The 72089-nt window shown below is 31.8% G+C and overlaps 3 protein-coding genes and 1 pseudogene across 4 annotated transcripts; 2 read left to right on the forward strand and 2 right to left on the reverse strand.

The window, feature by feature from the left end:
- The first annotated feature begins 15585 nt into the window (after window positions 1-15585).
- LOC120089881 (xyloglucan endotransglucosylase protein 34-like) lies at window positions 15586-16982 on the forward strand. Its single transcript, XM_039047306.2, has 3 exons — window positions 15586-15951; window positions 16038-16231; window positions 16322-16982. Exons 1-3 carry the CDS (start codon window positions 15664-15666, stop codon window positions 16719-16721), a joined length of 882 nt encoding a protein of 293 aa, XP_038903234.1. The 5' UTR covers window positions 15586-15663; the 3' UTR covers window positions 16722-16982.
- Window positions 16983-31375: 14393 nt separating this feature from the next.
- Window positions 31376-34869, forward strand: LOC120091813 (sugar transport protein 13 pseudogene; annotated as a pseudogene). Its single transcript, XR_016524512.1, has 3 exons — window positions 31376-31514; window positions 33204-33654; window positions 33753-34869. The product of XR_016524512.1 is annotated as a sugar transport protein 13 pseudogene (transcript).
- A 3533-nt stretch (window positions 34870-38402) lies between these two features.
- On the reverse strand, window positions 38403-45469 carry LOC120090703 (cytochrome P450 87A3-like). The gene is made up of 4 exons (XM_090306994.1): window positions 45266-45469; window positions 44893-45172; window positions 38890-39012; window positions 38403-38493 (listed from the first exon to the last, which is right to left on the reverse strand). The coding sequence occupies exons 1-4, from the start codon at window positions 45450-45452 to the stop codon at window positions 38403-38405; spliced, it is 681 nt and encodes a 226-aa protein (XP_090163120.1). The 5' UTR covers window positions 45453-45469.
- A 19833-nt stretch (window positions 45470-65302) lies between these two features.
- Window positions 65303-71622, reverse strand: LOC120091598 (heparan-alpha-glucosaminide N-acetyltransferase-like protein (DUF1624)). Its single transcript, XM_039049698.2, has 13 exons — window positions 70735-71622; window positions 68808-68945; window positions 68408-68489; window positions 68129-68205; window positions 67903-68009; window positions 67048-67171; window positions 66821-66937; window positions 66643-66734; window positions 66456-66522; window positions 66277-66355; window positions 66101-66192; window positions 65853-65996; window positions 65303-65763 (listed from the first exon to the last, which is right to left on the reverse strand). The coding sequence occupies exons 1-13, from the start codon at window positions 71071-71073 to the stop codon at window positions 65737-65739; spliced, it is 1485 nt and encodes a 494-aa protein (XP_038905626.1). The 5' UTR covers window positions 71074-71622; the 3' UTR covers window positions 65303-65736.
- Window positions 71623-72089: the final 467 nt, after the last annotated feature.

Consider the following 72089-nt stretch of genomic DNA (forward strand, 5'->3'; position numbering starts at 1 on the left):
CATTGTCCTAATTTACTTTCAAAATTTTAAAAGGGGAGAAAGATATATCATTTAGATGACTAAAAAGAAAGTCTAAACATACCAAATTCAAGCTTTGCTTATTGAAACTTTAAAATATTAAGAGAAAAATGATTTTAAATGACAAAATCGCTGAAAATATTTATAAATAATAGCAAAATGTCACGGTTTATATGCGATAGATCGTAATAGACTATTATTTGTGTCTATCAAGACACAGATAGTAGTTTATCGCGATCTATCTCAAACTATCACAGATAGATAGACAGTGAAATTTTGTTATATTTGTAAATATTTTGGTTCATTTTCTTATATTTGAAACCAACGAAAAAATGGTATATTTAGCCTAAAATTTATCTTATAAATTAAAAAAAAAATGTAAGAACTTATGATTTCTCTAGAAAATGGTTAAAGTAAAGCAATATATAAATATATTAATGGAAGAGTTATATCGTATTAGGAAAAATGAAATAAAATGGTAGAGTTAACATAAATAGAAGAGCTAAATTGGTAAATAAATACAATAATTATAAAAGAATTATGTATAAGGAACCTAGAGTGATTGACATTTGAGAGGGAAAGTGCAAAGAACTTAAAGAAGAAGTGAAAGTAGAATTGAAGAAGCAATAATGAAGAAGAAGAGGGAGGATTGATGTTGAAATATTGAGGAGCTGTCAAGAACATTAATGGGCACATGTTTTTAGGCTCTTTATCCAGCTTCATTTTAGGCACTCTTCTATTCATTACAACACACAAACCCAAATAAATCCAGCTTCATACTTGCATTAATTAGCAACTAAAATTATGCATGGTTGTTATTATTATAATTAAGGATCCATAATACATACCCACCTAATAATTCACTTATATATATACTATACTATCGAAAGCAACTTCACATGCTTTGCCTAATTAATTGTAACCTCCGACACTCTCAGGTCCACTTAATAATGTGAAAAAATCCAATAACTCTATCCCTTTTCTGCCTATCTCTCTAACTTTACTTTATTAGCTTCTTAACACATTGCCAACAAAATTTCACTTCCATTAAACAAAAGAATTGGTATAAGCTAAAACTAACTTCATCTTGTCTAAAATACATCCCACCATTTTGGGTACCAAATTGTTTGATGGAGCGGGTTATCATAGCTCACTCCATATTTAGAGGCAACTATTTATAATCTATAATCAAACACAATAAATATTATTTCAAAACTTTCCTTCTATAGTATATACTATTTGTTAAAATATTCATTATTTTTCACTCATCCTCTATTTTCTTCTTTGTTATAGGATTTACTATTTCTTATCTAAACAAAAATAGTTTACACCCCAAACATAAATTATTATAACTCAAACTAAAATAGTCTCTACCCCAAACACTAACTATTATAACTCATTTACTATTATAACCCGCCAACTATAATAATAATTTATTATAATAATCAGCCAATGCCCCAAATACCCCCATAGAAACAGTTGTTGATTTAATTTTGCAAAATTGATTCCTATAGTTTGGAAAATGTTAGAATTTAGGTCACGTTTACCAATTCTTAATGAAAATTTGTATTATTGTAATGAAATTTATGTGACAGAATCGCAAATGTAATTAGATTGTTTTTTTATCATTTTTACTTAGAATTATGAATTTTGTCACATTTATTGTTACCGTTAATATTACCTTTACCTCAAACAATAATAGTAACAGTAAATGTGTCAAAATTTATAATTTTTCCATTGGAAAAGTTATCATAATGGTAAGGATAGCAGTAATGATACAACACGTAATTTTCAAACATAATTGGATTGAGCATTTTTCGCTCGTCAATTAGTTTTCCTTCTATACTACAAATTTGAAAATGGGCCTCAAATGCCAGGTGCAAAGACCAAAAATAATCAAATAGGGTATGCTTTTCACATTACCATTGATCTATTACATTTTCACATGAGTAGATATGACCTTAGTCCATACCGTTTTAAAAATTAGAATTTCATCTTTACGATTGATAAGACATTCACAAATAATTTCACAAAGGTCAAATTTGTAATTTAACTTTAATATGATGAAATGAATAAGCCTTGGCCTAACCAATCAAATAGCCAAATAGGAGGAAGTAGAGTGTTGGATGGCCAACATACCTAATAAAACCAAATTTCTTACCTAGTCAAACTAGGGTTATGGAGCTACATTAATTAATACTATTTTTCATAACTCAAAACTTCCTATCCAATTTTTTGTCACCCCTCCATGTGAATTAAACGTAAGAACATATGTATCTTTATCTTTCTTCATCTGAATCTAAACATAACATCTTATAATTTTGTGTTTGGTGTAAATATAAAGAAAAAACTTAATTAATAATCACCCAAAAACTAGGTAAAGAGGTCTCCTCGGGTATAATTAGTTTTCTCTATTATTATTATTTTATTGCTATTATCATTATGATAATCATAAATTATTATTGTTATCATTATTGACTGTCTCATAACTTTCTTAATATAACTTTAAAATATTTTTTAATAAAATATTGGAATAAAAATAGTTTTACTTCCATATGGTCTTTTAAGATTTGAATTTTCATTAAATACTCAGTTTTAATTATTAGTGTTAATGTCTACTATTTTAATTTAAAAGAATTTAATTTAATTTAATTATATTAGTTTTCACTAATTTTTTTTCATCAGTATTAAAATTAATTAAAATATTTCACATTATAACTATTTTAAATTTGTTATTTTAAAGTTAATCTCAGTAAAAATTCAAGGTAAAAATATAAAATATTGAAATCTAGAGACCAAATGAAAACTAAACTCAAAACTCAAAGATAAAAATGTAAGATTTTGAAACTTAGCTAGGGGCAAATGAAAATTAAACCCAAAATTTAAGAGTAAAAATATAAAGATTTGAAACTTAGTTCAAGACCAAATGAAAATTATACTCCATATTTATGAAAAAAAAGTGTAACATTTTAAAATTGAGAAAATTGAGAATAAAGAGTAGTTTTCCCTAAAACATTTTGTATACATTCATTTGGGTGAATGGTAGTTGCTGGGTGTTTTAGAATTAACAACAAATCAAATTTTCTCCTTAAAAAGCTAAGCCTTTTCACTCAATTGTTTTCAAAATCATAATGGGTTATTATTTATTTATTTTTCAAAAATTATATATTTATGGTAAAAGTAATTAGAGTTCAAGGATTTTTTTTAAGCAATAATGTATAATCCGAAACCAACAATTAAAGTTCTAACCCCTCTCGAGAGTGAATGAAGCAATGATCGGAGAAAATGCCTCTTTTCAAGATCCGAAAATATTGAAATGGAAGTCAAAGTTATCAAATTAAATAGAATTAAAATAAATAAATAGAACTCACAACCAAAAGACTCCGGAACAAAGTAAAATCAGTAAATATTAGGAAAAGAAGCCGAATATATAACAAAGTTATTAGAATATGATTTTTTTAAAAAAAAAAATAAAAAAACTACTTAGAATTTAAATTGAGAAAGCCTATCATTCAATATCAAAAATTATATGGAGATTATTTTAAAAAAGAAAAAAAAAAAGTGATGGAGATGTAATCCTTTTCTTCAAAAGGTTTTGACAAAACAGTTTATATACTATTTATTAGAAAAAAACACAGTTTATACACTTCATTTTTAAACAATGTTACAATAGAAAGAAAACTATAATTAGAAGGATGATGCTAAGAAGTAAATTTTAAAGGGTGTTTTTTCCTTTTTAGAAAAAGAATTAGTTAATATTCCAAAACCGTGTAATTGTATCTATTTTGAGATCTTATACTAATAATTATATCAATTTAAAATCTTAAATTTTTATAAGTGTTTAAATGTACATCCTCGTTTAGAAAATATTAAGCAAATCTTGTAATTATTTCTATTAAATTATTAAATTGTCATAATTAAATTAATCAAATTTAAACCTCTTTTAGTATTATCTAATTTGAAATCGCATCAATTTTTGCACGTACGTATATAGACTTCTTCAAATGTCGGATAAATAAAATGGATTAATAAAATTAATGCGTAGACAATCTTAAAAACAAATCCTAACAGTGAGTCAAGATTAATTCCTTTACAACATGTTAAAATATAAGTCAAACATAATATTTATCTAAATAAATATCTTTTAAAAGTTTAGAATTTAAATTAGTATAACAGTTATTAATTAGTTCACGGTTTGAATTATATAACTTCAAATCAAAGCTTATGAGTGTGGATGAATATTTTTTTTTTTTCTTTTTATGTATAAAGCAATTAATGTAGTTTTTTAGACAACATATACCGTATTTAATAATTTAAACATCAAATGTAAAGAAAAGAAGTAGGTGTTATAGTTGAATTATATTGATTTTTAAATGGTTGGAAAAGAAATAGTTGGATTTTATAGGAAGTCGAACCAAAGAAAAATAAAATAATGTGGTGTATTTAATATAATAAAAGGAGAAATAATTATATCAAAGAAGAAAAGAAGAACAGAACTCCAATATCCATAAATATGAGTAATTTTGTGGATGCCTGACATTATACTGAAACGGGACGGCAAAAATGGATCCTGTTTTCCAAACTTGGATTCAATTTAATTCTATTTTTATTCTACTTCGCGGAACACAATGTTAATTAATCACAACTGGGATTGTGTGTGTTACATCATCCATCGGGACTATATAGTTAACCTTTTATGTGGCAAAAAAATTTAAAAATAAAGTCCGAACGAGAGATCAACCATTATTTAAATTGGTATGAGACATTTTTTTGTGGTTTTAAAAAGAAAAACACAGTTTCTTCTTATAAATTAATTATGATAATCTAATTGTGTGGGTAAAATCTTTAATGATTTCAATTTGGAGAAAAATTCATAGATCGAACAAAATAAAAAATTGATTTCACGAATTTTGTAGATTAATAATTCAAATTTTATATTGAACAAGAAAATTATATTGAATGTGCAATATAATCATGGAATTAATCATTATGATGAATAGGATTTACGATGAATTAATTAAAATTAGTGGAATAAAATCTTCCCCAAATCAACTGCAAATCAGCCCAACCCCAAATTCGGTTCCCCAACATGATAAATGATACTATCCATATCCATATCAATGTGATACAATCCATATAATTGAATTATATAATTAATAAAATTATCGACATTACATCTCAATGAAAACTGTGGAAAATTTATAAAATGAAATCATTAATCCGACATTATTTCATGTTCTTAGTTTTATTTAGTTTGTTTATTTGTATGATTAACATTATACTATAATATCTCTCTCCTTCTACTAAGATGAACCACACAAGAAGTAAATATACCAACTTTTGCTTTGTTTTATATAAATTTGTTTCTTAATAATATATAAAGTATTACGAATCATATTCTTATATGTCAATTCTGCTATACTTTTTAGTATAATACTCTATTTTTTTTGAATGGTAAATGAAGTATTGCATCAATCATATAAATTTATCCAAATGCTCCCATATGTTTCAAATCAAATTCAATTTTTTATACCAACGTTGCTGGACACAAAAACTATGAGAACTAGGGAGACACAAATCTGCCTCAGAATTTATTTACTTATTATTATTATTTAAAATGTTGTAATTCTAACCCCAGATTAAATTTCAACCAACTCACAGCCAATTTTAGCAATAACAAAAATGTAAAATTCTTCATATGAACTCATTAATTTCTCGCACATAACTCACAAATTGGCATTTAAATAATATTTCCCAAAATTCATAAATTTCAAAAAAAAAAAAAAAAAAGAGAGAGAAAAACTCCAATGTTGTATACATGTTTTTAATTCATTAAAAGAGAACTTTATTTAACGATTCTAGAGTAAATACTGAGGAGGTATTTGGGCAAGAAGTTGATTATTGTAGTCCTAGCTATTATAGTTGGGTTATAATAGTTTATTTTTAGGGTGTAAATTATTTTAATTTGAGTTATAATAGTATATATTTGAGGTGTAAACTATTTTAGTTTGAGAATGAAATAGTAAACATGGGAGTAAGGAATAAAAAAAATGATAAATGTAAAATAGTAAAAGCTTTAGCAAATAGTAAATATTGTAGCAAACAAGAATTTGGAATAGCATTGACGGTAACTAATTGAAGAATACAAAATAGTATTTAATATAGTAAAAGGTGGTTATTATAATCTTATGATGCCGTAAATATACTCTTAATAGATGATTAAAATTGTTATATTTTTAAAGTTGAAGATTAAAATTACAAGGTTAAAATTGATGAAATTGAAAGGCGAAGGTGCAAACCGATACAACTTATCAACTGTTATCTTTTTAATTTTCTTAAACTGATATTTTCTTAAATACTTTAACCAAGGAACAAAGTTTTGTTTAGGACAAAGTTTAGATTGAAAATACTAAAAGATAAATGACTTTTTTTTAACCCCAAGGAAAAGAAAAAAAAAGGAAGAGATTATATTAGATGTGATAATGGTTAGGATTATTATAAAATTAGTGGCCGACAGTAGACGCAATCTACGAAGACGTTAATATGATAGGGTAAGGTCGTAACTGCGTCAAACGAAATCAATGCCGTTTGAATTGGCAATTTTTTGTCAACATCTTTTTAACCATGCCCTTTTAAAATATAATTATCTTTAAACTTCCTGTCTCTGCGGTCTTCATTTTCGGATTATATTTTTATTTTTTTAACTTAATATTCACTCCCTTAGTATATTTTTTACACATTTTTTTAACCTATGTTATCCATTTCATAGAAAATTCATGACAACGCTAATTAGTATAGTTCAACTGACATCAAGTGTAAACTTCGATATTTCTCTCTAAAAATTTTCCGAGGTGAAGTGACTTGTAAAAGTTGGCCGAGGTGCTTGAAAGCGAGGTTTGTGTTGGTCTTGGGAGAGTTTGAGGAGGAAGGCTTGAGTTGGCTAAGTCAAGGATAAGTATGCTTTAGGAGGTGGATGTACACAAAGATACTTAGCATGGAAATAAATTGTTAAGTGTTGCCAAGAGGGGGCAATCATGCATTAGAGGTAGTCCAATGGGAAGAAAGTGCATCACACCTTGAGCTAGTTTAGTAGGCTACATGTGGTAATGAACAAGGGAAAGACAGGAGATGGTTGGTCAAGCTAAGTAAAGGAAAGGAAAAGTCAACCATGCGTTGAAGATATGGTCAAGAGGATGCTCAACGCATAGGTGGGGATCAAGGAGTTCAGGCATGGAGAAGACTATCATTGGAGCATAGGCAAAGCATGAGACAATCACTTGGGAAGGAGTTACACCAAGGAACCCTAAGGAAGGCCAAGTGGATGCATACCCTAAGAGAAATAGCCAACTTGGACGCATAGCATAATGAGAAACATAGGAACTATGCTTTGAACTCAAGTAGAGAAATCATGCTCGGAGGAAGAGTTTAAAAAAACTAAGAAAGAGGGAAAATAAGGGAAGCTGAATACATGGCAAGGGCTACCACGCGTCCAATGAAGCCTTAGAAAGGGTAAAATTGATGCACCATGCGTTGAACAAAGGATACTTAAGGAGGCCAAGTAGAACATGCAAGACACCTCAAACAAGCCTCATGCGTTGAGAATTATGCTACAACCATGCGTTGAAATAAAAGGAATGAACAAGGAAATAAGCTATGTCATGAGGTGAAGGAACCTTACTTTGAAGGTTTTGGTTAAGGAGAGGCAAATCATGCATTGGCTTGCCATAGAGGTTATATGGGCTTGGAGACACGTCATGCATTGAGAAGCTTGAAACCTAGTGATTCGTTAGGAGCAAAGGAACATCCATGCACCGAAGCAAGCTCTCATGCATTGAAAGTGAGGCGGTGAAAGACACAAAACATGGCTAAAGCATGAGGTGACTTCATGAGAGTTAGCCAAATTTGAGGAAAAGGCCAGCTAGAGAGGTTACTTGGAAAAATTGAGGAAGCTGGAATTCATGTAGAATTCTCTATAAATATGGGCTGTGAGAAGATGATCAGTTTGGCCATTTTTTACTCAGTCAAAAGAGGTGATCTCAGAGCCATCTGAAAGTTGAATAAGTGTGGAGGAAAATATGGGGCTGTTGAAAGAAAACTCCTACGAATTGATGTTGAAAATTAAAGAAGATTCAAGGTAGTGTAGATTCAAAGTTAAATCGAGCAGTCCATGATGTTTGATGAATTTCGAGCGTTTCAATAAGAATTAAGAGCTCCATCTTTTAGATAAGTTGGAATATGTAAGAGGTTCATAGAAAGAAGTTTTGGATTTTAATGAATAAATTTCGAGTTATATCTTCTGAAAGTTGAACTTGGGATTTAGTGATGAAGAAGCAAGCAATTGACTAAGGGTTAAAAGAAGCATGTGGTGAGAGCATTTGACTTGTGCTGAAAAGAAGATTTTCAAGTAAGATGAAGCTCTTTGAGTGTAAAATATAACCCTGGGCTTCCATGAGAAGATTTGGCCAACTCAGTCCAGAGACCCCTTGACATGGCAGGATATCACACAACGCCTTGCTTTTGGAATTCCGAAGAGTGAATCTTCTCTTTTAGATCCTGGCCTTGGTAGAACTTGTCTTTGATTGGGATTTTACTCGCTTGCTAATGGACTATAGCCAGAACGAAGGCACGGATTATATACCAAGTCTTTCCTATTCGACGTTTCTCGCAGTTGTCATCAAAGGAGGAATGGGCATACGCTGGTTCGATAAACCAAGGAAAAACAACCACCGCTTGGTTTTGACACTCAAGCGACCCGCCCTGCCAAACATCGAGCAGGCGGGTTACACGTTCCACTGTGCCGAGATGTGAGGTGCAGGTGGTGATGATCACCCCGGGGTATGCGCGGGAGCCCTTGACAGGCACTCCAGGACCCGCTAACGCTCATGAAAACCTGGGTCAGTCAGTCGGTCCTCCATTCATCCGACCAGAGGTGTGGCGCAGACGATTCTCTCGTCTCTCCCTTTTCGGGGAATGGCTGCAATCACAAGCAAGTGACTCGAATCTTTCCCCAAGGGGAAGAATATGGGCTTGTTGAAGCTATGAAGCATCTTAGAGTATTCCATTCCGTTTTTCAGCTGACCTCCATCCCATCCTAGCATAAGGACTTTGGCAAACGTCGATTTAGTAAAGAGAGAGAGGGGCTTTTTGCGAAAGGCTATCAACGTAGACGTATATAGATATAGTGAGTGTGTGTGTAGGGTGTAGGTATACCACTTATGAGAAAGAACCTGATATCGCCGGGCTAGTGCGGCTCGAGGAGAAGATAGGCAACTCGACTCCTCGAGGAAAGGGCTAAAAAGGCTTGCCGAACAAGCCTTTTATTTGGTAGGTAACATCGATGAAGCTACTGCGAAGGCTACGAACTTAGAAATAGAGAGCAAATTGATTAAAGAAATGACCTTAAATCTTAGTGTCCTAACTCCGAATTGAATTATCCCGAAAAAAGAAGAGAAATTAGGCCATGTTTCCCGAGAGAGGCCGTCTTCTACTTCTAGTGATATAATGTCGGGGGTTGACCTGCGGGTTTCCCAAGTCCCTGAGCTTATCAATGAAAATATTCCATCGAGAACAACGCGATGTTCTGAAGTCGCGTCTAAGCACATTTCTAGTCGATATAATGTCGGGGGTTGACCTGCGGGTTTCCCAAGTCCCTGAGCTCATCAATGAAAATATTCCATCGAGAACAGCGCGATGTTCCGAAGTCGCGTCTGAGCACATTTGTAAAGATCCCAATCTTCCTAGTGATATGCAGGACAAACATCGTGATTTTTCTTTCTAGGTCATGCGAAGGGGGCCAATCCAACATCGTGATTTTTCTTTCTAGGTCATGCGAAGGGGACAAACATCGTGATTTCTCTCAACGGCTAGACGCTGTTCTTCTTTTCTTCTTCAAGAAAGAATTCGGATTCTCCCGGGAGAATGAATACCACGCCGAGCTTCTGCCCGCTCGTCATACCTTGATCCACTACTGCCCGAATAGCAAGAATACCCAAAAGTGAAGCGAACTCGATGAAGGTTAGAATTTGAAGCATCCAGAGTAAGTTGAGCATTCTGAGCTCTAGAAGAGAAATTAGAGGCTCAAATTTGAAGATAGGCTTCCTAAGACAATTTCTAACAAGTTTCATGAAGAAAATTTTATCTAATTCGAGTTGAAATTGATGCTATAAGTGTTGGAAATGAAGGAAAACATGAAGGACCATGCGTCCAATGAGAGACCATACTTCCAAGAAGGGACCATGCAGTCAACTATGCTATAGAATGAAGAAGTGTGCATTGGCCTAAGAGATGCTCAAGGCCTAAAAGGCTAGGAAGGGAGCTAACTAAGTGTGAGTGGCTACTAACTCTTAAAGTATTTCAAAGTTTATGCTTTTACTAGTTTTCATGTTTTAGCATGTTTGAAAATGATCAAATATAATATGTTACATAAATGAACTAATAGCATGTTGTAGATGAGTTAGAACTCAAACATGTTTATATTTTCTTAAAAGTCAAAGTTGGATGCATAGAGAGTCCTATGGAATTAAGTGTTAAACTTATGTTTTATCTAAAACATCAAGGTTTTAAAAGAAGGCTAAAACAAGAATTTCTTAAGAAAGTTAGATGATGTTCACTAAAACACATGGTTTAATGTCAAACACCATGCATGAAAACGCAAGGTTGAGATTATACAAGTTTGATGTTTCCAATATAAACTAAACCATGAGTTATATACATGATTTCTGAAAGAGGTTAGCTCAAATGATTTAGAGCATGATGTTTTTAGTATGAGGTATTCGATGCGTGCATTCCTATTGATTTTGTGTTTTATTGATGATATTCTCTCAAAATGATGTGTTAATGAGGAATGTTATTTTAAAGTTATTATGAGAAATATGTTTTAGTATCCTAGCTATGAAATACGATACTGGAAGTTGTGAAGGTATCAAGGTCCCCGTTACTGAAGGAGACGAGGGCATATCGGGTTGATTCCACCCGAAGAAGATGAAGGCAACTTGGGAAAATCTCTACGTGTACATAAGATTATTATTGACGTTGTTGGTGATGTAGAATTCCACCTCAACTAAGGTTTTCGACGTTGGGGATGTTGAGCAACAGGGGCTCCACCCAACTAAGGTTTAAAAGTGTATACAATTTTTCTATGATGGTTTCATAAGATGGTTTCAGGGTTTTCATAGTTATTATTATTATAAGTTGATATTTTATTATTTGATGAGCTCAATCTGAAACTACAAGGATGTTTTTAGTTGATATTTGTGTTATGAATCTTTCAGTTTAGTATATTATGTTCTAAGTCTGGAAGTCTATGATTTAAGTGCACTCTGGTTTTCACTAAATTATTTGAAAGTACGATGTTTTTATTTGCTATACGTTTCAAAGAGTTTTCTAAGTTTAAGCTGGAAGAACATGCTAATGATTTAAAGAGTTGTTGAAAAATGGATTTCCATAGTAAAAGCATATGTTTTTAAATATGCCACTCACTGGGTTCTCCAACTCACGTTTTCCAATGTTTTTGTTCCCTCCTCCCCCTCCTAGGTAGCAGAAGAGTTATAGAATTCCATTATTGTGGGTTGCTTGACAAGGAAGGTATAGTCTACCACCGTTGTAAAGTGTTTGTTAGTTAGGTGTTCACATAGAAGTAGTCGATAATTAAATAGTCCCTACAGAGTTAGAGTTAGAGTTTAATCTGTAATAAGATATCTTCTTAATGATGATGTTGTAATTAGAGTATCATGATGATGAATTAAGTTGTGTTATGTGATTGAATTACTATTGAGCAAGTTCACAGAGTTAAGACCACAGTAATACAGGCTCATAAGATGTGAGATTAACAGGTTTAGTTGGCGGTAGATGTCATAAGGAGGGTTGACATCTACTGTTTTCACACCTCCTCTTGGGTTAAAAAGGTAGTATGGGAGAGAATGTGATATCAAGTATGTAACAATAACCTTGAAGTCAAAAGTTTGATCTCCATATTCCACATATTGTTAAAAAAAAACGTATTTCAAGAACCATCAAAAGTATCAAAATTGAGTAGCCTAGAAGAATTCTAGATTGAAACTAACATCTTCAAAGACTAGAAATATTTTAGTTTTTGATCCCAAACAATCGCAAAACTTTAGGTCTCCTTTTGTAACAATTTGATTTTTTGCCTTTTGCTTTTAAAATGAAACCTATAAACACTTCTTTCACTCTAAATTTTAAAAACTAAGCCATTTTAAAATCATAATGATATTTTAATCTATTTTAAAATTTAGAAGAAGAAGAAGAAGAAAGGAAAAATGAAGTAGAGAAAGCGGATTGAGCGGATCCAGTGGCATGTGCTCAGGTAAGAAGTGTTTGGGAGACCAGCCACGTGTTGTCATCCCAAAGGCCAACCATCCTTTATTTCTTTTTTTTTTCTTTTTAATTTTCTTCATTTCACTTTCCCTTATCCAACCACCGGTTGGCAGCTATCCCCTCCTCTCTCAATATTTTCTTCCTCTTCAGGTTTTAGGGACCTTAAATCATTATTTAAAATTTAAAATATATGAAAAGACCTCTGGACCCCTTCTGCCGATTCCCTTCCCCCACAATATTGCCATTGACAACCAAAACAAAATGTCCCCATTCTTCCCCTTTTTTCATTTACTATATTTATAACACTCTGTCCCATTTTTGTTTCGTCGCATCAAACCTTACGCCTCGTACATCCCATTGAAAAGCGTAATAGATCGATAGAAATAAAAAAACTGCAGACCTTATTACATTATTTTTGGTGTTTTGTGTTATACATTTCTACTAACACATAAGCATCACATCCAGTTTTGTAATGATGAATAAATAGTATGTTCTATTGTTACCAAGCTGAAAAATTATCAATTTTGATATATTTACTTTTAAAACAAACATTATTTATAACAAAAACTGCAAAATCAAATAGATTTAGATGTTTTGAATTGTTATCTAACCATTAAATACAAAGTTTGTTGCTTAATCAAAGCAACAAACTAGAAACTTAAATTATGTTGAAATATTGTTTTATAACCTTGTTTTGAATCTTTTTCTTTTGTTTATTTTGTAGGAATTAAGGTCATGTTTATCCCAATGAAAATGTAATAAATCAATGGTAATTTAAAAAGTGGACCCATTTGATTACGTTTGATGTTGTTTACTTGTGTTTAATACTCATACTAACGGGACCCACTTCCAAATATGAAATTAAAAAATGTAAGTTAGTTGAGGGCAAAGAGTGCTCAATCCAATTGCTTTTGGAAATTAAGTTGATATTGTTATGGTTACCATTATTGTTATGGTTATCATTATTATTACTGTTAGAAGAATTTGACAGTTACCGTTTGACCCTCAACTATAACAATAACAATAGCAGTAATAATAAAATATGATATATTCATAATTTTAAGTAAACGTGGTTAAAAACAATCTAATTATGAACGATCTATTAATGAAATCTCATTATAATTATACAAATTTTCATTATAGATTGACGAAACACGAACTAAAGAAAATGTCATATATACACCATTGTTCTAAATCATTATCAGTAAATGATGTATATGTGTGACAAAAAAAATTTCCCTTTATTTTCTTTACTTTTTGTTTGTTTTAATCATAACAAAATTGTATGAAGCTCCTTCGTTATTTCACTTACCATTCTCATTTCTCATCTCATTTCCTTGCACCTTCCCGCTACCTGCTCTTTCTGTACTCTCCTTTTTATCTCGCCGACAGACATTCAATGCCAAAAATTCCCATTTCATTTATTTTTTTATTTTCTTTTTCTTATCCATTTCTATTCAAAACATTACATGACATTATCATTGTCTATTATACACCTTCAAATATTTTACTTTTTCCACCTGACAATTATTTGATTTTTATTTTTTTTAAAAATAAAATTTATAAACATTATTTTTACCTTAAAATTTCTTCTTTTAGTATCTATTATTTACCAAAGATTTAAAAAATCAAGCTAAATTTTAAAAACTAAAAAAATAGCTTTTAAAAGCATGTTTTTATTTTTGAATTTTGACTAAAAGATGCAAATCATGATAAAAATTGAGAGTAAATAAAAATAATTTTTAAAAATAAAAAATAATTACCAAACAAACCCTTAATAGTGGGATCATCTTTAGCTTGTAAATTTTTTGAGAAATTACAATTGCAGTCTTTTAACTTTGATGTTTGTGTCTACTTAGTTCCTAAATTTTAAAAATTATAAATTTAATTTTTGAGCTCTTAAATTTAAAAAAAATTTACAAATCAATTAAATACAAATGAAAATTTTAGATTTTGTTAGACATAAATTTAAATTTATAAATATTGCATCCGTTAATTTTTCAAAATTTTTGAATATGACATTGACCTATTATACACCTACTTGAAAAGTTAAAAAATCCATTAAATATAAAATTGAAAGTTTACCATACCTTTAAAATCTTAATTTCTAGGATACCTATTTTCTTTACTCATTGTATTAATGTAATACTTTCCATGAGCAGTACAGATGTCTTTAATGATTATACTAGAGAAATAAAATTAAAACTAAAACTAAATCAAATTTAAATGGAAGAAAAAAAAAATTGTTACGTGAGGCCAAAACTACCCATTATAAAGGATAATACCAATTGTACCCATCTTTATATATCCTCTTTCATTATTCACATACAAAAAATAAAAAAAAAATAAAAAAAAATGATCGAATAATTTGATGAGATGTACAAAGATAGATACTATCCGAGATACACCTAAATATTTTTATTATAAATATGTGAGAATTTATCTTAAAGTTTACGACCACATTGTTATTTTAGGTTAAAAATCACTTTCAATCCCTAAACTTTCATATAATTAACAATTTGGTCTATAAACTTTACTATGTAACAGTCTAGTCATTAAACTTTAAAATTTATAACGATTTAGTCCCCATTGTAGAGATTAATATTAATATTTAATGAGATTTTATGCATACATAAACCGTTAAACTAATTAGAGCCTTAATATTTTTATAAAATACAAAGTTTACATCATAAAGTATTAAAATTGACATTTAATGTTGATAAATTTTTTTATGTTAGAGACTAAATTATTACAATGTTAAAAGTACAAAAACTAAATTATTATGTACTAAAGCTCATTGACTAAATTATTATAAAATTAAAAGTATACAGACTAAATCGTTACAAACCAAAATTTATGAGCTAAATTATTATTTTAGATAAAAAAATTATTTGTTTATTTTTTTTTAAGAAAGTTGAAAATTAAAATGATTCTTTTTTGGTCGTTTCAAAAAAAGAAAAAAAAAAGGCTACAGAATCTTTTTGAAAAACCAAAAATAGAGAAGGAAGAGTAAAGTTATAATTTAAGTAAAAATGGTGTAAATCTCAGTATATTTAACGTGGAGTTGCAGAGGGATTTCAGGAATCTAAGACATTGAAATACAAAAAGAAATATAATAATTTTGAAACATCACATTTCACAGCACCGCCAATGCACTGACCCAACTGTTTTGTGTGGAAATCGTCACTGTCAATTGGCTTAAAACTGTGCGCCACTAATTTTTAATACGCTAAATCACACCCTACTTAAACCCCCCCTCGCCCTCCCCTTTTTCCCTCACATCACACCAAACCAAATCAATTCCACACAATGGCCTCCAATCTCTCTCTTTCCCTCTTCTTCCTCCTCACTTTGGCTTATGGAGCTCTGGCCGCCGTCCCAAGGAAGCCCATGGACGTGCCATTCGGCCGTAACTACGCCCCCACTTGGGCTTTTGACCACATCAAGTACAAAAATGGTGGCGCCGAGGTCGACCTTGTTCTCGACAAGTACACCGGCACTGGCTTCCAGTCCAAAGGGTCTTACTTATTTGGCCATTTCAGTATGAGTATGAAGCTCGTCGGAGGCGACTCTGCCGGAGTCGTCACTGCTTTCTATGTAACTAACTCCAACTCCAAATCAACTCTTGTAACCACATTACATTTTATTTTTCTGATCTGAAAATTGGTTTTTCTTGCTCGCAGCTCTCTTCACAGAACTCCGAACACGATGAAATCGACTTCGAGTTTTTGGGGAACAGATCCGGGCAACCCCCTATTCTTCAAACAAACGTTTTCACCGGCGGTAAAGGTGACCGTGAGCAGAGGATTTACCTCTGGTTTGATCCCTCCAAGGATTTCCACACCTACTCCGTCCTCTGGAACTTATACATGATAGTGTGAGTAGAATCAGGTGTATATATGTTTTTAGTGTATCTCCTCTGTTTCTCGAAGTTGTGTGACGTGATATAAGTGGACTTGTAATACAGGTTTTTCGTGGACGATGTGCCGATAAGAGTGTTCAAGAACTGTAAAGACATAGGTGTGAAGTTCCCATTCGACCAGCCAATGAAGATATACTCGAGCCTGTGGAACGCAGACGACTGGGCTACAAGAGGAGGATTAGAGAAGACAGACTGGTCAAAGGCCCCATTCATCGCATCATACAAGGGATTCCACGTGGACGGTTGTGAGTCATCGGTCCAAGCCAAATTCTGCGCCACGCAAGGCCGACGCTGGTGGGACCAAAAGGAGTTCCAAGACCTCGATGGCTTGCAATACCGAAAGCTAAACTGGGTTCGCCAAAAATACACCATTTACAATTACTGTACCGATAGGAAGCGCTACCCAACCCTCCCTCCAGAATGCAAGCGCGACAGAGATATTTGATTCTCCCTTTTCTTTTATTTTCAAGCACCCCCCTCATTTTACTACTATTTCCTGGCCGACCCAAACTGCTAAATTATCTTTTTATTTCCGCCTCTATTTTGTCCTTATTTGCCTCTCCCCTTTCTTCTTCCTCTTCACTGTTTGCCATCGCCTCGTGCTTTCCCCCCCCTCTCTCTTGGAATATGTTTTCCTATTTATTTCTATTTATTATATTATATTATTAATAATGCTTTTATTAATAATAATAATCATCTTTCATCATTTTATATAGTTTTCTACACGTCTTGCACTCACTCTGCTTTCTACGTTATGATTATTTCTCTTTTTGATTAATTAATTTATTTTGTTTTATTCTGTTAACTCATTACTATTAATTTTCCTATTTCTATTGATATTAAGTGATCGATTCAATTTAATATTATATGGGTCATATCAATTTCACTTTTTTGTTTTAAACTTTTGAACGCTGATAGTGACTCACTATTGCTACATTTAAAGGACTTTTTCATATTTACATTAATGCGATGGGCGTTCGTTAATTAGGTTAGACTGGATTGATTTGAACAACGATCTTTTAGACCAATCTAATTGTTCAAATCTTAAATTTTTTGAACTGAAATAATTTCTATTAAAAAATGAACTCAATCGAACCTAACAATGACATACTTGAATTGGATTGGTTCATGTTATTCGATCATTTATATGAAATATTATTCTAAAAAAGTAAAAGGTAAATACGTAAAAATTTGATTTAATTATTTTTATATATTAAATTAAAATTAACAATTCAATTTTAATTTATATAATGAAAATTTTCTTTTTGAAGGGATACTATTTTTCAAAGTTGTTGGAGAATAAGTTATTAACAAAATAATGAAGTCAAATAAAACTAAAATCAATCCATATATAAATAATCGTATAAATAACAAAAAAATAGTTCAAAGTTAATAATAAATCCATGTTGATTTGAGCTTATATTAGGTGAATTTATTAATCAACCCAATTTATAAAATTTTCATTTATTTAAATTCAATCCATAAAATTTTTATTTATTTGAATCTAATTCAATCCAAATGAGTTGATAGCTTAATCCAAATCGTTTGATCATCAAGTTTTATTTAAGACCTGGGGTCATCTTCATATCTTTTTATTTTTTAGTTTTTGATAATCTTCAAGTATTCATTATTTGGTATAAACCTAATTGGTCTAAAAAATATTTGAATAATATCAAGCTGAATCCATATTTGAGCAGGATAATAATTTTTTATTTCTATTATTATTATTATTACTTTTGTGATCTGATTGGATGTATGAAAATACATACAGTTTAATTACACCAAGTATTACATTTAGAGCTGTACCTAAGATTATATTTTCCATATTTACATACACAATGGAAACATTAGAAAAGTCTTTTTTTTTAAAAAAAAATAAAAAATACAAAACTGGCACGTAGGAATTTCTTATTAGGTAGATGCACAAAAATAGATGGAACACCAAAATATTTTCTTTACACTTAATTGTAAGCATCAAACCTACTCTTTTGAAATAAGGGTTGAGCTAGAATGTGAAGTGCTAAATTTATGTATGAGATATCTAAATTTTTGAAAATGTTAAATAACTATCTAAACCTTCAATTATGTATCTTACATATTTTTTTAATTAAAAATGTTTAATATGTCACCTTTCAATTTGATGTCAATATGACTTACAATGTAAAAATTAGTAGACTGAAAATTGAAAAGATACTACTTAGGTTTGCAGTTTAAAATGAAAATTTTGTAATTGATCCAAAATACAATATTAAAATTCATATGAAAACTTAAATTTGAATTTTTTTTTTGGTTCTTTTTTCTTTATATATATTTTTTATGGATAAAGAAAAAGTTAGTAGATAATGCAGTTATACGAGTGTCAGGAGGAATCAGGATACATCCATACCATGTGGAGGCAATTGCATTTGCAAATAACTCATAATAATTACTTTTTTTTTGGAGACAACTCATACGGCTTCTGCACGTGACCCTCGAGTGCTATTGTTTTAAAAATTAACGTATATTTATTATTATTACAAATATTGTAAATTATGTGTAAATTAGATTCTCATGTTTAATGTTCAAATACCAAATATCACATCTTTGTTATCCCATGTGTCATACAACATGAAGAATATAAGTTCACACATTCAACTTATTCAAGAACTATTTTACATTTCTTTAACATTTACAGTATGTTATTGTAACTACTTGTATCAGAAAATAGTATAAGTACTCATCATTTACAAATTTCGTAGCATATAATTACAATAGCTTCAAGAAAACTTGAAATCTGTAAAAGAAAGAATCTGTGACTTAATTCTCAATAAAGATCTCTCTTCTTCCTGTGGATATAGGCAACATTTCGTCGAACCATGTATATCCTTATGTAGCGCTTCTCTTATTTCCTTCGTCTACAAGATTGTATGTTTTTGTTCTTCAATCGTTTACTCGAGCAGTCACACAAAACAAATAGAGAAATTAGGATTAGAAGAAGTTCTGCGGAAATCGAAAAGAGAGAACGAGAGAGCAAGAGAGAGAAAAGAAATAAATTTTGAAAACATCATCCATTAGACAAATTTTTCTTTCACTTCCATTAGGCAAAGATTAGTGGAGCAAACCACATGCAGCACATCAGCTGGAAGTTCGCGGAAAAACGGTAGCTAAGTATTCTACTAAACCAAATTCTTTTGGGGTAAAATAATTGGACTCACGAAATTGGATCAGCAAAAAGGGCCACATTATTCATCATTTGGGCTCATTTTCATTCATACAACAAGAAGCAGGCCCAACAAAGTGGTATCATAGCAAAAGACTTACAAGATTAGAGTTCTTGAAGAATCAAGACTCAAGTTTTTAATCCAAAAATGTCAGTAGCAAGATTCGAAGTGGAGAAATTCGACGACAAAGGAGACTTCGGCCTGTGGAAGGCCAAAATCAAGGCGATTCTCGACCAGTAGAAAGCTCATAGAGCCCTCCTTGACCCATCAACATTCCCTGCCACTGTGACAGCCCAAGAAAAAGAAGACTGGGAGCTGGCAGCCTATGGTACGATGGTTCAAAACCTTAGTGACAGTGTTCTTAGACAAGTTTTAGATCAAGAAACTACACATAGAATATGGACTAAACTAGAAGAGTTATATGCTACTAAAGATCTTACTAGTAAAATGTATCTTAAGGAGAAATTCTTCACATTTAAAATGGATTCATCTAAAACTTTAACTGATAACTTAGACGAGTTCAAGAAAATTGTTGCTGAATTTAAAACTCTAGGAGAAAAACTTGGTGATGAAAATGAGGCCTATGTGCTTCTAAACTCCTTGCCTGAACCTTATAAAGAAATAAAAAATGCTCTGAAGTATGGAAAGATTAGTATAAGCACAGGCACTATAATCTCAGCCCTAAGAACTAGAGAGCTAGAATTACAGATTGATAGAAAGGATTATCCTAGTGGTGAAAGGCTATTTGCTAAAGGAAACTTCAAACAAAATCATTCAAAAGATAGAAAACCTCACAACTTAGAAGATAATAAATCAAAACAGAAAATTGTTGAAAGCAGGGTTTTACTTTAGGGGTATTATTGTAATTGTCTCTTACCCTAGGACTCTACTGTTTATTTATTAAAAATAATAAGAAAAAGATCTCTATCATGGTTTTTCTCCCCGTTCTAGGGTTTCCACGTAAACTGTGTGTTGGTCTCTCTCTTTTCTTATATTTCATCATGGTATCAGAACTAGGGGACGGAACTCTAGACGTTATGGAAGAGAACCATCCACAGTTGTCTTCTGTTGATGGATCTTCGAGTTTTGACATGAAAAATTCGAGCAGCTGTGAAGGAGTGTTTTCAAGCTGCCTTACCGGAGTTCTTTCTGCCGTCCGGTTACAGTCAATGGAGAGCCGCCATCTGTGGGAGCTGCCTCACTCAACAGAAGTTCTGATCGGCCTTCTCCATACAGAATCCAGCTGAACTCGCAAAGATTAGACAAATCCGATTCCATCACCATTAACTCGCAAACCCTCGAAGTACAGACGGGTTCCGCGCCATCGCAGACCTACCGACTTGCGCATACCTCCGCGCCGATTGGTTTCGTGCCGGCCGCCATGACGAGACCATCCGTACTTCAAGGAGTTGCGCCGACGTCCGCGTCGGTTGATTTCACGCCAGCCTGCCCTAGGAGATCCGCCTCATGCACAACATTTGCAAATCCGACCCATTCCTTTTCTGCCCTAGGAGCATTTGACCAGCGACAAACCGGCGGCCGCCTCGAGCAGTCTAGCCGGCTGGGATCCTCACATATTCCAGTGACCTCCCAACTAGCGATGACCTTCCCGTCGGCGACGTCCGTCTAGTCGACAGTGGCCGCCCTGTTTCCAGCCGCTTATAGTTCAGTCTATTAACCAGACGATGTGAGACAATGATTGGCTTATCTACAATAGCAGATTTCAGATTTGGATACAATTTTTGGCGAAAATCCCCAACTGGTTCAACCAATTTGTTCAGAGAATTTGGTAAACTCGTTCTTATTTTGCCCAATACAACTTACTTAACTGGCTCAATGGGAAATTCTGCATGATTTCTGGTTGGAGAGAAACTGCATGGGTAGAATTATTTCTCCTAGTCCCAGTCGATTAGAATGGCCCTAGAAGGAAAGCACAAATTCGGGTATCTGACAGGAGAAATTCCGAAACCTATCTTAGGCGATCCTCAAGAAAGAATCTGGAAAGGGAAGGATTCTCTATTATGGTCTGTCCTCATCAATAGTATGGAGCCACAGATTGGCTGACCCTTACTTTATGCAACAACCATTAGAGATATTTAGGAGGCAACTAGAGATCTGTACTCGAAGCGACAGAACGCATCTCGATTGTACACGTTACGCAAACAGGTCCATGAGTGCAAACAAGGAACCATGGATGTTACTTTCTGCTTTAATAAATTATCAGTGTATTGGCAAGAGATGAACATTTGTCGAGAGATTGTCTGGAACTGCGCACAAGATGGGGCCCAGTACTTGAAACTTGAAGAGGCAGATCGGGTATATGTGTTTTTGGCCGGATTGAACCCAAAATTTGACAGTGTTCGTAGTCGCATATTGGGTCAACGACCTACTCCTTCTCAGGGAAGTTTGTTCAGAGGTTCGACTGGAAGAGGATCAATCACATGCTATGAACAATCCTCTGGTTGTTTTCACTGTTGCATTAGCCTTTGTTACAAAGGCATCTAGTTCTGACAGTGATAAAATGCTCACACCTGTTTGTGAGAATTGTAAGAAGTTGTGGCATACGAAGGACCAATGTTGAAAGTTGCACGGCAGGCCCCCAAACAGTAGGAGATGACAGACACATGACAAATCAAACTCTGGGCGTGCACTCGTAAGTGACTCAGTTAGTGAGAATACATAGCATCAGCCCTCAGCCAATAGTAACACCAATTTGAGTGCTGTCGGGGTGAGTGCCATTGCGCAATCAGGTACATTTCCATCTTTTGGCTTTATTAGCATCAATGGCAAGAAACCCTGGATTGAAGATTCAGGGGCCACCAATCATCTCACCAGTTCTTCAGAATTGTTTGTTTCATACTGTCCGAGTGCGGGAAATGAACGTATTAGAATTGCAGACGGGTCTTTTGTCCCGTTGCAGGGAAAGGAAATACCTCTCCTTTTGATGGTTTAGTACTACGTGATACACTTCATGTGCCCAAAATCTCATATAATCTTTTATCGGTCAGTAAAATTACAAAAGATCTGAACTGTAAGGCTATTTTCTCACTAGATTCTGTTGTGTTTCAGGATCAGAAGTCGGGGATGACGATCGGCACTGCACGGCACGATAGGGGGCTCTACTTCCTTTCTGACGATGCTTCTTCTAGGGAGGATCATAGAACTGGTTTTATGTCTTTAAAATTTTCTACTTTCGAAAATGACTTTATATTATGATATTATCGTTTAGGACATCCAAACTTTCAGTATATGAAATATTTATTTCCACATTTATTCCGCAATATTAATATATCGTCTCTAAATTGTGATATATGTATTTGTGCCAAACAAAGTCATATTACTTTTCGTTCTCAACCTTATAAGCTGTCCAGTCCCTTCTCCCTCATTCATAATGAATGAATCATGGAAATTTTGCTCGCGATATTTAAGTGGAATTGAAACGAGATTCAGTAGAGATGAACGAAATGATGATAAAATTCCCAATCACGAGATATTTGGTGAATTTGAATTATTTAGGCAGAGGGTACGACCATTAAGGGCGTCAACTTTACGGACGCTATTAGCGGAGGAAAAGTGTATTGCACAAAATAACAGACTATCAAAAGTACGTTTCAAACTTTTTCCTTTTCTAAATTCTAGGGTATCTTCTTTGATATAACATTGAAATGATCAAATTTGTAGGCAACATTTGAGGTTAATTTGTCGTGAAGCTCAAAGCGCCTCTGACTTATATATAAAACATCAACGCAAATTTCCCGATTGGTTCAAATCTCAAGTATACATAGCCATTTTGTAGGCAACAGTTTAGGGATGATTCATTTTTAATGTATAAGTAATTATCAGGTTCTATAACGGCGCGAGAGAGAAGATATCTCTAATGATTGCTTTTCACTTGTAATGGGGCCTTTGTCTGAGGTGCGCTCTTACAATGGATGTATTGTTAATGGGGTACGGTTTCACACTGTAGAGCGTGATAATCGTCAAGCTACACAAAATAGTGGAGTCCTAGTGGTCGGGGAGATTAGTGAGAACACAACTGTGGATAACAATTTCTACGATGTTGTAGACGAAGTATTAGATTTCCAATATGCGAACAAAAGACATGTTTACTTGTTGAAGTGTACATGGTTTGACACAGATAACAACAAAAGTTATAGGACACATGTGGATTTAGGATATAAATCGATCAATACATCACACTTTTGATATGTCGACGAGCCGTTCATCTTTGCTATCCAAGCACAACAAGTCTTTTACATTGATGACATCAAGCATGGTAGCAATTGGAAAGTTGTTCAAGTAGTCCAAAATAAACAATTATGGGATGTACCGGAAGTGGATGATATTGAAAACGCACAACTAGATTTACTAGAAATTGTAGATGGCATCCGAGTGGATGAAACCATTGAGGAGGTTACTTTATGCAAAGTTGACGTTGATCCTACAGTTGTGGAAAGACCAATTATTGTACATAGCGATCATGACTTCATAAACGAGGATGATGAAGAACAATTATCTCCCAATAATAGTTCAAGTGCTGATGAATAATTTGAATTAGATTATGATGATGAGTAATGATATATCTACTAAATTCTGTTTTTCTCTAGCTTACACGTATTTATTGTTAATTTAATATTGTTTTCTCTTTTTTGTGTTTGTATAGATACGATGTCAACCGCTAATAGAAAACAGGAGGCTGATGAAGAATTCCAGGAGTTATATCTAGTCAACACGGTATCTTCTGTGGGTGATACTTCAGTTTAGTATATTTTGAAATATATTCTGTTAACTGAAAGACATCATAATCTGTTTAAATTTTTTTATTCTTCTGATAATAGCTCATCATCCAATCAGAAGAAACGAGAGTATTCGCGGAACATCGAGTTAGAAAGATACGTCCAAAAACATGGGAGAATTACAATTGTGAAAAATGAGGGGAAGACGAAACCGATATCTCAACATTCGGTATGATTTAGTAATGCGATCGGCGTCGCCGTGAGATCTGGATTTCCAGTACGTTGTCGTACTTTTGCTGAGGTTCCAAACGAGTTCATAGAATGCGCTAAAAGTCAATTTTTGGTAAGTAATTATAAGTTTATTCTTTTAAAGTCATGAACATCATCTATTCTAATTCTTCCCTCCCTCTTTTGTAGGCTTATTTCGTACTTGATTTGTCCAGTCAATGAGTTAACCGTTTTATAGAACATCAAATGCAAAACTCCTTCAAAGAATTTAGTACAAATTTACACAGACATTACTGAAAATGTGGAGATCCTCAGCAAGCACGTGCCAGTTTGCCTATTTGGCTTAAAAATAGGCCAGAAGATTGGTACTTTTTGTGGGGCGGCTTCGAGAGTGAAGCGTTTCAATTACAATATTTATGGCGTGTATCATTTGTTGCATTTACTAATACATCACACTATTGACATATTTTTTTTCTTCAAATGTAGGAAATGACTGTGACGAATAGGAAGAATAGAGAAAAATTACCGTTTGACCACGTAGGTGGATCGAAGTCATTCCTGGAAATTCAGACAGAGTTGCAGGCAAAGAAGGGTCGAGAAATAGGACGTGTTGATCTATTTAGGGAAACACACTCTAAAGGTGGTAAGTTTGTGAACAAGGCAGCTGAAAGTGCACATATAACATTTTTTTCTTTACTATCGTGTTTTTTTTTTTTTTTTTCACTTTTAACTTTAGTCGCTCGTTCTTACCCATTTTATTATTATGTCTAGCATCAAATGTTGGAATTACAATGCAACCTCACTGTAGAAGGTTCTCAACGACTAAGAGGGGATGAAATCCGTGAGACGATTTTGGGTAGAGGACCCGGATATTCAAATTGTCTAGGTTGGGGCCCTAAGCCTAAGTCAAGAAGGAGTACCATCTCATCAAGCTCGTCATCTACTCAAGGAACGAAAACGGGAATAGATGAAGTGAGAGTAAATTTCCAACAGTCTTAATCCAAGATTAAGGAACTTGAAGACGTTTAGAAAAGAATGCAAGAAGATCATGCAAGACAGATGGAAGAAATGAAAAAGATGATTGAAGACATGGTACGATCACAGAGAGTAGACCCATCAAATTTGGTATGATTACTACATTATTTAGTTTTCTAATATGTTGATATTCTACAGTTATGGTAGCAAAGTTTAGTTATGTCTTAAGTAGCGTTATGATAATTAAAGAATTATTGGCTATCCTGTAATTATGGTAGCCAAACAACTAGATTTTGATGTGTTTTTTTTGTTCTCTCCTTGCCTTTTTTTTTTACCTTTTATTCAATTGTATCTTGCTCTCTCCCTGTATCTCGCTCTTTCCCTGTATTTAGGATTACTAGAAACTTTATAGTCACATCTATAAGAGCCTATGTATAATTTCATTTGATCAGCTAATGATTCAATATTAGCCAAAAGCAAGGTAGAGCCAGACAGTGAAACTTTAGGCTTCAAAAGGGTGTCTTTGCTCTGATTTGGTTGTAAATATGTGTCATTTAAAGCTTCAACACTTTCATAAAATTTATATAAGCATCCCACCATGCCTTGATTTTTCAAAAGCCTAATCATAGTCCCTGAATCTCGCTCTCTCCAGGAATCTCGCTCTCTCCCTGAATCTCGCTCTTTCTGTGCCTCTCACTCTCTCCCTGCTTCTCGCTCTTTCCTATACTATTGTTTAAAGTTTAGACATCTGTAAGAACAGTCTTGGATTGCAAAGATGCCCTCATCAGCTTCACACACTGATTGAAATCCAAAGTAATGACTTTCTCCACCAAAGCACCAACTTCTTTGATATTAAACTTGTTCAGGAGAGTAATACTAGAAATGGTGGACATTGGTTTCACAGTCAAATCATCCATCACCATGTAAGTAACCACATCCTTCACAAACCCTCCTCCCACATTTCTTTTTGCCTGTGTAGTTGCACTATTTTGTGGGTTCAATAACTCACAGACTTGGTTCATAACATACGAATAACTCGTACAAAGATATTTAGGATTATTAGAAACTTTATAGTCACATCTATAAGAGCACATGTATAACTTCATTTGATCAGCTGAAGATTCAGTATTAGGCAGAAGCAAGGTAGAGCCAAACAATGAAACTTTAGGCTTCAAAAGGGTGTCTTTGCTCTAATTTGGTTGTAAATATGTGTCATTTAAAGCTTTAACACTCTCATACAAATTAGATAAGCATCCCACCATGCCTTGATTTTTCAAAAGCCTAATCACAGTCCATGAATCTCGCTATCTCCTATACTATTAGTTAAAGTTTAGACATCTGTAAGAACAGTCTTGGATTGCAAAGATGCCTTCAGCAGCTTCACACCCTGATTAACATCCAAAGTAATGACTTTCTCCACTAAAGCACCAATTTCTTTGGTATTAAACTTGTTCAGGAGAGTAATACTAGAAATGTGGACATTGGTTTCACAGTCAAATCATCCATCACCATGTAAGTAACCACATCCTTCACAAACCTTCCTCCCACATTTGTTTTTGCCTATGTGGTTGCACTATTTTGTGGGTTCAATAATTCACAGACTTGGTTCATAACATACGAACAACTCGGACAAAGATATTTAGGATTATTAGAAACTTTATAGTCACATCTATAAGAGCACATGTATAACTTCATTTGATCAGTTGAAGATTCAATATTAGGCAAAAGCAAGGAAAAGCCAGACAGTTAAACTTTAGGCTTCAAAAGGGTGTCTTTGCTCTGATTTAGTTGTAAATATGTGTCATTTAAAGCTTCAACACTCTCATACAGATTAGATAAGCATCCCACCATGCCTTGATTTTTCAAAAGCCTAATCACAGTCCATGAATCTCGCTCTCTCCATGCCTCTTGCTCTCTCCTTGCCTCTTGCTCTCTCCTATACTATTCTTTGAAGTTTAGACTTTCATCTGCCCCTTATTTCAGCCACATTCATTTTCTCTCTCTCTCAAATATTTGAACAACTTTTAACAAATTGACAAAATGGTTTGATCAATGATGATGATAATGATGCCACATATCACACACATATACAAGTAAAATTAAAATTACATATTGTTTTATGAGATTTTTGTAAGGATGATCAAAAATTGATTTATAAAATTTTTGTATGGATGACCATTTTTTTTCCAATGCACTTTGATAAGCTTTTTAAATTTTTGTTGGCATCACATTTTGTTTTATTTTTTTCTTTCTTTTTTTAATTGTTTTTTTCTCACATATTTTTTTGCTCACTTTCTTACTCTTATTCTCTCCATTTGGTTTATTTGGTATCTAAAAAACTTTATTTGGTGTCAAAAAAAGAAGAAACAACATTGTCATTTATTGTCTTCGTTGTTGTGATGAGAAGCAAAATAAGGAGAAAGTAGTGTTGTTTTATTGGGATGATCCTCTCTATTTTCCCTTTAAACGTAAATTATTAATGCAAAGAGAAATAGTTAGCTACAGTCTAAGTTACACCCAGTTTCATATATTCATTCATCAAACCATTTTGGGGACAAATTTGAGTTTTATGTGTTTTGGTCATCATTGTTTACTCGTTTTGATGTTCATTACCACTCGTATTGGAGTTTGAACGTGTTGTGGATGTTTATCGATATAACATTTCATTGTTTATGTTTTATTTTAGAATGCTGTTTGGAGATGAGCTAGGACAATTGTTGAAGATGTTGTGTTCGAGAAGTGTTCTAGATGTTGTTTTGATTTTATTTCTTTTATGTATTTGTGATATGAATGTTTATCGACTTCGTTTGGATATTGTAATTTCTAGTATTGACTTCGTTTGGATATTGTAATTTTTTTACTTGTTATAAAACGGACTTCATTTTCGTTTATGTGAATCTTTATTTGATATAATATGTTTTACAGGTTTTCGGATCAAATTTTAAAAAATTACAAACGATATATTACAAACGACACATATAGGATCCCCTGACGCACTCTAAAACAGCGCCGGGAGTTATGGTGGAACTCGAACGCCTATGTGGTATTGGGAGTTAAAGGGAACTCTCGACGCCTACGTGGTGTCGGGAGTTATGGGGGAACTCCCGATGCACTACAATGCATCGAGATTTCCCCCATAACTCCCGATGTCGTTTAAAAGTGCGTCGGGAGATCCTCTCCCGACGGGTTTCTCTTGACCAAACTCCTGACAACCGCTTATGCGTCGGGAGATCCTCTCCTAATGAATTTTCCACATTTTTTCAACGAAATGTGACGTCGGGAGAAGTCAAATTTCCTGTAGTGAAACTCTTTGTATAGGACCACCACGCTCGCATGTCTCCACATGAATAGTCAGGATCTACCATCTGTAGTCGTTCACACCACTTGTAAACCTCTACAAAGCTAGTCGTATCTGTAGTATAACCAGGATCAGGTATCCTTCCTTAATCCTTATACTACAGATCTTTTTAGGTTATCACTTAAGGCATGATCCTTTTGCATATCTCATATACATGCTTAAGGTTACATACAATTACCATGGAGCTTTGTTTATTGGATATAAGTAAATACAAAATAAAATAACTCTTATTTTATTCATAACAATGTGTATAGTTTACAAATCACGAGACTCCGGGAGAATTAGGACATTAATCCTAACAAGCTAATCATTTTGCAGTCCAATCTTATACACACTCTTTGTATAGGATACTCCTACTCACACGTTTCTACATGAACGATTAGGATCATATTGTTTGTGACACTGTATAATTTTTTTAAACAATTACAAAGTGGGTCATATCCGTAGTGACACTAGGATAAGATACCTAACCTTATCCTTATACTACAAATCATTTAGGTTATTACTTAAACACGATCCATGTATGTCAACCACATACATGCTTAAGTTACATAAAATAACCTTGGATCTTAGTTTATTAGATTAGGTTAATGCAAACTAAATATTTAGTAAAACAACTTCTTATTTTATTAAATATATTATTCGTGTGTAAAAAATTACATATTACAAAACCCACGAGATTTAGGGCACCGACCTAAACACCGACATCATTTGATTTAATCATAGAAAGAAGATGGAAATAACTCTAAAATATAATGTCATAGATTGATAGAGGACGAAAAAAAAGAAGAAAACGAGTGGTCATTCGCCCAAAGCGGTCACTCAGATAAAAAGATATGAACTAAAAATTGCAGTACAGGATAGCATCGTGGCGCTTCACCATTCTTCAACGATGTCTTGTGGCGCTGCACCATTTTTCAGCGTTGTGTGAAGAGCGTCGTGTCCCAGCATTGTAAGGCACCGCGATGCTCTCGCCTGGGGGGACTTCTGTCATTTTCACTCTTGTTTGAAGCCTTAGATGCGCTTTTTAGCTCCTAATTGCTCCAAATTAATGACGCGTAATGCTCCGGAATGCTTGTATTACTCAAGATTCTACAAATATAAGCATTTAAGCATATTAAGTATCATTAATGGGTAGATTAGAGGTAGTAAGATAGTAGATTTTCGATGCTATTACGGAGCGTGCTCAATCATATTGCATCTGAAAATTACGTTATATTGTTACTATTACAGTTACAGTGACAATTATGGTTACCACTATTGTAACTGTTCTAGAGAAAAAATTGTGTTGACACATTTATTGTGTTATCCTTACCGCTACGTTTGAACCCTCAAAGGTAATGATAACGGTAACAATAAATGTGTCAAAAGTCACAATTTTAAGTAAATACAATCAATAGCAATCCAATTACATTTATAATTCAGAATCATTACAATTGATCCATCAATAGAATTCCATTACGATTATACTGATTTTCATTATGATTTGGTAAACATATCCTTAATTATAACAACAATAACAACAACAACAACTCTAGCTCTAGTTTGTTTTGTGTTCTCCTCTGTAGGGTACAAAATCAATGGGTATGGTTGATTATTAAGGCTCCGTTTGGTTACTATTTCATTTTTAGTTTTCGAAAGTTGAACCTAATTTCTCCTCATTTCTTAGAATGGTTTATTTCTTTCTTACGTATATTGGTTGAATTCTTAGTCATATTCCAAAAACAAAAACAACTTTTTGAAAGTTACTTGTTTTAACTTTCAAATTTTGGCTTGTTCTTTTTAAACCATTGATAAAAATTAGATAATAAAGGAAGAAATTTGGTAATGAAAAGAATATCTATAGGCTAAATTTAAAAAAAAAAAATGATTACCAAACGGAGGTAAATAAATCTTTCCAAAATTCACTAAATTAAATTCTCATCTGTGCATGATAAAATAACATTTTTGTTAGATGCAAGGTGATAATAATAGTGTAAAAATGATCACCATTTTATAGAACAAATCTTCTCATTGTGGCTTGAAAAATGGCAATTTCCCTCTCACTATTCTACTCTTAGACACTTGATGGTAATAGTTGAAACAGTAAAAATAGGAAAAATTCCTTAGTTTGTTCATGGAAAGTTGCTAAAAAAGGTAGGTATGTACAAGAATCAGAAAGAAAGAGAGTAATAAATAAGAATCTAGAAACAAAACATTCCGGGATTCATAGAGCAAACAATTAAGGTTATAAGATTGAATTAGATAGAGGGTACTTAATTAAACGTGTAATTGGAAGCGTTCTATTTCAAGTTGAAAGAGGTTTAATTTTTAATAAATTTAGATTGTTGTTCCATGAGTGGACAATGGACCGTAGAGATGGAAAGACAAAGATGAATAAGAGGAAATTGGATGATTTTAAATGTGTTGTCTGAAATAGAGAAATCCATCCTTAGCCAATTTACGTCCTAAAATTTAGCACTACTGCTTCTAAATCACCTCCCTCCCAATTCAACTTTCTCACAGATTTTTTTTTTCCCCTTCTTTTTATTGCAAATTACGATAATCATTAATCCAAAATCAGGTGGGTCAATATTCGTTGTTAGCCAAGAGAATTCAATTGATGGGTGCAGCGGAGTTTGCAGTGGCTCCGCAACCTGTTTTCGTGGAGTTTAACGCCAAGATCACTCCTGTTGTTATCTTTTACTCTATAATGGTTTCCACTGGAGGCCTCATGTTCGGTTATGACATTGGCATTTCTGGTAATTTAGGGCAACATTCTAGCTTTTTCTATACATAAACAAAAACGTGCTTAATAATTATTTTCTTTTTTACAATATATATATATATATATATTTAAAGTTAAAATATCATTTCCATCTCTATATTTTTTTATTTATCAAAACTTTTTTGATAATTCAAGTTCAATTTACATTGTTTTTTCTTTTTTAAATTACCTTTCGGTTATAAGCAAATAATTTTCTGTTTGATACCACTCAAATTATAGGTATCATGTATAACATTTTTTCCATCACTATTCTAGAATTTTAGTTGATATAGTTGAAAAAATATACAAAAATGAAAACAAAATCATAAAAACTAATAAACTAACGAAAAATATTTAGGTGTATCTCAGACATCTATTTATATACATCCACCAAATTGTCTAATTATAATTTGCCATGTGGCAAATTTTTCTTATTTTTTTTAAATATTTTATTTTTTTAAAGTGTGTGATGAGAATGAGATGCAAAAAGATGAGTGTTGCCCATGATATGTCTAAGTATTGCCCTTAAATTTATAAATAAGTATCTTACATTATAAGATCGTTTTAACGATATTTTTATTATAAAATATCATGTCCAAGTTGATGATGTTTTGCCAATGTTTTTATTAACATCTACGCATCCCTTAGTTGTTACGTCATATGAAATTATAAACATAATACGACTGAAACTTAATGCATATTCATTAATCATTATATTATTAGAGTGAGTTTAGCTCAATAGTCATTGACATAATCTTTCTTTGTAGAAGTTTGAGGTTTAATCTCATATCCCCATAATTGTTGTTCTAAAAAAATACTTTAAGAGTGATGTTAGGTCAAAAAGAAACGCGGGCATATATTTTGTAAAAAAAAAAAAAAAAAAAAAACTTTTTAGTCCTATGTGTTTGGGGGTTTTTGGGTCTAGTTTTTATTTAATCCCTAAGTTTCAAAATGTTACAGTTTATCGTTTTTACGTTTTGAGTTTGATTCAATTTACCCCTTAAATTTTTAATAGATTCTATCAGTGTCTATTAGTGACATTGATAGACACTGATAGAAGTCGTCTGATTCTAAAATTTTGCTATATCAAATAAATATTTTTAACAATTTTACAGTTTGAAATTATTTCCCTTTTTAGAATATTACAACTTTACCTTTGAGATTTGAGTTTTTTTTTTGTTCCAATTTGGTACTTAGGTTTCAAGATTTATACTTATGACCTCAATTCTTTATTATTAAATACTCATTTTAATTTTTGACATTAATATTAATTAACTTAAAAAGATTAAAAAATTTATAATTAATTTAGTTTCACTAGTTTTTTTAATTACTATTAAAATTAATTTAAAATTTCCAATAGTTTAAATTAGTTACAAGACTATGGCAAATACTAAAGTAAACATTTAGTAGAAAAATAAAAATTCAAAACTGTAAATCTTAAAATAAGATCAAATAAAAGCAAAACTAAAATTTCGTAACTAAAATGATAGGATATTAAGTTTTAAATTGAAATCAAACTTGAAACTTTAAAACTAAAACCATAATATTTTAAAAATAGAAATTAAAAGAAAATTGAAAAAGAAAAGACTTTTTTTTTTTTTCCTATTTTGTATTAAAGTAGGAGATGTGTATTAGTTTGGTAAATGGTTTAATGAAGTGGAAAAATGGGACATGTTTTGTGTAGGAGGATTAACGTCAACACCTTCATTCTTGAAGAAATTCTTTCCGTTGGCATTCGAAATGGCCCAAAAACGAGAAAAAGAGAACAACAATTACTGCAAATACGAAAATCGAGGCTTACAAGTCTTCACCTCTGCTTTATATCTCACCGCTTTAACTTCCACTTTCTTAGCCTCTCACACCACCAGACACATGGGTCGCAAGAGAACCATGCTTTTCGGCGGACTTTTCTTCATCGTCGGAACCATTCTCAGCGCCGCCGCCTCCTCCTACCCCATCCTCATTCTCGGGAGAATCTCTCTCGGCTGTGGCGTTGGCTTCGCCAGCCAAGCCACTCCCCTCTTTCTCTCTGAAATAGCCCCCACCAGAATCCGTGGAGCTCTCACAAATCTCTTCCAATTCAACGTCACTCTCGGCATTCTCTTCGGCAATTTCACAATTTATACTACATCCAGGTAATCTTTTTTTCTTTCTTTTTTTTTTAAAAGAAAAACATTCTTACATTAATCAAATTTCAAACTTTTTCAATCTGTGTTGATCGATTACATATCAGGCTTCAAAACGAATGGGGATGGAGGTTGTGTCTGGCTTTAGCAGGGGTTCCTGCTCTGCTTTTTACTGTTGGAACAATCTTGGTGGAAGATACTCCCAACAGTTTAATCGAACGTGGGCATTTGGAAAGAGGAAAATTGGCGTTGATACAAATCAGAGGCACTGATGATATCGAAGCGGAGTATTTGGAGATTGTGAAAGCAAGTCGTATTGCTCAAGAAGTAGAATACCCATTTGCTGATCTTCTCATGGGCCAAAACGGTCCACCATTAGTTATTGCAATTATGTTTCAAGTCTTCCAACAATTCACTGGAATCAACGCAATCATGTTATACACTCCACTTCTTTTTAAAACATTAGGCTTCGGCAACAATGCGCCTCTATACTCTGCTATCATAACAGGGGTCGTTAACGTCCTTGCTACATCCATCTCCATTTACTCCGTGGACAAGATCGGTCGACGAATGCTGTTATTAGAAGCTGGAGTTCAAATGTTCATCTCGCAAACCATCATCGCAATTATACTTGCGCTTAAAGTCCAAGATACTACAAATACTTTGTCGCACGGGATGGCGATTGTGGTTGTGTTAATGTTATGCACTTTTGTTTCGTCTTTCGCTTGGTCTTGGGGTCCACTTGGATGGTTGCTTCCTAGTGAAACTTTTCCATTGGAAACGCGATCTGCTGGGTTAAGCGTTACGGTTTGTGTTAATATGATGTTCACTTTTTTGATAGCGCAATCTTTTCCATCGATCCTTTGCCAAATGAAATTTGGGATCTTCTTGTTCTTCTCTGGTTGGGTGTTGGTGATGTCGTTGTTCGTGTTCTTTTTGCTGCCGGAAACAAAGGGTATTCCTATTGAAGAGATGACGGAGAGGGTGTGGAAACAACACTGGTTTTGGAATAAATTCATGGATGATGGGGTTCAGGAGAGTGAGGATTCAGATTAAACTGTACTATTGGTGAGTACACAACAACTATAACCTTCCATTTCATTTCTTATTTTGTTAGTTAGCTTCCAGTTTTGGGGTAGATTCTACTATCATGTAGAATTTACAAAAAAAGAAATTATGGAGCATAATCTTGACATTGTATATGGTCCTTGTTCCACGATATTTGTGTACATAATGGATTATAATAAGGGTCCGCACAATTGTAATAAGAAAAATAGTGGGTAGCACATTTTTGTTGTGTTTTCCACTAAATTGTACAAATTATAGAAAATTATTTTTATTTCTCTTTAAAAATATTTTAATTCCTTTTTTATGTGGGTGATGAAAGGATGATGCATAAAGATGATTACATCTTATGATGCACTCAAGTATTATCCTAGCAACGATAGTAACTCCCATTAGTAAATTTACGATCTAACCTTATTTTTTACGTTGGCTAAATAGCAAAATAAAAAGTTAAATCTCATTTTCAATTTTTCTGTTATTGTTATTTTATTCTCATTATTCGCATGTAACAATATATTATATCTGTTATGCTCAATACTTTTCGTATATCAATCAGTTGAAAAATAGAAAGGGGTTGTTTGGGGTGCAGAATTGAGATAGAATGTCTGCATTCATATGTTTTTGGAATTCATATATCTGTATTTAGGGTACAGAGTTATTTGGTCTGAGTTCATATGTTTGTACAAAGTTCATATATCTATGTATCTGATATAGTTTTTTAAAATTTTTTTTATTCAGTAATATGCTTTTATAGTTATTATTTTTATTTTGAAACTTTTTTATTCAATAACTCTACCCATCTTTGTTTGAATATAATATAGATTGAAATTTTTTCCTTTTAATTATAAAAATTTTTCTTTTTGCTTCTCTCTCTCTTTCTTTCCTTTTTTTTTTTTTTTTTTGGCAATGGACAACAATTAATGCGTTGCATTTCTTGTAGAAATGTGTTTAAATAAAATGAGAAACCAAAGTGAAATAAAAACTTTTGATTCTTACTAATTTTTCTAAATGAATTTCATTATCATATTCTTCTTTTTCTTCTTATTGATGCTCTATATTTTTACTATATCATGAATTTTTTAAATTAAATCTCTGCCATCATCTTAACAGCAAATGGAATGTCACCATATTTCTTCAACAATTTCACTTTTTCTTCTAAATTTGGAGGATCATCAGGAAACAAATCTCTATTGTTCACTAATTTTTGTTGGAAAATATTTCAAGATTTTTTTTTTTCATTTTATGGTTTTCTCTTTGTTATATGTTACATACTTTTCAACTACATACATAATTTTTGTCTAAATATCTTTAACACTCATTTGATATGTCAACTCAATTAAATAATCTTTTTATAATTCTTGCGTATAAATATTGCACTTAATCTAGATAAAATAATGTTTTGTATATAATCAACAACCCTACAACATATTTTAGCAGTCATCAAGTCTTATAGTAATCGGAAGTGGTTGCCGAAGTTGATTATCAAAGATGATTTTTTTTGGAGTTTGTAGTCGGAGGTGGTTGTCGGAGCCTGAAGATGGTTGCATAAAAGTGTATTGGATTTGGTTGTCGAAGTTTGTCATCGGAGTTGGTCAGGCGAAAGTAATCGTCAAAGTTGATTATCGAAGATGATTTTCGCTAGAGATTGTAGTCGGAGGTGACTGTCGGAGCTAAAAGTTAGTCGCATAAAGGTGGTATTGGAGTTGGTTTTCAAAGTTTGTCGTCGAAGGTGGTTGTCAAAGGCCGAGTTGGTCGTCGGAGTTGCTTGCTCAAAGGTGATCATCGAAGGTGATTTTTATCGGAGTTTGTAATCGGAGTTGGTCAACGGAGTTTATTGTCAAAGCCAATTAGTCGTCAGAGTTGGGTCACCGGAGGTGGTTTTCGGAGGACAGAATTGGTTGTCAGAGTTGGTCGCACGAAGGTTGTCGGAGCTTGGAGTGGGTCGCCAGAGCTGTCATCGGAGGTGGTTGTCGGAGTCCGGATTTCGACATCGGAATATCATCGGAGGTGGTTGTTGAAACCTGAAGTTCGTCACCGAAGTTGTCATCGGAGGTGGTTGTCGGAGTCCGAAGTTAATTCTCAGAGTGTGACAGTTGCTAATGGGTAGAGCCACTGAAAAACATAGGAAAAAGGGAGAGTTGGGGTGAGTTGGTAAAATATACAACTCAACTCTACCAACATTTAAAGTTGGTGGGCCAAACAATGAGTTGATATATTATACCAACTTAACTCAACTCATGTTGGTGAGTCAAACACCCCCAAAATATATTAGTCAAACTAATATACATAATATTAATTATATTAGTAATAGAATTTGTAAACCAAAATAAAATATCGATAAACTAAATTTATTAGCCAACATGTTCTTGTGCACACTTGTTATATTTGTGTACTTAAATTTGAATATTTGCTAATACATTATCATAAACTTATAAATGATTCCATTTTTCATGTTGAAATATTTAGGCCCTGTTTGATAACCATTTTGTTTTTGAAAATTAAGTCTATTGACACTATTTCCACTTCCAAATTTCTTCTTTTGTTATTTACTTTCCACCAATGGTTTAAAAAATCAAGCCAAATTTTGCGAACTAAAAAAATAGCTTTCAAAAAGTTGTCTTTGTTTTTAGAATTTGGCTAAGAATTCAACTATTATACTTAAAGATATACATCATTGTAAGAAATGAAATAGGCTTATTATTTATAAACAAAAATAGAAAACAAAATGGTTACCAAAGAGGACCTAGTCTTGGTAACCATTTGATTTTCTTTTGTTTTTGTTTTTGAAAATTAAGTCTATTCCATCTACATTTCTTACTATGGTTTGCATCTTTAGTGAGTATAATGGTTGAATTCTTAGCCAAATTCTAAAAACAAGGACAACTTTTTGAAAATTACTTTTTTTAGTTCTCAAAATTTGGCTAGATTTTTTAAACTATTAGTGAAAAGTAGATAACAAAAAAAGAAATTCAGAAGTAGAAGTAGACATGACTAAATACATTTTCAGTGCTTAAAGAAACCAAAAATGTTAAAGTAAAGAGCAACATTAACTATTCCTGAGCCATTATTGAAATATCTACTTAAACAACTTAATTGTACATATTAGATATCTCTAGATTTATTTAGAAGATTGTAAATAAGTATATATATCAAAAGAAATACTATAGAAATATCCTAAAATTTCTTTAGGAACCAGGAATCGTTAGAGAATTCCTTTAAATAAGGATGAATCTCATAAAAATATCTGATAGCTTAGATCCTAGAAAACACAGAAAAATTTCTATTATTTGATTTTCAAGGATCTCACACCTAAATAGGGGTTGTATTCCTATTTGTAAGACAAGACAAGAAAGGAAGAAAAGTTGAGTTAAAAAAACTTAGAAGTAAGAAAAAGTGAGAAGGGTGAATATTGAGAGAGTGAAAAAACATTTCTTTCAAACGTGTTCATATTTGTACTTTCTTAATAAAAGTTTCTTTCTTCCCAATTATTTATCTTTTTCTTTCGTGTCAATTTCTTCAACAAAGAACGTGCATTTAAAATGAGTTATACAACTTAATCAAATGCAATTGAGAATTGCATATGTTCCTCATTTCTTTGTGTTGATAATTAAAGACTGATAATTATTAATTATGAGAGTCTATTATATTACTAAATCAAATATTGATAGAGCAGATCTTTACATACTTAGCTTCTATTCTTTCTTCACAATCTCAACGTGAAAGCCATCAGGAAACTGTACACCTGGGGTTCGAACAATATTGCCTCCTTTAATTTCCTTCAATCTAAATGTAAAAAAAGTGCCATACAAAAAAATCTACATTAAATCTCTCGTACACTATTATTTTGATACACTGCGTACAAGAAAAATAGTTACAAATATAGCAATCAGACTGAATGTATTAATAACACAAAGTAAAAAAATGTAGATCTAGCTCTCAGTGTCTTTCAAAGATAAACTTTGTTGATAGGATTCTATCAGCGACGGAGTCTATCCCTAATAGGAGTCTATGAGTTATAAGCTCTATCACTTATAGATTTTGTTATATATGCAATTATTTAAAAATATTACTATACACTTAATTAAAAGTGTTACCTATTGTAATTACCTAAAAAGAAATTTTATTGTTTATTTAATTATTTATGCATAGTTTAAATAGGTAATAAGAGAGATTAATTACGTGTAGTTGGTAACCAAGTTATGGAGAAACATAGCCATCTGCATTTTGGCAAAGTCTGCACCAATGCAAAATCTCATTCCCCTACCAAATGCCATGAAATTCTTCGATGCCCCCATCACATCTCTGCTTATTATTATTAATTAAACATTTTGAAAATGATTTCAGATGACAAAACTAAAATATTTATAAAATATAATAAAATTTCAGAATATATCAAAGATAGATATAGATAGACATTAATAAACACTGATAGACATCTATCACTATCAATCAATGTCACTGATAGACATTGGTAGAAGTCTATTAGTGTCTATCAAAATAATAGATTTTGAAATTTTGTTATATTTTGTAAATATTTTTGTTCATATTTCTATATTTAAAAATAATCCTTAACATAATATAATAATTAATTTCACAACTATATTTGCATTATAACATCTATACAACTCTTCGAGCCTGTCATAAAGTCTACAAAACTTGTTATACTTTTTTATCTAAAGATTCAGGTTAGTTACGTTTTTTATTTTTTTAAATTCGACATTTTATAGAAAATAAATCTAAAAAGAGGAAAAGAAAAAGATTTAGGAGTGAAGGACAAAGAAAGAGAAAAAAAATTAGAGAGAATAAAAAACCTTTGAAGAGAGAAAAGATGCGAAAAATTATTAGAGAGAAAATTAAGGAAATGGTAGAAGTTAGAGAGAAACAAAGATAAAGTTGCTCAAAAATTTTAAAAAGATAATTACAATTTTTCTAATAAAGTTTTAAGACAAAATAAAGTGAAATAGGATGAGAATTTATAAATATGAAATAATAGTAAAAAAAAAAATCTATTCATAATTACCTAACAAAAAAAATTGAAATAACCTCTCAAGTGGTCGATAGGGAATCACTTCGAGTCATTTTAGAGGTTTCCGAAATCATTTTCTCATCATTCCCAAATATCACAATTTTGAGAAAAAAAGATAATTTAAAGCATGTCAAAAATGATTTTGGTCATTCCAAAATCACTTACAAACATGTTTATTCATTCACGAATTTCATAATCCAACTATGTAAAATTAGATAACAGATCTGTGAATATTTCTAAATAAGAATGTATACATATATATAAAGGAAGAAAACTTGGATGCAACACCAATTAACACCCAATAGAAATGTGTTATGTGATACTTTTTTAATGTTTTTAAAAAATATGATTTTTTTAAAAAAAGTTCCTTGTGTATAAAGGAAGAGAACATGGTATAAGACTCTATCTAATCATTATTCTATATAAAATGTACGAAGATATATATTATTTAATTGAATAAAGGTATCTCCCATCGCCATGGATTTAAGGTAAGTGGGTCAACGTAATTTTTTTTAATCCAAAAGATTGGCTGGAGGACAAACCATAACAGCCCATCCTTACCCATATATAATATAATTAATAATTTAATTTTCACATAATTTTAATTAAGTAATTTATTAGAATATAATGAACTATATTATTTCTTCTTACCCTTAAACTCAAGGTCTCTTTAATGCTCTCCAAAAGATCCCTGGAGCAATATTTGCCAACCTCAATGTTTCGTTCAAAAACCATTAATTAAGTTTTAACTTGTTAATTAATTAATTTCAAACATAACTAGAAAATAATTTTCCAAGTGCTTTCTTCACCTTGAATGTAAATGTCATGGATTTGTATTCATTCCAAGTAATCTCACAACTTTTATTTTTCATCTCCTTCAAAATTCCTTCATGTTCTACCTGATGATCAAGATTTTGCATGCAAATTAAATATGTTAATAAGGAATGTGATGAGATTAAATCAGTTAAAATAATGTTTATAGATGATGCTTAAAAGTCATCTCAAACTCAATGATATGCTTTAAAAAGGAACGTAGCCTTAACTTGTTCAACACGTGGGGATGGTCTATGAGAAATTTGATGGCTAAAGTCAAAGCAATTTCTTGGGTGAGAGCCGAGAGGAGTTCCATCTTTTTGGAGTTCATGTAGAACAAAATCAAAATAATCAATGCGTTGTTTTCTTGGATTTTGCTGTCTTTCTTGTAGCATGTTTTCCAACATTCTCATTACTCTTTTGAAATCTATATCTATATTGATCCATATATATGTATTTTGAGACGTACTCAATTTTAGAAAAAATCAACAATAAACTAAAATTTGGATTAAGTATAAGATTTATTGAAAAGACGTTCAACAACTAAAACTAAATTAGACTAACAAAAGTGTTGTTATATCCCACACCATGGGATGATATTTTTTGAATATATAGTTTACTTTCCTCACCTCAATGTAAACTTTAAATATGTTACTAATTCCATATAATAGAATTCAATACATAAATAAATGATTTAATTAATACAACTTTGTTATATCTTGCGGCCAAGTGATGCTATTATATTATTAGTATTAGTTTTTATTTTTTTCTAGTTAGGTTATTTTGAATTCTTTATTTGAAGTTGTTTATCTGAGCATGCAACTTAAATTGTGTTCATACTCAATTTTTTCTTTATTAAAAAAATAAAAAATAAATCATTTTCAAAAAATAAAAAATAAAAACTGCCCATCATAGTTTTTTATTGACCAACTCTTTGGGTTTCACAAACATAAGTGCAACAAAGGTATTTTCGGCATTTTCTTTTTAAACTTTTTCCTTTTTTTGAATCTAAATAATTGGAATCTTCGAAAGTTCAATTAATGTAATATGGAACCTATACCTCAATCATTAAAAGTTATCCCTCCATTTTTATATAAACGAAGTTAAAAAATTATGCTTTATTTTTAATTATAATCAATAATAAAACATCTTTTGGAATTTCAAGAGTTTTCTGGCTTTTTCTTGTAACCTTTTGTTCAATTGCAGAGATTTCCAATTTTCTTATGGGGACGGGAATCCATCTCGAACGGGACAGAGATTCTCCGATTAAGCGAAAAATGGGGGAGGGAGTAGAAAAAAAAATTCCTCGTGAACTAAACGGGGACGGGGACGGAAAATGTCCCTACCCCCACCCCCGCCCTATTCCCCGTCTCCGTCCCGATTAGTTTCTACATATTTATTTAGTATAGTTATCTAATGTTATTATTATTATTATATAAATATTACATTTAAATTTCAAATTTGATAATTTATTGTGAAAGATATTGAATATGTTTAAATTGAATATTTAAATTTAGATTATATATGTGAATAATTTGATTTATATTTATTTCTTTCTACTATAATAAATTAATTAGCTTTTTGAGGCCAAAATTTTAGTAATTTATCTTTAAATTCATGTAAAACTACCATAATAAACAATTTAGTGATAAAGTTAATTATTTAATTAAACTTGTTCACATTAGTGATTTAAATTAATTGATTTTTTTAAAAAAAAGTAATAGGGAAAAATTCCTCGATGGGAACCCGATCCCCGTGAATTCCCGCCCCGATCCTCGTGGAAAATTTCGCGGGGATGAAGAATAAAATGGAGAGTGGGAATGGGAATGAGGAATGGCATCCCCGACCTCATCCCATCCCGTGAACATCTGTACTTGCATTTTCTTATAACTTGTTTTTAATAAATATTTTTAGAATCTATTATAACAATGAGAAGAAAAACTATGATTATTGTTATTATAAAAGCAACAAATATATCCATTTAAAAGTTTTAAATTGCAATATACTCATTAATTTTCTATTTTTTCTATGTTTAACAAACAAAACTATTATCCTTTATTATTTAAAAATTTTTCTAATGACTAATAGATATAAAAACAATAAATAAACTATTTACTTGCGTAAAGAATAAATATATAAACATGCAAATGCTTCCTAAAATACTATTTTTATAAAAAATCATTGGTTCAATCCATAGTGACCACCTACCTAGGATTAAATATTCTACGGTTTTCTTTGATACTCAAATGTTATAAAGTCAAGTGAGTTGTTCTGTGAGATTAGTCGAGATGCATGTAAGTTGGTCCGGACACTCATGGATATAAAAATAATGTAAACTTTAAATATATAATTAATTTTATTAAATATAATTTAAAACAGAAATAAATTATTGTCAAAGTGAGTCTAACTCTATGATATTGATTTGTCCTCCAATCTAAAAGGTCAGAGGTTTAATCTCCCATTTCCGTAAGAGTTGTACTAAAAAAATCACACAAATAAATTATTAAATTAATACAATTCATTCGGTATGAGGGATATCTTGTGGCCGAGTGATGCTATTATATATATTATTAGCATTAGCTTTTTCCCATCAGGTTACGATGAATTCTTTTTATAGGAGTTTGTTTGTTCTTTTAAGAATATAGATAATTAGAATTCTCATATGCCTGAAATATTACCCAACATTTTAGATGTTTGTGTTTGTTTTGAATTAATAATTTATAAAAATGTCAGGAAAAAATATTTGAATAATATATGTTTACTTTGCTCTATTCATGTATTGAAATATCTTAAGATTATGTGTTATACCATTAATGTTCTTATTAATTTTTAAATATTTATTTATTAATCTAAGATAATTTGAATTTATATCACATGGATTTTTTAATTTAATGTTATATTTATATACCAGTTTTAGATTATAATATCTTTATATGTTATTTTTTACAATAAATTAATTTATAGTTTAGTTTCATTAGGTTCTTATAAAATATTCAATTCTAACTTTTCTTTTTTCAAAATAAGACCATCAATAAAATTGATGGCATTTTAGAGCATATGTCATTAATGTACTTTTAAATAATAAATAAAAAAAACTGTGAAATAAAAACATTAATAAAAAAAATAAGTATAAAAGAAAAATAAAACAAAATTTTCACTAAAAGAATGTCATCCATATGGTAACCTTAGAAATCTATGATTCAAAAAGACATCCAAAATTGGTTAGATGCTACATTTCTAGTTTCCTACAAGTCAAATGGGATATTTTAGGTGTTCATCCCAAAAAATCTTAGATTATCATAAAAGGAACGACCCTTAAAGTATATATCATAGAGTGCACTTATCCTTTTATAACTTACTCTATCAATAACATAGAATTTTTTTTTTTTTTTAAGACCTGCTTAAGCAAAAAAAGAAAAAGATTTTGTCATAGAAGTTAATGAGTTTTTTTTTTTTTTTTTTTTTTTTTTTTTACTCTTGAAATTAATATTTATTCCACAAAACACTATTGAAAATGATGAGTGAAAATGGACAGTATAACAATACTAATGTGTAAAATTAAACATACATAACATCATTTGCAACCATTTTAATCTTGATCTATATAGTACTTTGAAACATGAGTTCAAAATAATATGGTGTACAATCTCCCATTCTTATATTTCCACGTCATTTTACCTTTTTTCATCGTAATAAAAAAATAAAATAAAATAGAACAAATTGAAAAAACTACTCTTAAAATATAATAGTACTTACAATTACACCCTCAAATTTTCAATTGAAAAAAAATAAACCTCAAATTTATGCAAGTGTTAAAATTAGACCTTCTAACTTATATAGTTATAGACCAATAAAATAAAAAGCCCTCTTAAAAAAATTTTATCGTTGAAAGGTTAAAATGAAACTTTTTGAAGTTTAGATCATAATTGTAACTATAAAACGTGTTATTTAACCTTTTTAATATTTATAATTATTTAACCTACTTTAAAAAAATATATGTCTACTTTCCTCCTCGATTTCTTCCATATATTATTAATTCAAAAAAGAAAAAGAAAACCCTGAATAAATAAAAAAGTTACCGGTAAGCATTTGTGAAAAGAGGTTCCAGGAATATCAAGAGAGAAAGAGATCAAACTCCGAATGAATGCAACAAAGTTCTCTCTCAAATTTTTTGAACACCTTTGTGGATCATAACTAATTGATCTCTTTGCAGTAAGATCAAATATCATCTGTATGGAAGCAAATTAGTATTAATAAGGGAGAAAAAAAAAAAGAAAACAAATAATTAAAACAAGTTTATTTCAAACATAAATTTACATTTAACTGTATATTGAGATGCTCATTTCTTCAATCTTGTAGTTACTGCAACTTCAACTTCAAAAATCATATTTTTCAAACTTTCAATTCCAAAAACATTAATAATCATGTTCTTCAAATACTTATGCATAAAACCATACAAGGACCCCACAAATTGTCCTCCAAATATCTTTCGGAAGGTCTCTGGATACCAACAGTAAAACAATTGTTCCTCTTGTTGAAATATAACATAATTCAGTTCAGAATCTGCTGAAATAATTAATGGTTTCCCAACTAATCGTGTTTTGAAAATTGGTCCATACCTGAAACAAAAATACCAAAATTTGAATATATATATATAGATGGTTTCCTAATATACAAAAAAAAAAAAAAGGAAAAAAGAACATTTACAGTAGTTGAGAATTCTGTCTTTGATGAAAGGAGATGAATCAAAAGATGGATTAGGAGCAAAGAACTGCCTTGATTGACCAAGTATAGGAAAACCCATTGAACCTTTTGGAAGTTTTCCATTATATTTGGAATATTTCAAAGCATAAAGCCAAGTTATAACACTAAAAACAACAGTAGCACCCATAACAACCCACATTTTGCTCACCCAATTAATTAAATCATGAGTTTAAAGGTTAAACAAGGAATTAAGAAGTATATGTAGACGATACTTACACAAGAAAAAAAGATCACGAGAGAGAGACGTGCACGTTATGTTGGAGTTCAAAGAAGATTTCGTAATAATGTAATGGTTAAAATACCATTTTGGTTTCTATATTTTGGAGTTTGTATAACTTATGGAACATATTCTGTTCAAGTAATGTCATAATTGATATAATTATATCAATTATAATTATATTATAATTATGTAATTGATATAATTATAAGTTCTCAAACGGAAGGTTAAGGGGGGTGTAAATTGATACATTTATAAAAATGTAAGGTTTAAATCAGATTAGTATAGGGTTTCACTTAATATAATCCTTAAAGTTTTAGGATATAAATTGATATTTTTTTTAAATGATTTTTATGCAAGACAATATGTGAATATGTTTTGAAAATCTATAGTAAAACTACTAATAAATAACAAAAAAATTTTTTAAAAAATCAACAACAAACTAACGTGAGAATTAAATTTAAGATTGATCGAAGGAACGAGGATTCAAATGAGAAGACTTGAACAAACTCCCAACTATGAGGACAAAATTAATATTTTAACCTAATTTAATTTAATACTAAATGGTTAATACCGTTTAATCCTTGTATATAACGTGTGGTACAATCTTACACTTACTTTAAGGACAAGAATTCTCACAAGTGCATTCATTGAGCACTTCAAGTTTGTTGGAAAAACCGTTCACCACAAATTTAGCGGTCAAATATTGTAATAGATGATGAGTGTGAGTATGAAAATTCTCAATTTGTTGATCCCTAACTTTATTTAGATCAATTTAATTGAAAGATATAGAAATTCATATTAGGGTTGCAAAATTTCCCGTGGGACCCCGCCTCAATCGGGGCGGAGAATCCCCGGTTTAACTGGGGATGGGGTCAAACCAGAAATTTTTTTCGGGGTTTCGTCTGGGGACGGGACGAAGATGGGGATGGTATCCCCGCCCTGACCCCTATTTGATATATTTATATTTTTAATATTTTATAAATATATATTTACAATATATAAAATAACTTATTTATATGTATGTTTATAATGTATAGATTTATAGTGTTGTGAAGCCCAATATTAAATATCTAAATTCTAAATCTAAGCTCAAAATTCAAGCCCGTTTTAATCAAATTTAAAATAAAATTTTAATTAAAAAAAATAGAGAATCTCTGTGGGAAATTAGTAGGGGCATCCCTACGGGAAATAGGGAATGGGGCCTCGCGGGGACCCTGTTCCCCGACGGGGAATCCCCGCCCCCGTCCCCGCCTTCAAATGGCAGGGACGAGGGCAGGGATGGGGGATAGGCCCCGTTGCCAACCCTAATTCATACTATGAGGATAAAGTAATATAATGATATATTAAAAAAAAATAGATAAAAAGGATTCTTGTGGTTTACCTAATTGGTTTATAAAAGGGTAATAATGGCGATGGTCAAAAATTGATTTCTATATTTGTAAGTATATTATATGTCATACAAATAAATACTTCGCACATATATGATAATTTTGAAATTTTCGAGTTTATTACTGATACACTCTATTATTACTAATACACTCTATCATTGATAAACTCTCTTTTTTAAAAACTACTTTTTCTAACATATTTCTTACTTTTTCAAATTTTAAGTAGAGGACCTCACATAATTAAAATAATATTCTGTCTCTCATTTAAGTGTCTTCAGTTTTATCCTTATCAAACACAACTTTTCATACCAAACTTATGTTTTAAATCTTAAACTTCAGTTTTCTATTTTCTTTGTCTCCATATTTTTGTCAAGTTTCAACTATCATCTTTTTGGCAAGTTTAAAAGAAAAACTTAAACAACCCCCTTACAGAAATTTTCGTAAGTTTAAATTAAGAAATTAACTAACTTTGGGATCGGTATTCACTCTGAATGGAGAAGCTATAGTATGGAGGAGTATAAAACAAAGTTGTATTGCTGACTCCACCATGGAAGCGGAGTATGTAGCTGCATGTGAAGCAGCCGCAATATGGCTTAGAAAGTTCTTTATCAATTTGGAAATAGTTCCAAACATGCATCTTCTAATCACCCTCTATTGTGATATCAGTGGAGCAGTTGCAAATTCCAAAGAACCAAGAAGCCATAGCGTGGAAAGCACATCGAGCGCAAGTACCATCTCATTAGGAAGATCATATACTGAGGAGACGTAATCATCACGTAGATAGCCTCAGAAGATAATTAAGCTGATCTTTTTACAAAGGCCCCCTCAGCTAAAGTGTTTGAGGGTCACCTAGTGGGACTAGAACTACGAGATCGATAAATCTAGGGCAAGTGGGAGAATTCATCGGTATCTAATGCTCTAGTTTATTGTATTTGTTCTCTCATTCTCAACATTGTATATATTTATATATATGTAAACTCACAGAAGTTTTAGTCCAAGTAGGAGTTTGTTTAGTTGTATGTCCTAAAACACTCATTCACAAAAAGAAGTTATTGAGGTTTATTCAATAAAAACTGTTATTGAATATATAAATTGCAGTTGTAAAAACTAAATTTAGTAAACTAAGATTCATGACTAATACATGAGTACTTGGACTTTATGTGGAGACATAAAAATGGATCAAGTTCGAGTAGATAGCCAAAACGGTCTATAATATACGAATACGGTTGGGTACCTTATTTTGAAAACACTATCAGATGCCACTCACTTTTTATTTAGCACAAATGATGTGATCCTAAATTGTTTATGTGGAGATATACAAGTGGAGGCGTCCTATGCGAGTTGTATAAGATCGGACTGAAAAATAAATCACTCTTATTTTTTAACGTTGTTTACTGTTTAAGACTGATTATTTCAAAGCAATGACCTAGGTAACTTGACCTTAATTCTGAGTTAACTATGAACTCCTATTTATTTGGGATTATCCTTAGATTTGCATGGGTAAGGTTTGACTCAACAGTGCCGGCTCAATAAACCCCCCATTTTAGGGATAAGACCGGGTAGATAACTGGGGACATAGGGTGCAAGACATAATTTATTTCTACTCGCTATTAGGGATGGTAGAGAGGTTGTTCCCTTAAGTACTGACTCCAAGTCTTGAACAAGAAGCCCCGCCCTCTTATTGTCCCGAGAAGGACTCGGTTTAGTTATTGATCACAAACCAATTCTTCATTAGAGAATCAGTGAGAATTAAAAAACAAGATGTAATCTTGGGGGATAAAATAACTTTTGACCCAACCGTTATTACGAACAACCTGTGAAAGGTCGACATACTGATTATGGTTATATCGAGTGGACAAAAATATATCTATAGTGAGAGGAGTGCAACTACTGGGCTTTCGTGGAGTGATCTGGTAGTTAACGAATGGTGATTAATTCGATTTCAAGAGTTTAGCCAATTAATTTCGGATCGTTTGAGTCCATGATTTGTAGGTCCATTAGGTTCCCCTACTTAGCATGATGAGTCAATTTGAAATGTTCAAATTTGAATTAAGGGAATCGGTGATTATACACGATATAATTATACATTTAATTATCGAATTAAATGAAATTGGAGAATGAAATAATATTTAAATTTGATTTAAATATTAATTACATGAATATGGATTCATGATGATGGAAAAAAATAGTGTTTAGTTAATTTAATATATGATATTAAATTAATTTATTTAATTAAATAAGAATTGATTTTATTTGAAATTAATTATAGAATTAATTTTGTTTTCTTAATATTAATTATTGAATTAGTATTATTGGTTTTTCAATTTTATTTTTGAAATAAGATTTTAAAAAGAAATAAAAATAAAAAATTGAATTAAAATTTGATTTTAATTCAATTAAATTGGAAAATTAGAATAAATGAGTTGTTCCCATTTTTAACACTAATATTCCACTAAATTGATTTTGTTTTGGTGTCATCTCCTAGTGTGTTTTGATATGCATGTAAATGCTGATCAAAATGAGTGGTTTTTGCTGAGATTAGAGAGTTTTTTGCATGCTAAAATTCTGAAGAAGAAAGGTTCTTCTTCACATGCTACACAAAAAAAAAAATGAAATTCATCTTTATTCCCTTAAAATTCCTACTCATTTTGGAACCTAAAATCCAATCTAAGGTCATAGAAAATAGTGGGGAGGATCAAGTGGTGGTCTACAAGCATTTAGAGTGAAGATTCAAGCTGGAATGAAGATTAAAGAGCTCTTTAAAGGGATATCTTCAAAACCCTATTTTTAGTTTATGAACTTGCATGTTTCTATGCTAAAATTGATGGAATTAGAGTGCTTAAGATCCTAATTGCTTCCATTAATTACATGCTAACTCCAACCGTGGCTAATTCCAGAGAGCCCAAAAGCCACAAGGGTGGAAAACATATTGAGCGCAAATATCATTTAATTCGAGAGATTGTGCATCGAGGGGGTATAATCATCACTCAAATAGCTTTGGCGCATAACATTGCTGATCCGTTTAAAAAGGCCCTCATGGCTAAGGTATTTGAGGCCCACCTAGAGAATCTAAGTCTACAAGACATCCTCATTCAGTCTAGGGCAAGTGGGAGATATTATTAGACGCTTAATCTATGCCCTAGTTTCTTTTTTTTGTCTGTTGTACTTATTTATAATTTTATTTTGTACATCCCACTCGATTTAGGATGAGTGGAAGATTGTTGGGATTGATGCCTTAAATCTCGTGGGTCTTGTAGTTTGTATTTGTATTGTACAAACACTTGATTTATCTAATAAAATAACATTTAGTAGCATTAACCCACAAAAATGAATAATCTAAGATCTAGAGTTATTTTCTGAAACTTAAACATGTATGTATAGAAATATAGATGGATCATGTTTAAGTGATAACTTAAACGGTGCATAGTAGATGGATAAGGCTAGGTATTTCCTTGTGACACTACGAATACGACCTACTTTGAAGTTGTTACAATTGTTGTAAAGTTCTACAAATGATTTGATCCTGATCATTCATGTGAAGACATATGAACAGGGGTATTCTATACAAAGAGTTTGTATAAGATTGAACCAAGAAATGAATAGTCTCTCTATATAACACTATTAATATATGAGACTTACATTTCATCAGGATGACCATAGGTGTCTTGACCTGAATCTTGAGTGAGTTGTGAACTCTTGCTTATGAAGACGATTCTTTGATTTGTATAAGTGAAAGTGGCAAGTTTCGCAAACTCAATATGCCTACCATTTTGGGATTCGTCTGATTGGGGAGTCGGGAACACAACTACACAAGAAATAATTCACTTATTCTCTATTGTTAGAATAAATAGAGAAATTTCTCCCCAAGGGGTTGATTTCGAGGTTTGAATAATGTAGCACCACACACTCTTTTGGCTCAAGAAGGGTTTAGTAATAATTAGACTATCACTTATTGTTTATTAGAGAGATCAATGGTACTTAAGGAGTTAGATGTAACTAAAGGGGTAAAATGATAATTTTTGTCTAACTGTACTTAAAAACAATTTGTGAAGGGTTGATGCACTGTTGATTGGTTATATCCAATGGACATAGAAATATATTTGTAGTGTAAAGAGTGCAGTTGTCGATTTTTAGTGGAGTGATCGACAGTTAATGAAAGTTCAATTTAATTAAAGAGTTTGATTAATTAATAAAGTACCATTTGAGCTTTGATCTATAGGTCCATAAGGTCCACTCGTTAGCTCAAGTGGGGATAAATGAGAATAAAATTATTTTGGATTAATTTGAATTGTTCAAATAAAAACAAAGAATTAATTATGATGGAATTGACATTCAACACATGGAAGCTATTTTAGTGGATTAGCATGCAAGTTCATGATAATATCAGAAACAGGGTTTTAAGAATAGAACCTTTGATGAATTCACTTGATTTCTCCAAATCTCTACGAATTTCTTCTCCAAATCTTTGAATAGACTACCAGAGGAGCCTTCTTTACTATTCTCGGGCCTTATATTGGATTGTGGGATCCAAATTTGGAATATCAGAATAACCTGCCTCTAATATCAATTGAAGGAACTTTAAAATTAGAGAACCAGTGAGTGGAAGCGGATCGTTCTAAGCTCTATTGTGAAAGAACATAAACATTTACAATCATACAGAAATAGTTATGCATTAAAGATAAATTACAGCATGTTTTTTAACAAAATACAAGGGATCGAGAAGACAATACCTTTGAAGAATGCTTTCTTCACGTATTTCTCTTGATCATTCAGCAACTCAACAAACAAGCATGAACGCAACAAGCAATTGGAAATTCCTCAATCACCAGCGAGTATAACTCGATCCTCGATCCTCGAACAGAACTCGACACCATCAACAAGATTACCTTGGTATTCTCAGTGTGAGAATCCAGGATTTGTGGGCTTTGTATGATTTTGGATAGAGGGATGGAGGAAGTAGATGATCGAGTATGCGATAACCAATCGTATAGAAGAAGAAGTCTATCGTATAGACTCGTCTACTCGATTGTTTAGGCTTTAAGGTTATCGTGTAGTAAAATTCCTTTTACTCGATAATTAATATGTGAGGCGTATAGACTGAATGATTTGGAAAATTATTTTTCCTTTTATCTCACAGTTACCATAAACCGTATATAACCACCCACTAAGATGGTTATTGGAGAAAAAGAAAATTAATTATCTCATAATTAATAATTTATAAATAAATACAATAACTAACTTATCATATTATATTTATAACTTATAGTTTTGATACTACGATCAAATCTTATGGCTTTGATCAAAATGTTGATGAGCCTTATGTATACAAGAGAATCATCAACAGTTCAGTAGCTTTTCTAGTATTGTATGTAGATGACATCCTACTCATTGGGAATGATGTAGGTCTACTGACTAAAATTAAGAATTGATTAGAGACCCAATTCCAAATGAAATATTTGAGAGAGGCGCATTTTGTTCTAGGCATTCAGATCTTTAAAAATCGAAAAAAAAGAACCCTAGTCATATCTCAAACATCGTATATTGACAAGATGCTTGTCAAATTTTCGATGCAGAACTCCAAGAAAGGTTTACTCCTTTTTAGGCATGGAGTTATATTGTCTTTGGAACAATGTCCTAAGACACCTCAAGAAGTTGAGGAAATGAGACAAATCCCCTATGCATCGGTTGTTGGCATCCTGATGTATACGATGTTAAGTACTAGACCTGACATCTACTATGAGGTGGGGATAGTCAGTAAATATCAGTCTAATCCAAGATTTGATCACTGGATCGCCGTTAAGAACATCCTCAAGTATCTAGAGAATGAGGGACTACATGCTTGTGTATAGGTCTAAGTATTTAATGCTTATAGGATACACGAACTTTGATTTTCAGACTGATAAAGATTCTAAAAAATCCACATTAGGATCAGTGTTCACTCTTAACGGAGGAGCAGTAATCTAGAAGAGCACCAAGTAGGGGTGCATTGCTGACTCCACTATGGAGGCTAAGTACGTAGTAGCTTGTGAAGCGGCTAAGAAAGTTGTATGGCTCAAGAAATTCCTAACAGATCTGGAAGTAGTTATAGACATGTCAAAGCCTATCACTCTTTATTGTGATAATGTGGTGTTGTGGCTAATTTTTTAGAGCCTAGGAGTCACAAGCGCAGGAAACATATTGAGCAAAAATATCATCTCATCCGAGAGATTTAGCATCAGGGGAAGTGATCGTCATGCAGATGGCTTCAGAGCACACTATTGCCGATCCATTTATAAAAGTCCTCACAGCTAAAGTGTTTTAGGGTCACCTGCAGAGTATGGGTCTATGGGACATACCACATTTAGTTTAAGGAAAGTGAGAGATTTTGTACTAGGTGCGTTTTATGCCCTAGTTTATTGCTTTATGTACTTGTATATTAGTGTGACTTTTATATTGTACACCCCACTACCACTAGCTTTAAGACAAATGGGAGATTTTTGGGGTTGATGCCCTAAATCTTGTAGGGTCCTGTAGTTTGTAATTGTATTGTACAAATATTTTATTTATTTAATAAAATATGAGATATTTTATTTGACATTTAGTAGCACTAAATCCAAAAAACCAATAAACTAATATCCAAAGTTATCATCTGTAGCTTAAACATGTATGTAAAGACATACAGGTGAATCATGTTTAAGTGATAACCTAAATGGCCTGTAGTAGATGAATAAGGCTGGATACCTTATCCTAGTGACACTACGAATAGACTCGCTTTGTAGATGTTACAATTGTTATAAAGTGCTACAAATGATATGATCTTGATATTCATGTGGAGACATGTGAGCGGGGGTATAAGACCGAACCACGAAATGACTAGCCTCATTATATAACGTCATTTATAATAGAGACTTACATTTCACTAGGATGATCATAGGTGACATAACCTGAATCCTAAGTGAGTTATGAACTCCTTCCTATGAAAGCGGTCCTTCGATTTGTATGGGTGAGAGTGGCTAGATCGCCGACTCAATAAACCTACCATTTTGGGGATTCATCTTATTGGGGAGTTGGGAACACAGTTACACAAGATGGAATTCACTCATTCCCCAATATTACAGTAAGTAAATAAACTACTCCATTAAAGGCTAATTTCGGGGCTTGAACAATCTGGCGCCACACCTTCTCTTGGCCAGAGAGGGGTTTGGTTATAGTTGGACTATGACTTATTGTTTATTAGAAGAATCAGTGGTACTTAAGGAGTTAGATGTAACTATAGGGGCGAAACAGTATTCTTGGCATAACTGTACTTACGTGTAATTTATGAATGGTCATCGAACTGTTGACTGGTTATATATAATGGACACAGAAATATATCTATAATATGAAGAGTGCAGCTGTCGGTCTTTAATGAATTGTCTGACAGTTAATGGAGGTTAAATAATCTAATTAAAGAAGTTTAATTAATTATTCAAGTACCATCAGAGCTTCAATCTACAGGTCCATGAGGTCCCCTATGAAACTCAACAGGGATTTAATGAGAATCAATTTTTGATTAATTTGAATTGTTCAAATTAAATGAGGGAATTAATTATATGTGATATAATTAATTTAATTTAATTATATATGATATAATTACTATAATTATATTTGATACATTATAATATAAAGTTTAGTTGAGAGGAAATATATATTTGAATATGATTCAAATATTAATTATGTGAATTGGATTCATATAATTAAGTTTAATATAAATGGGATTTATATTAAATATCATTGATGAGAGAATTAAAACTATAGGTTATATTGTATATGATACAGTATTAAACTATAGATTATATGTTTTATATGATATAACATATAGTTTTACACACACACACACACACATATATATATAATTAAAATTAATTAATTTATTATTAATTATTTTTATTTTTGAATTTTAAAGGGAGGGAAATAACTTCCTTCCCCTTAATTCTCTCTACAACTCACAATGAAGGAGTGGTTATTATAGGAAGTTTTTCTTCTTCACAAAAGAGATTACAGAGATTGATCAAGTAGTTTTTCTTTGAGAAAAATTCCCCCCCCAAAAAAAAGTCCTCTCCTTCTCCTTTCAATTTCCTATCCTTCTTTTCTAAAACTAAGAACTCACTCAACTCCTTAAAGATTCTCATCCCATTAGACAACAAGAGGCTCCAATTGGTGCTGGCCATTTTGGATGTTCGTGAATTGTTCAGATATGACAATTTGGAAGAGGAAATTTGTGAAGAAAGGTTCTTCAAGGGTAGGGTTTCTCAAACCCTAATTTTTTTTTTTATCATTTATTAGGCATGCTGTAAATTTTGTTACTACATAATTTTGTTTATGTAATTTTGCATTCTATGAAAAACCAAAAATTTGAACGATCCATGTTTTCACTTAGGGCCTTCATAAGTTCCTTCACGTTTTACTTTTGTAGTTTAATTTTAATTTTGCACAATAAACTTAATTTCTTCCTTGCTAATCGATCCAATCCTATTTGAAAGTCAGGGTTGTAATAACTTGAATCCCCTTGAAAAATGAGGAACGGATTAGATGAAAAGAAGGAAAATTTTGGAATTATGTTAATTTCTTTTAGTTACTTGTTTTATTATGAGCTTTTTTCATCTCAATTTTTGTTATTTATTTTTTCTATTATGAGTTAATCTTCTCCTTGGGATTCGAATATGTGAATGTCCTAAGGAAAAAGAGAATAAGCCTAACATGTAGATTTAGTGTCTTAACTCTATTACTGGATATATTGTATGCCCTAGTGCATTGTATTAGTGTACATTACTCTATTCTAATTGTTGCTGTTTTGTATACATCCCATAAGCTTTAGGACAAATGGTCGATTGTTAGAGATTGTGCTCTAACTCTCATGGTTTGTAATGTATAAACAAAATTCATTTACCTAATACAAGAAAGAGTTATTTTATTTGACCATTAGAATTGTGTAACTCAATCCAATAAACTAAGATCTAAGGTTATTTTATGTCACTTGAACAGTATGTGGTAGACATAAAGCTGAATCGTGTTCTAGTAATAATCTAAATGGTTTGTAGTTTATAGATAAGATTGGGTGCATTATCCTGGTGACACTATGGATATAGTCCACTTTATAAATGTTATAAGAGTTGTAACTGTTACAAACAGTTTTTTCCAAATCGCACATTATGGAGACATGCGAGCAGTGATATCCTACAAAAAGAGTTTGTATAAGATCGAACCGCGAAATGATCAATATCTCTTTATAACACTATTGATTGAAGAGATTAACATTTCATATGATGACCATTGGTATCTCGATCTCAATCTTGAGTGAGTTATGAACTCTATCTATAAAGGCAGTCTTTTGATTTATATGAATGAGAGTGGCTCGAGTTGCAGATTCAATAAATTTATCATTTTGAGGATTTGTCCAAGTAGGGAGTTGGAAAACATAGCTACACAAGATGAAATTCACTTTTTCTCATCTTTAGGGTAAATAGATTAATTGCTCCCTTAAGTGTTGACTCCAGGTCTTGAATAATGGGCCCTCTCCCTTTCATTGGCCCGAGAGGGATTTGTTTATAGTAGAACTATAAATAGGTTGTTCATTAAAGGATCAGTAGGACTTAAGGAGTAAAAGATAATTATAGGGGCAAAATGATACTTTGACCCAGCTATAGCTACGAGCAATTCATGAAGGGTTGACTTACTGATAATTGGTTATAGCCATGGACACAGAAATATTCTACAGTCCGAAGAGTGCAGCTGTGGGTCTTTAGTGGAGTAATCCATAGTTAATGAAAGTTAATTAATTTAATTAAAAAGTTTAATTAATTTAATCTCGTATCATTGGAGCTTCTAATTTGTAGGTTCATTAGGTTCTCATTAAGGATAAAACATGAAATATTTAGTTCTGGAAGAATTTGAATTCTTCAAATTATAATGGAATTTATGTTAATTGTATATGATACACTTAATAAAATGTATATAGATATATTATATTATGAAGTTATTTTTGAATGAGATTCAAAATTAAACTATATAATATGAGAGAATAATGTATTTGAATAAGATTCAAATATTAAATAATATGAATGAGATCTATATTATAACTATAGGTTAAATTTAATATCAATGATATTTATATTAAAACTATATGTTAAATTTAATATGAATGTATTTCAAATTAAAATTATAGGTTAAATTTATTGTGAATGTGATACACATTAAAACTATAGGTTATTAGAGGGAAATACATTTTGAATATGATTCAAATGTAATATTAATTAAATATGTGATATTTAATTAATTAAGATTAATTAATGTGATTAATGAATAACTATTTAATTTAATTTAATTTAAATTAAATTAAATTAGATATTAAAATTAACTCCTTTGCAGTGAGTTGGAGAGTGGGTTAGAGAGTTATCTACCTTCTCACTGGATATGCAGAAAGGTTCTGCATTACGGAAAGAAGAAGAAGTGGTTCTTCTGGTAATCTCTCAAGACTCATAGTTCTCTCTCACTCTCACAATCTCTCATTCACAGAGAAAAGGTTTTTCTGTAAATCCCTTCTCTAGAAGTAGTCTTCAAAGGTAATCGCTTCTCTTAGAATTTGTTTTTTTTAAAGCATGCTTAATGTAATATGTTTAATTCTCTTTATACTCGAAACTTAAATTAAAAGCACATGCTTTCATGCGCTTCTGTTGTGGGATTCGGTCCTTTCAAGCTTAATCTTAATGCATGATTTGTTCTTATTTATTAAAATTCTTATTATTGGTTTAGATTGGCTTCCTAAACTAATATACTAAAGTCGAATCTGATACTAGAATGGTTAGATAAATTTTGGATTTCATAAAAACAATCTAAGAAAGGAGCTTAGACATGAGACCTTGCTTTTGACCCTAGATATTGGGAAAAACCTTTAGAATCAATGGATTGTAATTCTAATGGTCTAAGTTTGCATTAGGCATTAGCCATGAAAATATAGATTTAATGACTTAGACTCTTAAAAATACTTTAAATAAGGTCGAATAGGTGTTGAGTCTGATTCATCATATGTATTAAATTTGAACTCAGATTTACAATTGCATGTTAAGCTACAACTCCTTATAGTTAAGTATGATCATGTTGAATCACTCTCTTTTTATATACTTGAAATTTGATTTATTTCCTTATTTACTAATTTTTTTTTGCAATTCAAAAATTATCAATTTTTTCTAAAAAGAAAAAAATCATTTGCTACTTGGTTAGCATAGCATAGTTGAAATATGTTGAATGACCATTCATTAGGAGACGACTTGGAATTCTTCTAATCTTTTTATTACTTGTAAATAGTGTGTTGCACTGATTGAGGGTTTTTCTTTAGAAGGTTTTCAATTTAGTCACCCGCTTTTCAATCGATCAATCATTTTTCCAATTTCATCTCCATTGATGATCACATTTATGACAATTTTCAAGAAGGGAAGATGCACGGTGTACCTTTTCCAAAAGAAAGACTTGAATTAATACATGTTGATTGGACTAATTGTGCTTATAATTTTAAAAGTATTTTCAATTATGTATTTTCTCTTGGAAGAACAAGTAATTGTCGTTAAATCTGCTTTTGAAACTGAATATATTTATGTGGCATCAGCTGCAAATCTTACAATATGGTTTTAAAAATTGCTTGGTAGTTTTCAATTTAAGGCAGGGAACCTATACACAGGTTTTGTGATAAAAAGGTTCCTAGTGTCTTTGGTAGACCAAAGCACATCAAAGTCAGAATTTTATTAATCTAAAGAAGCAAAGAAAGAAAGAGAAAGAGGATGAAATCATTGATGAACTCGTCAGTATTCTCTCAAAAGCTCTACCTCATAGATAGTTTGTGTTTCTACGCTAGAAGCTGGGTGTGACGAAAAAAAACTTCAAGGAGACGTGTTGAGTTATGAGTTTTGTTTATCACATTTAATTTCTAAATTTAATGGTTTGATGTTCTTTATTTTATTGTTGGATTTTTTTTTTCAATTTTTTATTTTTATTTTTAAGGTATGTAAATTTATGTTTTAATGGTGATCTATTTTAATACCTTTGTACATATATAAAGGTGATCTTTCATGTAAAGTTTGAATCACCAACATTTTTCTACTTTAACAACAAATTTGAATTTCACTCTCTCATTTTCATTTTTCTTTTATTTGATCAACAAATATTGAAACTTTTATTTACTTTGATTTTCTTTTTTCAACAAATTGAAATAGGATCAACCATATACCAAACATATTTTTCTAGGAATTCTAGATAAACAATTATCGTCCTCAAAGTCAAAGGTGTTGTCCATATAACTTCCTATATTTAGAGTTGTGTCAATCTAAAGAACTTTGTGGGACATCACCAATCTAATTTTATCACTTGATTTTGTCAAAGTTCTTAACTTTTGGGCTCACTAAACAAAAATATGTTAGATGACACCAAAAAGCTTGTTTGTGGCAAATCTTACTATAATTAAAAGCTAAACACAGGCAAATGACCTAGACCCAAGACTTGCAATAAAGAACAAAGACTAAGAAAAATCCAATGCTAGATGCTTAAGAATACTTTATCAATGCAAAAGAACGTAGACTCAATAAATAAAAGCTTAAATTCAACGGAAAAGTGTAAGAGAGAATGTCAAATTGCATTGAAGCATGTAATCTAACGAGCTGTTTGTTTGGCAATAATCTAAGATTTTCATGGGGTGGATATTTGGACTTCTACGTTTGTTTTACAATAATGTAAGTTGCTCGAACATCTTGAGATTCCTTTTTTTTTTTTCTTTATATATATATATATATATATATATTCTTTATTTTTATTTTATAATTAAAATAAATACTGGTAAATATGTTCTCACTGTTTTTTGTTATATTTTATTGTTTTTATTTAAAAAATATATATATCCAAATTAAAATGCAAATTAATATTTATTTTATAAAAAATCTTAAATGAATATGTATTAGAGAAAATGACAAATAAATAATAAACGTATATTAATTTTAGAAAAATGATTAATGAAAATAAATATGTTATATAAGTTCAAATTATACTAAATTAATTATAAATTCATGAATAATCGTAAAGGCATTCTTAGAACATAATCTAAATTTAAGACATTAGTGGATAGAAATCCTACAAAACAAATACAATTATCTAAGTATTTTAGAATATCTTCAAAAATATTCGTACAAAATAAACATGATTATCTAAGGAGGCGGGATATCTATAACTTCGAACATCTATAATTTTAGACATCTAAAAATTTCGGTTATCTACCTTCTAAAAAAACAAACAATCGAACGACATCTAAGTCTATATCCAGCACACAAAGGCAAATTAACAACAAAATTCACCACCAAAGTAAGTTGCAGTAGTGTTGCAAAAAGACTTTCACAAATAGGTTTCGAGGTTAGCCGCTTGGTCGGCTCCTCAAATCCATTTTAAGTAGTACCTTTTTTGTGCACCCATCATTATCTAATCATAAGTTATCCTGTAAAAAAAACATTATTTTTTTTTAAATATGTTAATTATTTTTAGATCCTTCACATACAAAACCGAAGGTTAATCAACCAAAAAGATAAAAACTTCAATAAAATAAGGATGAGAAAATCGGATTGGTAATTTCACAAGTTTCCTAAATTGACAGCTCCAAAAATATGGAAAGTTTTCTGGATAACTGTTTACTCATAAATCCAAATTTATCAAAACAGGTATGGTTCGGAATGGTATTAGAATTTTTAAGGATATTAAGGGTATATTAATAATTAGGTAGAAAAGTTCATTATGGAATTTGATTATAAATAGAGAGGAGTAAATAAGAAATATTTGGAATATTTGGGTGAATGAATTAGTGCTTGAGTGCATTTCAAGATTAGGAGCATTCGAGTACCTTCAAAAAAAATTAGTTTAGCTTGTAATTCTATTATAGTTTAGCATTCAATATAATTTAGGTTCTATAAAAAAAAAAATTAAAAAAAATCCTTTTCGAATAGACTCAAATATAAACACTTAGCCATAAAACCCATTAACACAAATCAAAGAAAAATTAGGGACTGAATTACCATTGGAGATGGTCAAAACCAAGAAACGAAGACAACTCGAATGTCTAAACACTATTCACAAATCCATTTTCTTCAAAGAAGAAACGCCTTTACAAGTTTGATAACCAATAAACTTGAGTTTTTCTAGACATGCAATACTTAACTACACATAATAATTACAAATGGGGTTCTATGCAAGTAAAAAAAAAAGTAAAGAAATTTGAATATTCATTCACCATGAGTTGTTCCTTACAATTGAAAATGAGGCTTATATAAAAAGTACAATTGAAAGTGAGGCTTATAAAAAGCCTTGGGAGTAGCTAGCTTCAACAACCAAATAAACCCTAAAACTAAAAATGATAATTCTCAAAACATAGGAAAAGTATATTCATCTTTAATAAACTACATTAAAAAAAATTCTATGACTTTCCTTGAAGAAAATAACAAGAATTTTCAAACAACATTTCTAAAAAGCTGAAAAATTACATTCCATAAAACAATCGAAAATCATACAAGAAAAGTTTTTGGGTTGGATGCTTTGTGGTATTTTGATAATGTCAAAGAGTGTTAATATATCCAATTCAGTTAGATTCGATCAAGAATATCCTTTCATTAATGATTTTTTTAGTTAATGACTTTCTAAATCCATATTGGCTAGCTTTCATCAATTTTGGTATGATTTTAATTTTTTTATTAAATAAATGAGATATTCATCATCACAAAAAAAATTGATCTTTATACTCTCAAATTTGGTTCATTTCAGTATCCATCATCCTTTTAAATAGTGATCTTTTGGTCTATGATAAAAAAAATTTAAAAATAAAAATACCAAAATAGTTACTTTTTAAAAGTTCAAGAACCAAAATGAATATTTCCAAAATACAAGCACCAAAATAAACAAAAGTTAAAAGTGTTTGGTCCAAAATGAACATTTTGAAAGTGTAGGAATTAAAATGAACTAAAGCTATAGAAATCAAAATAATATTTACCTCTATAAATGGATTTTTTTAAATAAATAATGACAAAAATAGGGTTGGAGGGAAAGTATTCCCAAAAAATAGGTTTTTAAATCGTGTACCGGATATATGATTACACCTTAATCGTGTACCGGGTACACAATAAGCTCTAAATCGTGTATCGGGTACACGAGTACCTGGCCACCTGGCACGCACAGTCTGGCGTGGCAGTCATGCAGGTTTAACTGAGAAAATCGTGTACCCAGTACACGATTACCCTAAGTCGTGTACCTCAGTACACGACTTCCTCGCATTAAAATCTCCACCTGCCCCTTCTTCTTCCTCACCGAAACGTTTGGGTTCTCCATCAATTTCTGTCGATTTCGTCATATCTTCGATCGTTTTCCTCTATTTTGCTTTCTACCTTTCAAAATCTTGTTGATTTTCCTCACCGAGACCTCCATTTCACCGAATCCTCAATTTTCCTCAACGAAAATTTTCAAAATTCCGATTTTTCTCGATTTTTCTCACCGAGTCCTCCATTTGTTCCTCACCAAAATCTACCTCTTTGGCTACCGATTTTTGCTCGCTTATGTGTATATTTCTTTCTCTTTTCAATATATTTTAAACTTAGAAGTATATGTATGTTTGGACTGATCTTATATTTATGTGTTAAATTTTGGAATTCTTTCTCTAATTTATGTATGTTTTTGGGCTGATATGTATGTATATGTATGTTTTTCAATATATTTTAAAGTCAGAAATATATGTATGTTTGGGCTGATCTTATATTTATGTGGTAAATCTTGGAATTCTTTCTCTGTATCTTTTTGGGTTGGGCTGATCAGTATGTATATGTATGTTTTTGTATGTTTTTTTATTGATTAGTTTATGTATGTTTTTTTATATATGTATATTTTTGGACTGATCAATAAAATTCTTATATTTTTTTATTTGTATGTTTTTGGGCTAATCTAGTTTATGTATATTTTTGGGTTGATCCTATATTTTTTTATTTGTTTGGGTCGATTTAAACTTAGAAATATATGTATGTTAAACTTATAAATCTTATATGTATTTGTTGGGCTGATCTTATATGTATATGTTTGTAGATCTTAAATCTTATATTTTTTTTATTTGTTTGAAATGATTTAAATATGTAATTTATAAATCTTAGATTTGGTCTAATTTAAATGTATAATATTTAGATCTTATATGTTAAACTTAAAAATTGGAGTTTGTTGGGTTGACCTATTAACATTTTTTTTTTTTGTTAACTATAACAGTTGAAAGAAGATTTACAGCTTGATGTAAAAAAATATTGTGTGACAGAATACTATGAAATTATCGTAAATCATGGAGTGATGGTTGTGCTTGGAGGATACAGGCATGTCGGTGCAAAACTCATGGGATGTTCAAAATTACAAAACTTCAAGGAGAACAATCTGGTTGACCGTTAGCCCTCTTATATGCTTCCATATAGTAGAGTGATATAGATCGTGTGCTGAGACAGTTCGGTCTACGACAAACGATACCTTCGTTGTCATATACACTCCCAGCACTACACCAGATTGATTTAAGAGGTAAGCACGACCAAGACTGGCGTCGAATCCATACAGAATATTTATCCTACTGGCATGGACGACATGATCGTTGTGCACATGAAGAATTAACAAACGGGTCAGCTATATCAGACTACTTTCCCTGGTACAATTCGATCACGAGGTGATTTATCACACCTACGACGCTTACTATTACTGCATGGTAAGAGATTTAAAATCAAACATTTTTCATATATATGATATGAATATTGTTTAATATTTTTTTTTTGTACAAAATAATTTTATTGGCGATGTTCAACAATATTCAGTGTAGAATAACTTACCAGAATTGGTTCAATGTGACAGCAAACATTGGTCAACGTAGAAGGTATTATTCAACAAACAAGACGACTCAATGTTGCTGACACCGATCGAAGACGTATTCGTCGTAGACGACGGGACATGAAGGCAACTCCATGAGGGGTAAGGACCAGGGGGTCGTTTTTAAATCCCACATTGTATCATTTTCAAATTGTAAATTAAAGAACTAATTATAAATATTCTTTAATATCATGGGTTTTTTTTTTAATATGAGTGCAAGATGTTTTCATTGTAGATTAAATATATAATTAAGTTTAGTAATTAAGGGATTAAGTTTAATAATTAAGTTTATCAATTAAGAAAACAATAGTCAACAAATTTTTTTTTAAAAAAAAAAAGAAAAAAAATTATAAGCAAATCGTGTACCGGGTACACGAGTTTGCTTGACCGGTCAACCAGTCAACCGACGTAGTGCTGACTGGATTAAACGGTACTCGTGTACCCGTGCCACATAGAAATCGTGTACCCGGTACACGATTCCACTGCTCTAATTTTTTCAATACTTTCCCAAAACATCTATTCTTAGAAATTGTTTCCACCAACCCTATTTTTATCATTATTTATTAAAAAAATATTATTTAAAAAAAATCCCTATAAATGAATTATAAAATTTTAGATAAAATTATAATTAAATTATTTTTCCTGATTGATCAGAACGGTATCCCAAATTTTTTACTTTATTTTTAGAGCTCAAGAATAATTGGGTTTCTTCTTTTATTGAAAATATTGTTAATACCACAGGAAAATGAAATTGTTCATGCTTTTTGACATAATCTCAAAACTGTTTTTCAATCTTGTCTTAAAAAAAATTAATTGGGTTGGAAGATTGAATGCGTTAAAGTAGATGGCACATTCCTATTTTTACAATTACAGGGTTGATTAATAAAGGATGATAGAAAAATTAATTTTTATCTCAAGTTGCTTTTAACCAAAACACTTACAAGTATAACAAAATTTCAGTGTTTATCAGTGATAACTCGTAATATTTTGTTATATCTAAAATATCTTCGACAACTTGGCATCTGTAAAAACAATTTTCCAATGATAGATAGGCTACTTTTATACTCTCCCCTTAAATTGGTACTATTAGCAAATCAACGGATGGAATAAGAGGGGGCAAGAGAAAACAGAAGAAGGATCAGAAAGAAGCCGAAGGTGGTATCAACATGAAAGGCTATATTTCAACAGTGAAGGCATCTAAAGACATGGAAGGAGAGTGTTTTTGGGAAAAGAAAGTTTGGTATTCCACTTTGTTGAATTGAATCAGATTCTTCAAAGATTAACTTTCGAAAAGAGGATTATTCTGTAACAGTCTAGTCTAATCATTCACCAATGTATAAACTATGTGGAAAAGCCTCATATCATTTGCTCTACATGTTTTTGTCAACAATAGCAAGAAAGAAACTTAATATATATATATATATATATATGTGTGTGTGTGTATTTGAATAGAAAAGTAGAGAATTCATTCATTCATCCTCCATTCATTCATTCAATCAATCAATCAATCAAATGATATCATCATATAACTTTCCTTCATAAAGTAAGGAAAGATTTAAGGTCATCATTATCTTCTAAAATTGCAGTGCTTTTGTAGGAACTTGGTATACAACGAGTGGAGTGGAGTAATGTATGGAGGCAGAGCACCAAAATATATATATAACTTCCATTTCATTCCTTCTAAATATTTTACACAACTAAACTAAACTAATCTTTTCTATTAGACACGAGCCGAGCGAGTGCTTGATCGAGCGTGCAAACGAGCATGTACCTCACCTCTCTATTTTATTGTTCCTCTTTTAATAGAAAATATCAATCAACCACCAATCGACATCACGACGCAATGTGGTCTAGTCTATCTATATATTCCAAAGGACAGACCTTGGCAAGCACCATCTTCACGCTGGAACTCCAATTAGCCTCAGCTGGCAATTGCACAACATAACAACTTAGAATCAATCACTATAGTAATGAGGATTAGATAGTGTCATTTCATTTAGTGAAGCAAACTTACAATGTTGTTCTGAGGCTGCCCTGAATAGAAGCCTTGAAGAATCACAGGCAGAACATTGCAGGCGGCCAGAACGTATATTACCAACGCATGCTTTCCCATCCACTCCATCACCACATTCATGCGTCTCCATCTGTACACATCAACCTACACACAACCGTTGCACAAACAATCGTTAACCATGCTTGTCGTTATTAGTTAGCAAACAAATCATGAGTCCCTAGGGAACAGAGAATGAAGCTGTTTAATACCATCAAGTATATCCCGGTAAAGAGAAGTCCAGCCGCACCAGCAGTGACACTCATGTAACTAACTGTATAAAGAACCTTATTTATATGCATCCCTGCAAAAGAGTTTGTGTTACTATTTGACCCAGTCCCCCCTTCAGTCTCAATCAAAATCATCATTTTGCACGAATCTCACTCACCTAAGAAGTCCAAGCCGATGGCCAGCACAATTAGACAAGAAGAAGGTATAATCCAATGAAGCATTCTGTCTCGGTGATCCTGCAAGTAGATAAGATAGATAAGAAACTGTTTTTTCCTCTATAGAACAGACACACAAATGCATGTAAAAGTATAATGTAAGCCATAGTGTCTTACTCACTTTGAAATGCACAATGATATGCCCATAATGCAAGCCAACCAAGCAGGTCACAACAGCCATCACTGTGCTGCAAAATGCAACAAGATACAATAAGAACAAACAAACTGAAAACTGCAATAAATTTTGTGCATTAACAAAACGTATTATTATGATTTTCTATAGTTAGAATCAGAAGACACATGGATACCTTAAAAGTCCTTCGGGATCGAAAGGAGCTTGACACCAAGAAGGAGCATCAGGAGGCAATGGACCATAGTCTGGTGCATTAATGCTGCATTGCTGAGAACAGACAAAAAAAGATACATGAATTTATAAGGATAAGCATAGTCTTTGGAGGGGTAAAAAAAGTCTCGTCAAATATTTACCTCAGACCGTGCATAAATAGGTCTTTTATATAGATGTTGAATACCAAATATCTTACGATCTATCATTCCCACAGCATTGCAGGCAGGTCCAGTGTCACCACGTGTGCCACATTTCACCTGAAATTGGGGCATTGATTGAGACAGCAATTCAGTTGACCAATTTATAACTATTCTGATATTCTTAACCCCTGAATGAAAATAATATGACTTTAAGATTCAATGCTTACAGAAAATATCTTTGGAGAAGCCACATTGGAAGTAGTTAGACTTGGAACTTGGTACTCCCAATCAGAAACATACAATCCATATGACAGCACAAGATATAACGTTGTCAGGACAGCAGCGACAACCCTGTACAGAGGAAGTTGGAAATATTTATAATAAATATAATATAACACAAAAATGGAAGAAAGAAAGAATTAGTAATCTCTTATGTGAATTCAAATGCTTCATTCTTGTCGAAGGAACATTTTCATAAACAAACAATTCTAGCCCTCCATATATCAAGAAGATTTTGATGAAATATATATCACACAACTATTAAGCAAAGTAATTGATAGGTGATGCAAGATCAAAGTAATATGTTCATGAAAAACGGTTGGTTAAAATGCCAATGTCGACGGAAATATCGAGGTCTTAATTTTACAAAAATGTCAATGAAAATATATAGATAAGATGTTGATGTTGATGGATATTTTTGAAAAAAAAATTATAAAAAACAAAAAATTCAAAAAATAAATTTAAATTAGTAACTAAATATTTTATGGTTTGTAAACAAGTTAACATGTCTACTGTTTATATTATAATTACATTAGTGATATTTTGTTGCTTATCTTTTTATCTTTTGTGAATTTTTCACCAATAAAATGGAAATATCGATTCACGCCTCATGTTTATATCGAGTCCATAGAAACGTGGAAATATTGACAATTCGACGGTGGACACTAAAGAGTGAATTAAAGAAACCCAATATTCTTCTAACCTAATTTTCGGCTTTATGCAATGCAATTAAAAAATGAAAATTAAAAGATCAGATTGAAGAGATACAAAGTTAGAGAAGAAAAGAAGTACAAGAATCTTACAGCTGTAATTGATACTTTCTCCGCAGTGCAGTTTCTGAATTCACATAATCACTGCCCTTTAGCCATATCTCACATAGAGCTGCCAGAAAATATGCAATTGCTATTCTCTGAAGGGAAGGGAAGGGAAAAAAGAAACCATCAAATCAAAGAACTAAAAAAGAGTAACAAGAAATAGTAAAAAGTGAAGAAAAAAATGGTCCATCATCAATGTAGAGGAAAATTTTACCTGTAAGATTCCCATCCATCTAATTTCCTGGATATCCACTCCGTAAGTTAGATTGTTTACGCCATGAAGAAAACCACCTGAACAGAGAAGGTTACTATTTCAGCATAAGCCTCACAAAATAATGTAGTGTACCTAACTCCCTCAAATATTTAAAACAATATCTTATTCAATGAAATTTAGGAACTTTACTAGTTTTGATCAATTCCCTTCTAGATGAGAGAACGCATTCTAACTTCAGCAGAGGAAAAATCCATAAATATTATATTTATTGTAAGTTACCTTGAAGAAAGAGGCCTAAGAACAAAAGCTTCAACGTCCGTAACACAGCCTTCTGAGTTGCAATGCCTCTGCTTGGAATTTTCTGGGTAAAGGGGAGGGGAAATAAAATCAAACTTCTTCACGTGGGGAAAATGGAACAACAACAACAATAATCATCTTAATTTGGGGGTAAAAAGTAGTTGGAATAATGGAAGAACATAGAAGGTGGATTATCTCATACAAAACTCCAAACCATTCAAATTTGGTTTTTGAAATTTTCAAGCTTAGTAAAGGAATGTCTGTAACATGCCAAGACCCAATTATAAAGTAAACTTGTAATTACTTTTTTAAACATAAAGATATCTGTGTTGTGCGGTTTTCAGTTGGTTGTAAGTTAAAAGGTCAATGAATAAAGAACTACCTTGTAAGCAAGGGCAAGTGAAACTCCAACAATGAATAGAAAAAATGGCATTACAAGATCAGCCAGGGTTAAACCATTCCATGGTGAATGATTTATTGCAGGCATAACCCCACCAGCATAGTCCACCACTATCATTAGCTGCAAACAAATAAGGTTGAAATGAAGCAATTAATTTCCTTTTCGTTGGACTGTGGTTGAGCCCTTCTATGTCTACAATTAATATATTGAATTAAGTTATTCATAACATTTTGTCTTTTGTAGTCTCTTTATTCAGTCATCCCATTATTTTCCAAGGCCAACTGAACAGAGGCATTAACACCCTAACTGTATGACACACATTTTTACCATATAGTATAAACATTACTTCCAAAAACAACATCAAAACCAAACAAAATGCACTCATTCAACAGACATAATTAAAAACAAAGTCAACTTGTTGAACTTAGGCTATTCAATGTGTTCATCACGATCTATGGTTAGAACTAAGAAGCTAAGCTAATAACTACTAAGAATTAATATGCTTCTTAAAAAAAACGTCAGTTGCTTCGTCAAACCCCAGATCTCTCTTTTCCTTCTTCTATTTTTCATAAGACTCAAATTTTATTCTCTCAAAAAAAAAAAAAAAAACAAATCTCAAATTTGATATCATACTTGTAGAAAACTAGAATAACGTATCAAAATTACTGGCTCTAAAATTCTAAACATTCTAACCATTTCCTTCCACCAAAAACTGTATGAAGCACCCCATAGTTGGGTATCCAAGCATGTCAATCCTAAACGCCACTTTAAACCACAGCCTAACCGATAATAAAAAGAAAGCTTGCCAAGTCGGAAACCCACAATTGTTAAAAGTAATTAAAAGCACCAGAACGATTTTGCTCAACAGCTACACCTAAAATTAGACACAGGTGAAAGATCACATCAAAGGAACGGGTCAAAAGATAGCAAATGGGTCTTTACGTGTCTATCTACCAGTTGTTCATAAAAGAGTAAAGTTGCCGCAAGGCAGTGTCTTGTTCATGGTTTCTTCAGGGCAAAGCCTGACAGAAAACAAATGAAAAAGAAGAGTTTAAAGTCTTCTTCTTCTTCAAGCACCTTCTAAATCAATCGCCATTAAAGACAACCAGAAAAGCCTATGAAGCTTGCTTGCTGCGTCATCATGCACAGCTTGAATCATGCATGTCCTACAGAAATAATACGTCTCCTTCATTGGACGCGGTTTTGTATAATATTATCTTTAAACCCAATTAGTGGCCCCCCTGATTCTACACTACCAAACTTTATGCGCTTCACCGATCAATACCCTTTGTTTATTTCGAAAGGGGATGACAAATAAATGGTTGACAGATTGTAGAACATGATATATTTTATTTTAAAACAACTAGAAATAATGGTAATAACTTTTTTTCAATTCTATTCCCCAATTTAAAAATTCGGAAATATGGTCAAAATTAGGTTTCATCTCTTCCCCTATTATCTCCCTAAATTAAGGAATTCATATCATCATTCAAGGATCAAAACTACGATTAATACTGGAATGAGTAGTTTTCTAAAAACCGAAAACCCCTCCATTAAATACTTGAATTTTAAAAGTCAAAACAGATATTATTTCTTCCAAGCTCCACCGACGGCCGGTAAAATTCTGCAAGTCAAATCCTGATTTTTTTTCTTTTAATAAAACCCTTTTTTTAAAAAATAGTAAAAGAAGTCCACAATGAGACCAATGTTCTTTCCTCCCATCCATACGATTACGAGAAATCTCAATCGGTGATAACACACAAAAAAAAAAACAAAAAACAAAATCATTCCATCCAATTAAAAAACACGAACATGGGGAGAAAAAGAATTAACAAAAACCCAAACAAAGAAGTAAAACGAAAGCAATCATGGGGTTTAAAAGAAAGGAACTGAAAGAAAAATGATTTACCGCAACAGTGATACCACGAAATACATCAAGCGAAACAAGGCGTTGGCGTTGTTCAGAAGATCGGAGAATGGGTCTAGCCGAAGAAGAAAATTGGGGATCATCGATTTTAGAAGAAACAGGAGTGGTTAAAGGATTGGCATTGTGAAGAGGGAGAGGAGATCTGGAATGTGAATCACGAAGAGCCATCTCAACATCTTCATCAGTCTGATTACAGTGCTTAGAAACAGAGACAAGAGTAAGGGAATCTGGATTTATGAGAATAGCAGTCTCATTGGCGAGATCACAGTCATCGGTTCCTTTAATAGGTTCATAGTTACCCATATCTTTACGGATTGCCATTACAGCAAGAACAACACCACCATATACCGAAACTGAATGGGAAGTCGAAAGATGATAAAGAACAGAGAGATCGAACAAAAGATTAAAACTTTAGAAAAGGGGAAGACCAAGAAGAAGGGTTAAAGGGAAGGGAAGGGAAGAGGAAAGAAAAGCTTCCCTGCTGGGATGGGAATGGCGTCCCAGTTTTTCCCCCTAAATACTTTGCTTTCCTTCTTCTGCAACCCCTTTTCTCTTTCTCTCAATCACTTCCATTGGCCCCTCTGTTTCTTACTTGCTTATTTATAGTTCCAACCAACCAACCCAGAAAAAAGCAAGATTAAAATATCTTAATCTTCTTTTTTTTTCCTTTTTTTTTTAAAAAAAAATCTTTCAATTATTCCGGGATTGTATATTAAAAGACAAATGGAGGTAAATGAAGAAATTTAACAAAAGTTATGAATTTAAAGAGGTTTTTGCTGTTGGGTTTCCGACGGAGATTCTGTATTTATTTTAGGAGTGTAGGAATAGGAATAATAAATGAGGAGGTAATGTAAAAAGGGAAAAAAAAACTGATGAGATTAAATTTAATTATTTATTATTTGTGATAATGATGATTTTGCTGGGGGCGTGAGAATCACGTGAGAGGCTGGGGAAGATGGGCTTTTGGGCTGAGGGGGCAAAATTCCTAACTGACCCCTCAACGAGACGTTTATTAGAAAAAATAAAAAGGCTTTAGTTTTCCGAAAAAAAAAAAAAAAAGAAATGAAAATGAATGAATTTGATTTTGTATAAATGTAGGGGGACTGATTGTCCACGTGGCAATTAATGATTCGTCTGTCTTTCTCTTGGGTTATCTGCCATTAGCGGTGGATACGGCGACTTCTTCCTCCTTCCAATCCCGCTTTATCTCTTTCCTCTTTCATTTTTCTTTTAACATCATTGTATTTATTAAAATTAAATCTTATTTATTTTGATTAATTGAAAAGGATCTATAAAAAACCGCCAAAACAATTGATTGAACTTCAAGCTCCACTATT

Source organism: Benincasa hispida, chromosome 11, assembly GCF_027475165.1.
Source record: "Benincasa hispida cultivar pf3 chromosome 11, pf3_genome.v1.1, whole genome shotgun sequence".
In the NCBI taxonomy this organism is placed as follows: Eukaryota; Viridiplantae; Streptophyta; class Magnoliopsida; order Cucurbitales; family Cucurbitaceae; genus Benincasa; species Benincasa hispida.

What these genes read in the sequence shown, in the direction of transcription:
- LOC120089881 (XM_039047306.2), top strand. Translation starts at nt 15,664, where the DNA reads ATGGCCTCCAATCTCTCTCTTTCCCTCTTCTTCCTCCTCACTTTGGCT. An exon ending in GAGTCGTCACTGCTTTCTAT is followed by an intron (nt 15,952 to 16,037) that starts GTAACTAACTCC and finishes TCTTGCTCGCAG; the next exon opens with CTCTCTTCACAGAACTCCGA. An exon ending in TGGAACTTATACATGATAGT is followed by an intron (nt 16,232 to 16,321) that starts GTGAGTAGAATC and finishes CTTGTAATACAG; the next exon opens with GTTTTTCGTGGACGATGTGC.
- LOC120090703 (XM_090306994.1), bottom strand. Translation starts at nt 45,452, where the DNA reads ATGTGGGTTGTTATGGGTGCTACTGTTGTTTTTAGTGTTATAACTTGG. An exon ending in GTAACTACAAGATTGAAGAA is followed by an intron (nt 39,013 to 44,892) that starts ATGAGCATCTCA and finishes AATAATAAGCAG; the next exon opens with AGATGTGATGGGGGCATCGA. An exon ending in AACTTGGTTACCAACTACAC is followed by an intron (nt 38,494 to 38,889) that starts GTAATTAATCTC and finishes TTTTACATTTAG; the next exon opens with ATTGAAGGAAATTAAAGGAG.
- LOC120091598 (XM_039049698.2), bottom strand. Translation starts at nt 71,073, where the DNA reads ATGGCAATCCGTAAAGATATGGGTAACTATGAACCTATTAAAGGAACC. An exon ending in CTTAGGCCTCTTTCTTCAAG is followed by an intron (nt 68,206 to 68,407) that starts GTAACTTACAAT and finishes TTCTCTGTTCAG; the next exon opens with GTGGTTTTCTTCATGGCGTA. An exon ending in GATCCCGAAGGACTTTTAAG is followed by an intron (nt 66,523 to 66,642) that starts GTATCCATGTGT and finishes TGCATTTTGCAG; the next exon opens with CACAGTGATGGCTGTTGTGA.